This window comes from Arvicanthis niloticus, chromosome 15 (assembly GCF_011762505.2).
Source record: "Arvicanthis niloticus isolate mArvNil1 chromosome 15, mArvNil1.pat.X, whole genome shotgun sequence".
Classification (NCBI taxonomy): domain Eukaryota; kingdom Metazoa; phylum Chordata; class Mammalia; order Rodentia; family Muridae; genus Arvicanthis; species Arvicanthis niloticus.
The window spans coordinates 4,688,751-4,760,839 of NC_047672.1; the positions used below are offsets into that span (position 1 = coordinate 4,688,751).

The window sequence follows — 72,089 nt, forward strand, 5'->3', positions numbered from 1 at the left end:
CTCTGGAAACATCCTCAAGAATACATACAGAAGTGTGTCTCCTAGGTGATTCTAAATTCTGTTGGAGTAGGTGTGACCTTGTTGGAGGAAGTGCATCACTGGAGGTGGGCTTTGGGAATTCAGATGCTCAAGCCAGGCCCGATGTTGCTGTCTCCTCCTGCTGCCTGCAGATCTGGATGTAGAACTCCCAGCTCCTTCTCCAGGGCCATGTCTGCCTTCATGCCACATGCCTCATGCCATGGTGATGATGGACTAAAGCTCTGAACTGTGATCCAGTCCCAAATAAATGTTTTCCTTTATAAGCACTGCCTTGGTCATGGTGCCTCTTCCCAGTAATATAACATTAAGACAGTCCACTTTGCTGTGTTTTAAACAACTGTCTGGGACTTTGTGATTTGAAAGAACAGAAGTTTCTGAAGACTGGATATGTAAGCTCAGGGGACTTGAGTTTGGCTATGTTCTTCCAGCTATGTCAGCCCACTGTGGAAGGCAGAAAGGCAGGAAAGCATGTGACCCTGACCTGATTTCATTATAGACCCACTGCCATGGCTTGTTTATTCAGTGTCTCCCAAAGGCTCTGTCATCACCCTGTGGTACTAAGACTGAGTAGAACCTGTTGGAAGCAAAGCCTAATAATAGGAAGGAAGTTAACTTAGGTATTCCCTTGAAGGAGGTATTGGGCCCCAGCCTTTACTCTCTTTGCTTTTGGTTTCTGGCAGACTCAAAGTGAAAATGTTTTATTTTATTTTTCTTCCTATCATGTGTTTCTACCACAATCTACTGCTTTACCACAGGCCCCAAAGCCAGGATAGCATTAAGAAACGGACTGGGCTCTAAAAATCATTCCCAAATTACCTGCACCAGAATAGGGTTCCTCCTCTTGTATGTTATCTACATCAAGTATTTTGTTGGAAATGAATATATCACAAGAATGATATCAGTCCACAGATGAAAGCAGAGTGCATTATCATCTAGTGAAGTCCCCACCTCTCCACACTCTTGTGTTGGGTTCACATTTCCAATAGGTAAATGTGTTTCTATTGGTTTATTTGTGAGCATTTAATTTTGAAGGGGTAGTTATACATGGTATTGTATTTTGGTACTGATATGTATTTGCTCATTGCTATTATGTAGGGTTATAATTGATTTTAAACATTCAAGTTGATTCATACAAAGTTGCTATACTTAACTCTAGGTGATTTTGTATATTTGTTACATTTTGTCCTACAGATAAGATGACATCAGTACATGATGTTGTTGCCATGTTTTATTTTTTCTAGTTGAGTACCCTTCGCCACCATCTCTTATCTTCTCAATGTGGCCAGCATGTAGCATTGTAGCACTGTAGTGAATAACAAGGATATTGAACACACCTACCTTCCCCTAGTTCTAAGGGAAGCATTCAGTCTTTTAGTTCTGAATATAATATTAACTATAGTTCTCCATTCCTGAATAGTCCTCTTTTCAAGCTTTTTCTTTCTGCTTTTACATATAATTTCTGAGTTCAGCTCATGACACCAGCCAGACTGAGGGCTATGAAATTTGATGTCTAAGAACTATGGACATGGAATACTTTGATAGAAGTCAAATCTAGTTAGAAACTGGGAATGGAAAAATGTGCATTTAGCTCCTTTTGCTGGTGTCCCATCTGCATATCTCAAGTCACCATTTCAGTACAGTGCTACTCCAGGGTAGAGGACTGAAGGATGTGAGAGATAGGACACATATCATGGGTTACTATAGGACAGCCTTTGCTGCTGCTGTGTAGACGGAAACCCAGGTTCTAGCTCAGCTCTATTGGGCGAAGTGTCCCAGCTTCCCCTATCTGTCTATAGGCTTCTTATTTTGCCATTGTCCATACATTATGGAATGTTCACACCAGGCTTTATGGGAAGGAGGGGGCCCAGTAAGGTGATGGATAGAGAGGAAGAAGCATCTTTGGTTTGCAGTCCTAGCTGAGTCCACTACACGGGAGGGAATGTGAATTGCTGTCTAGTGCTGCAGGTCTTGCATGTAGTTGATGACATAGCAATTGAGAATTGGAAAAGCAGTCAAGACCTCTATCCTGCATTGGATGACTTATGTCACCTCTCTGTCTATCAGAAGATCATTGTTAGGGGTGGCCCCAGCCTGAAAGCTCTCTATAACCTGCCTATGACCATGTTAACCCTGTGTTTGGCTTAGCATTCAGAGGAGAACCTAAATGCTAACAATTTGAACAGTTGTGCTCTGAGATGTGCCAACCCTCAGAGGCTGAATTGGAAGATGGAGCCTTTGATGTAGCCCATATCAACCCCGACAGTGTTCTTAGGCACACTTGCTGCCTGCTCCTATGCCATTGAGGATACAAATAAAAAAAATTTTTTGAGATATCCATCACCTGGGCCTCTCATCCCATTCTGAATTCTTTTTCCAAAGATAGTAAGATTTCCTCTTGGGGATGTCAAAAGGACAGTAGTGGAATGCTGAGTAGAAATGTGGCATTTTCCTCTAGATACACCACGACTATCCCAGCCATCTTTGAATAGAGATAACTAGGGCCTGGTAGTCATGGCAACTAAACGAACAGCCAGATATAGGATAGAGTGACAGCTAGGACTTCTGGAGTGGTAATGGAGCTGTTAGCGGTCCATAGAGGATGAGAGTTAAAGGACCCTCATCTTGCATTCCCTGCTGTGACTTCCCCTACTTCCTACTCCAGCTGCAAGGGGTCTTGGGAGTTGCTAGACTGTATAGGTGGTGGAAGGTTCACCAAAACAGAGAGTCCATTATGCAGCTCCGATGCATGATGCCTTTGTGGTGATGTAGCTGCCCTGGGGTCAGCACACTCCTATGAGCATGAGCCCCTCAGCCATGCTCTGTAAGGAAACCCAATAATTCTAGTGGTTCACCAAGGTGAAGTTTGGTGGGATCTTTACGGTTGTTGGTGCCATATCTGGGGTTCATATCTCTTAGGAAAACTTAATGCAACAAGTGTCTTCCATGTCCTGAGACAGAGCAGGAATCATAAATACCAAATTATCTGTTTGTGGGCTGAGTCTCAGCAGCAGGGTAGCAGACACAAAAATCTCCTATCATGTTTCAAAAATACACTGAGTTTGGGAATTTAATTCAAATTACAAACTATTCCACTGAAAAGCCTCCTGGAATGCCTAATGACAGGTAACAAAGAATGCATTCAGTCCCTGGGGCTCTGCTCATCTCCAGCCTCTCATATCAGTGTTTGACTGACACTTCTGAGTTATGTTGTTAGGGCCAGGGTTTTCCTGTCAGTAGGAAAAAATACTTAATTTGTCCTCAAAGCTTGGCTCCCTTTTTTCCCCTACACATAAATGCTGTGAGTTGGGTTGCTGGTGAAAGCAATCATCACCAGAAAGCAGCTCTCCCACAATCTTAAAGGCTGCCCTGGCTTCTTTGCTTAATTGTATTAATAAAATTTCTAGCAACATAGTTTTGGGGAATCAATGCCCTGCCACTCAAAGGCTACATCTTGAGGAGGTGCTAGCTAGACTTTCAGTTTCTTTGTGACAAACTAGGAAAGGCTGTGTCACCCACAGAAGATTAAATCTTTAATTTTGCATTATTTCCATCCATCTCTACAGAACAAAGTGGGCTTTACCTGTTGAATATGGGCTTATGCAACTTGAAGGACCCTTGAGACGTTAAGAGGCGGCCAAGAACGCTCTCTAAGATTTAAGCGGAGGGGAATTCTGAAGGGATTATGGCTGCATTTTCCATAAAATGAGAAATAAAAACAGACTTAAGCATGATCATAAATGCATTCCTGCAGTGATGGAGGGCCATTCCCACTGCTGCTGTGGGGCCCAGACAGGAAGCTCTCACACTTGTGCGGATTTGTATGAGTCCAGCCATAATGAAGTGAGGGTCTGAGGCTTTGGACAGACTGGCTACTTTGAAAAAAAGAAAAAGATACTCTTCCACTCTCTCTGGTCCAAAGGTGAGAAATGTGGGCTTCGTTTTGACATCATTAAGATGTCTTTTGTATGGAGGTCTAACCTGCTTTGACCAAGACGGATAATTCTCTACAGAAGGAGGAAGAACAAAGCGATTCCTGGGAAGATTTTCCTCCCTGATTAATTATGTGTTAGAAAAAAAAATCCTGATGTCTTCCAAAGACTCAAAGAAAATGGGGACTCCAATTAAAATCCCATCCTTACTAATCAGCTTAAGAAACGCAACTAAAACAAAAGTCCTATTAAAAGCAAAGCCGTGCTCTGGAGCAGGCACCAGTCACTCAGCAATGCCCACTCACACTGGGGTTTCTGTGTCCTCAGTGCAGGCCCGGGACTTAATGACTGCCACAGTGGGAGAAAGTGGGAATAAATGCCACAGAGGGCGATGGGTAATTCTTAGTTTGAAGCCTATTAAAAGCCAAAGATTTCAGAATTTGGGGCTGCTGATAGGATGTAAGTTCTTGAGGGGGGGCTCCTTCTTCATGACCATTCTCTGCATTGTGTTTTTTTTTTCAGTCTTTTAACTTTCTATTGTTATTCGATCTGATGTAAAAGCAGTGACAGTGTATCAGCTGTACAAAATGACAGGCTTCCTGGTGACACTTTCTTCAGGCATGTAACTATGCATCTTCCGTTTCACTTTCTCTCCTCATGTTCTTCCCAGTGTTCCTTCTACCATCAGATCCAAGCTTTCAGAAGGTGCATTCCACAGATGAGAGAAGCCATGCCATATTTGTGACTCTGGCTTATATTCCAACTTAATAATCTCCAATTCTGCCATTTTTTTTTTTCTGCAAAGGACAGGATTTTGTTTTTCTAACAGCCAACTAATATTTTACGACATTTGTGTAGTGCATTTTCTTTATATATTCATCTGTTGTCATGCACATGTGTGTTATGCTATCCAACCTGACAATAAATTTATTAAACAGAAATTGTTTGGGGTTGATGGCTCATTAGGTAAGAGGCTCACTGCAAAAGCACCAAGACCTGAATCTGGATCCTGGCAACAGAAAAAAGTTGGGTGTTGCCAACACAGACTTGTCATCTATTTCAGCACTGGTAAGAAGGTTGCTGGCCACCAGGATGAAAAATATCACCCAAATAGTGATCTACAAGTTCAGAGAGAGGGGATAAAGTGGTGAGCCATGCTAGAGGAAGACACTGATGAGCTTCTCTGGTCAGTGCTAGCACTCAACTTTCAGTGTAAGTAAAAGACCCACATTTTCTTTCGGGGAAAATGTATCCACGTATGTGACCTCTTGGCTCCAGAGCAAATGCAGCCACATTTTGTGGTTCTGTGGATGAACGCACTCATGATCTTGGTCTAGCCAATGGATACATCCGGTGTCTCTGTCACAGGACCTCCCGACCCATTTTTCTTTCCATCTTGTCCGCCCTGTCTTCCTTTGTACTTCCTGGTCAGCTTCCCAGACTGCTCAAAGGTTCCGGGTCCATGCTCAGCCCTGTCAGCTCAGAGATGACTCACAAATCCAGCATGAACTTGTACTATTATAACCTTCACCTTGTCACCTCAGGCCTTCCTGACACTTGGTGGGCTGAGTTAATGGTGACAAAGCAAGTTTAGTTGGAGGTGCTTAGTCTGCTGAAGTCATTCGAGGCTTGGAGAATGGAAAAGGCCCTGTTTTTCAGGATCATGATGACAGATTTCACTTTAGGATGGGGGAGAACATCAGGCAGGCAGAAGCATATGTCTCCTTGCCAATCCGTGTTTGAGGGTTCCTCATCTCACATTCAGTATAAACCCTGGCTGGAAGCAGATCCCAGTGAGAACAGGGCCCATGGGATCTATAGAGTCGTTGCAGGAAGAAACCAGTTCTGGGACAAAGGAGAGTAGCAGGACAAGCCCGTAGCAAACGAGAAAGCCCTGCTTCAGCAAGAGCACTCAGCCCAGATGCTGGTCCTGTGAGGATGAGCACCCAGGACAAGGACACAGAGGAAAGTGGTAGTGTCATTCATCATGCCCCCACAGTGATGTGCTCACCCTCCTTATCCTCTATTTCTGGGTTTGGGGCATTGAAAGAATTCTGAGTGTCAGCCAAGCTCAGGTTCTCTACCATGTCCTGGTTCTGTAGTCCCAATCTCACTGTCTCCTCTGTGACCTCTTCTGGGCAAACTTTACCAATAGCTTTGAAGTGCTCTTCTCCTATGTTTGGCTACTTTCTTCCAGGAATTCTAAGTCCTACAGATGCCCCAGCTGCAAGGCTGGGAATGTCTTCCCCACACAGTTCCGATGCAGTTACCTACTTTGCTTTTGGACATGGAAGGGTGACACTTCCCACCAAGGTCAGCCTAGATGTTGTTGGGCCAGTGAAAGGTGAGGCAAGACTGTGACGTCTTCTCAGTCAGCAGCGACAGGTATCTCTCCATGCTTCGGTTTTCTCAATGTCTATTTAATTTCATGAGTGGGTAATTCCTTTATACTCTTAAGACCTCTCCAAACCTAGGAAATGATTCTTTGAGGATGGACACTGAGGAAGGCTCATTTGGTTTAAGCCCAGGTCAGCATCAGTCCAGCTCCAATAGATCCAGTCATTGAAAAGCAGAGCTCTAAACAGGCAGATGGTGGCAGGCAGTGCACACGTGGGTCCAAAAAGTCACTCTCATGGCTCTGCTGGAGGCCCATGTTTGGACTGTAGATTCAGGAATATGGTTCCCGATACTACTTCCCAGCTCTCATTCCATCATCTGGGCTGTCCACTCTTGACTTTCTGTCCTCTGCACAGGGCACAGGGAAGATCTTACGAACAGAGTAGTACTCAAATCAAAATAAGGAAATCAGTTTGCAGCATCAATCAAACCACTAAGAATTTCCAGGACTCCAAGCCAGTTGAAGTCATGCCTTTGCACAGGTTGTAGAGTGACTTGTCCTCATTGACATAGGCTTTGCCTTAATTTATAGCTGCTCAGGGATGTGGACCTTTTTATATACCAAAGAACAAGTGCCACCAAACACCAACGGAATAGGTCTTCATCACCTTCACTATCTGAACTTCAGCCTACTGTCTTCCCTGCTGAAATTCAAGCCATAGAAAGAAGAAACCATTTGAAGTCACTTCCAAAACATGTCACTTGGCAAACACCAGGGGCAGTTTGTCCCAGACTCAGGAAAGCACACAAGCACTGTTCACTGTGTGGGTGTAGTTAGAAGATTAGGCAGAGGGTTAAGTGGGCTTTAAGTCTCAATGGCACAGAAGATTGCACGTAACTGGACATTAAACACAAGAATGGGGGTAAGAGAAGCTATTTCTATCTCACAGGAGGATTCCTCTGTGGAGACCAGGCCTTGTATAAATCCTTAGGAACATGAGTCAGGGATTCTGGGTAATGCTGCAGATCTTAAACTGCACAGTTATTTTCCTAGGAACACAGAGAAGCAGTTGCCACATTGGTGACTGACAGCTTGGCCATCAGGAGTTTTCCCAGTGTTGAAATAATGATGACGCTGCTGAAGCAACACATTCATCATAAGAAAATGTCACCAACCCTTGTCCTGGGCCCTGCTCCTCCCTTCTCTACTGAAGGATAGTTGTTGCACAGCTCAGTGTGGCCCTCTGGGTCACAAGTAAGTCACAAATCTCAGGCTCTCACATAAAACTATTCGCTGTTTTTATAATGTAAACTCTTACTGGATGGAGTGGCTTTTTTTTTTTTTTTTTTTTTTTTTTGAAACCAAGTGGAATCTGAAATGGTCCTATTTGTGGACAAAGACTCTTAGGTGTAAAGGATCCCAAACCTCTCAGTCCAAGGCATTCACAGAGGATGAGGTAAAATAACAAAAGGGAATCCAGGGGGTTCTTCAAGATGCAGTCAGCAATGTACCCATTCAGGTGGCTCATCCTGCCAAAGAACACACTTCAGGTTCAAGGAACAAACCTGACAAGGAGAATTCCAAACAAAAATCCTAGGGTCACCGCATTCCCCTTAGCCCCAAGCCTGTCTTAGTTGCCGTTCTATTGCTGTGAGAAGATGCCATAGCAAAGCAATTTATAGGAAAAAGCATTTATTGAGGGTTTATAGTTTCAGAGAGTAAATCCTATGACCATCATGCAGTGATTAGGCAACAGGCAGACATGTATGCAAAGCCAGGGAAGGTCCTTGGCTATCCACCTCTTCCTGTGAGTCTAGTTCAAATACTGAACAGGGTCCTAAAGTAACTTTCCCCAAAGGGAACAATGGAGAACAGGTCCTACCTCCACAAGTCTGCTTCAGATACCCTTGACCTGGAGTAATGGGCTTTGGATTCATCTGGCAGAGAGAGACCTGCTTCAGATGTCCACACCACAGAACCCTGGAACATGGGTTCCTCCCACGGGGGCCTGCCTCAGCTGCACACACCTTAGAGTAACAGCTTCGGATTGAGCTGACAAGGGCCTGCCCTAGATGTCTTCAGCCTGGAATACTGGAGTTGGGGGTTCAGATCACAGGGCTCTTGGACATGTGTTCTCAAACAGGAGCTCTAGGTCATGGGCTCTGCTAAGAGAATCTGTCTCAGCTGCACTTGCAGGTCCAGGTGTCCCTCAGATCATTAGAAGTGGAATCTATGATGGGGAGTCATGGCAGAGAGACAGGAGCAGAAAGCCAAGGGCTTACATCTTGAGCCATCAGCACAAAACAGAGAGAACTAATTCACTATGGTAAGTCTTTAAACTCTCAAAACAGGTTTCTGGTGGCATACTTCCTCCAACAAGGCCATTTCTTCTAAATCTCCCAAACAGTATCGTCAACTGGGTACCAAGTATTCAAATGCCCAAGACTATGGAGAAACATTTCTCATTCAAACTATCAGAGCCTGACCTCCATAGTTGGTGACCTCCAGAACAGCCAAGATCTCATCTCAAAAATAAAAGGTGGATAGTATATGAAAAAAATAACACCCAAGGTTGACCTCTGACACCCTTACATGTGCACACACAAAGAACATGTTCACACACCCATTCTCAAACACACACACACACACACACACACACACACACACACACACATATAGACTTAAGTGAACTGGTACAAAATAAGAGCTTTTGATGTGACTGACACAGGGGAAGAGACTTGGTTAAGGGAACAAAGTCTCAACCCTGAGAGGTGGTTTTAGAGCCTGCACAGTGAGACTATACCACTCCCAGTTCGTGGAGGTCTGGTGCACAGTGTGACTATCTCACTCTCTGTTGAGCCAGGCACTCCACGGTGATCTCAATCGTGCATGTTTTTAAACCACAAGACTTTCATAAGCTCGACCTTGGCAAAGATCCGAGCATGGGGGAAGGGAGGTGGACACGGATTCTCACCCAAGCCAAGGAGTTCTAGATGTCTGATTGCTGCTGGATGAGGGGGTCAGTTTTCATCAAACGAAGTGACTCCTGGTATATTAACCAAATTCCAGGACAGGCCCTGAGCCCAGGAGTTAGTCAACACAAATTTGGCCTCTATGTTTTTTATTTGCTTGTTTGTTTTATAAAAGAGAGATCAAGAGCATGAAGCTGAGCATTTAGGGAGCTGGGAGAAGGGAATAACATACTCCAAATATACTGTGTGAAAATTTTGAAGAATAAATAAAAGCAGGTTTTTTTTTTTTTTTTTTTAAATTTTGTGAGCCACTATAGTTTTGAGGGTGTGTTCTAGAATCTGCTGTATTGGAGCAGATGAAGACTCAAACTCATATTTTCTAAAGAATGCTGAGTACAGAATTGAGATACAATCCGCCCTTCAGTCTGTGCTCAGTAAAATCCTGATGTTTGATCTTTTGCATCATCATTTAAATAAACTTAGAGAAGCCCTGGTGTTGACTGCAGATGCCAGGCATGCCCAGGAATCAAGGGAAAATGCAGTCCTTTGCCTCTGTCCTGGCCGTCCTCACTGGCTCCCACAGTTTCCTGGGCTCTGCATGTGCAGCCTTTCTGCCTCTGTCTTCTGTGGGCACATGTAACCTCGAGTTCTCAGAAGGACGAGGCTCCTGCCTGAACAGTACCCCTCACAACACTCCCAGCCAGAGCACACGCGAAGGACATGGGGTATTGATCACAGAAGTGTGCTATGGTGTGGCTAGCTTAGATTTTAGATGCACAGAATAAGGCTGGGATGCCATACCTTCCACTCTATCTGTCTGTCTCTTTGTCTGTCTGTCTGTCTGTCTGTCTGTCTGTCTTTTATGGTGATAGCTGATATTGGACATGATATAATTGTTTGCTTTGATCAAAAGAAGGAGCTGTGCTGTCAAAACTGTCCTTATTCCAAGTCCTAAGAAGTTCAGTCACTGCCATGACATAGAGAAGTGGAGTCAAGACAATTGAGGATCTTTAGGAAAGCAAATGTTTTCCTGCTTCAGCAGGGCAGCCTGCAGCTGGACAGACTGGCCTGGGCAATCGCTGTTTGAGGTGAATAATATCTCAGATGATTACATTTTTAAAAATAGATTAAAGACATTTTTGTCATTTTTAATGTCTTACTACTAGTACTTTATAAAAAATATCTGAGATGATGTTAACAGACATTTTACAGTGAAAACACTTTCAGGGCTGTTTAATGGGTCACTTATTACTCTGCAGGAATTCTCTAGGGCCGCCTGGATTTTTTAATCCATGGCACCATTTTTGAGCATTTTACTGCATGCAAGGCAGTGTGAGAGACAAGGGTGGAAGACAAAATAATAACATGCATTTTCCCAATTGATCATAAAGATTTTAAGAACCAGCCCAGGAATGAGGACAGTTCAGGTGAGCAGAACATAGTCTGCAGAGTTCTGCTTCTGTGAAACCTCAGGAGATGGTCTCCACAGAGCTCAGAAAGTGTCTCTGCTGTGTTCCCATGTCGTCTTCTTTTTCCTCTTCCTCCTCTTCCTCTTCCTCTTCTTCCTCCTCCTCTTCCTCTTCTTCTTCTCCTTCTCCTCCTCCTCCTCTTCTTCCTTTTTCTCCTCCTCCTCCTTGTTTTTTGTTGGATATTTTATTTACATTTCAGATGTTATCCCCTTTCCCCATTTCCCACCCACCCAGGAACCCCCTATCCCATCACCCCTCCTCCTGCTTCTACGAGGATGTGCCCCCCCCACTCCCACCTCCTCACCCTCAAATTCTCCCACACTGGGGCATCCAGCCTTCACAGTTCCCATGTCATCTTAAGGTGGAGGCAAACATCTGTGCAGAATAATGAGGCACACTTCTGTGATGTGAGACAGAAGGACGCAGACTGTAGTCACTTTCTCAGAACCTTCCATAGCCATTCCTGCTCACAGTCACCAGATAAACAGCTGCATTTGAAATTTGGGTAAATGGCACATAGATTATAAAGGTGTTTCCTGTTGACCTGAATTTCAAGTTTACCTGCGCATGCTTACCTTTTATTTGTAAAACCTAGCTCATTTCCAGTCAATTCCTGGTAATGTGTCTCTGAGCACTGCAGACAGCACTGAAGCCACGCAGCTTTCTGCTAGCAACCACAAGGGTTAAACCAAAAAAGAAGAGGCCACTTTTTGTGGTGGGGATGCTACTGGCCCGTTCTTGATGCTCCTGGAAATGGTGTCTACAGACCCACTCAGTTAAATCACTGGTCTACATTCGCAGACTTACCATCACCAAATTCTTTCTCTGCCTTGGGGAAGTGAAACCCACAGGAAAAGGGTGACAGGTTGACCTCTGAGTCCTTTTTAGTGAGCCTGTACTTTGTGCTCTTTCTGTCCTGCAGAAGCCCACCACAGAAATCGGTGAGCGAAGAGCAGTTGAAAGATTCTGTAAGCAAGAGTTTGAGGCTGTGCGACAGGGCAGAGCTGTGTGCTCATATGATTGCAGTGCATGCTGGGAGATTATTTACCTATCATCTTTGACATCTAGATATGCAGACTTCTCTAGACAGAAAAGCTGAAAAAAGTGCTGGTCAAAACAACCCAATAAGACATAGGAGCTAAGGAGCCCCAGAGATTCCTGAGACAGAGGTCCAGAGGGAGTAGAGATTTCCAGAATGTTCCTTGTGGGTCTTGTCACATTGTGCTGCCCCTCAGGGGAAAAGAGATGCTCTCTCTGTCTTTTTGTGTATTTGTGGTATGTGTGTGTGTGTGTGTGTGTGTGCGCGTGTGTGTGTGCGTATTTGTTCTGTTTGTCTCTGTGTAAGAGTGTGTAGTTCTGTCTGTCTGCTCTGTGTGTGTGTGTGTTCTCTCTTTTTGTCTCTGTCTCTGTATATGTGTATGAAATTCTGTCTGTGTGTCTGTGTGTTCTCTCTCTCCCCCCGCCTCTCTCCATCTCTCCTTCTCCCCCTCCCTCTCTCTGTGTTCTGTTTGTCTTTGTATGTGTGTGTGGTTCTTTCTGTCTGTGTGTCTTCTCTCTCTCTCTCTCTCTCTCTCTCTCTCTCTCTCTCTCTCTGTGTGTGTGTGTTCTGTTTGACTCTGTGTATGTGTGTGTGGTTCTGTCTGTGTGTCTGTCTCTGTCTCTGCCTCTCTCTGTCTCTCTGTCTCTCTCTCTGTCTCTCTGTCTCTCTGTGTGTGTGTGTGTGTGAGAGAGAGAGAGAGAGAGAGAGAGAGAGAGAGAGAGAGAGAGAGCATCACAGTCACCTAGGAGTGTCAGAAGAACCATGCTCAGGGTGTCACAGAAAAGCAGCTTAGCTGAGGATCCGCTGGGGCTCTCTCTGTCACAATCAGCCTCCATGGGGAAATCAAACAGTCCAGAGCTGGGTGGGAAAGTGCAGCTGAAGGCATAGATGGCAAGAGAGAGAGAAAGACAGAGTCACAGCTGGCTTTCTGGAGGTGGAGGCAAAGTCCCAAAGCTTACATGGCAACACCTTCAAAGGAAAATATTTGTAAAACACATGGGTAAATATAATCTGCAAATGACACACAGGGACACAGACTTATACCCACCTTTGGGGTTGAGGCATAAATCCACTTTCCTAGACCATAGGCTATAGCTGGACTTTGGCTACTTTGTGATTACTTCTTTCTTCCACCTTTCTCCACCCCTAACTCTAGATAGGAGAGAAAATGAGGCTAGAAAGGAAAGGGGTGGCGTTATCATTAAGCTACTTCCTGCTGATGATGGGTGTTGAGTTCCTTGGGACAAGTTTGAACTTCATTATCAGGATATCTAATTTCTTCTTGTTGTTTGTTCTTTGCACATGATTACTTAACAAACCTTGGCCAACAGCAACCAAACAGTAACCAAGAACCCACTACCACCAACACTGTTTTTCAGGGCCCTAGCATTTATATAATCTCGGAAGAGTCCCCAGAATTCCAAGTGTCACACAATTTCAGAAATTATCTGCAGCTCACAAAATCACAGTCCTGTAGAGCACGAGGCAAATCACACTCAGCTGCTGTGGACAATATGAAGCATCCCCAGATCCCACATCTGAGATTAAAATAAAAACATATTCCCATAATATTTCTGTGTTTTTCAAAGAGACCAAATTCCCACTACAATAGACAAATATTCATTGTCCTGGGACTACAGGAATATTCTTACTTTCCTAGGCTATTGTAACATAACCACTTTTCTAGACTACACACACACACACACACACACACACACACACATACACACACACTATCCACTTTCCTAGAGTATAGGCATATACCCACTTTTCTAGAGTAAGGTGTCCACAGCAGCTGGAGACCTCTTCAGCTAATCACTCAGACATACATTTTCCAGCCAACCACCCTGCACCCACTTGGCAGGCTGGCTGAAAGTAGCCTCAGGTGCCCAGTCCCAGAGAAGCTCAGGAAGACAGATGGCAGGATCTAACTGCAGTCCTGTTCTCAAGAATTCAAGCGTCCAGATGAGGCTGAGTGAGCACTCTCTGAGAAGGGATGCACAGCCTTTATATAAACATTCAGCAGCACCATGGCAATGCCAACAGCTGGGGCTCCTTCCTGGGCAAACACACAGCTGTGGGCCAAGAAAACTGCATTTACGGCTGTGAAATGCCAAGTTCATGTAGTTTTCATGTTGGAAAACATTATCATCTCTTGATTTTCCCAGCCATTTTAAGCCATAAAATTATATTTAGTACATACAACATAAAAAGTTGAAACAGCAGAAGTGATTTGCATTTTTATCACCATCAGAAAACTAGGAACAGCTCTAAGGTGGGGCTGGCTGTGACCTTTTGCATTTTGGGTAATGCCAGGAATGATGGAAGACCAAGAATGCGGCAGGTAGGAGCACCAGGCATGTGTGGATAGAGGCCAGATATGAACACAATGCACGTGTATATATACAGTGTAAGTATAGACACAGAGCAGACGTGTATAGCATGCAAGTATGTATACAGTGCAGGTGTGGACCCAGTACAGGTATTTATTTATACAGTACAGTGTGGGCATTGTTTAGATGTGTACACAATGCCAGTGTGGCCATTGTACAGCTACACAAGCAGTACAGGTATGTATGCAGTGCAGGTGTGTATACAAGACAGATGTTTATATAGTGCAGATGTGTATGCAGTACAGGTGTGTATAAGGTGCAGATGTTTATACAATGCAGATGTGTATGTGGTGCAGGTGTGTATACAGGGCAGATGTGTATGCGGTGCAGGTGGGTATACAGGGCAGATGTTTATACAGGGCAGATGTGTATGCGGTGCAGGTATGTACACAGTATAGGTGTTTATACAGTTAAGGAAAAAATCCAGTGCAGATAAGAACATGGTACAGATGTACCCCTGTATAGGTGTTGGCCTCGTGTAGCTATGGACCCACTTCAGGAGTGAGCCAGTTCTCGTATAGACCAAGTTCAGTTGTTGTCCCAATGCAGATATGCATCTAGTCAAGAGGGGAACCCAGTGTTGGTGTGAACTCAACACATGAATAGAGGCCATGTGGATGAAGTCACAGAGGAGCAGGTATGCATACAGTGCTGGAGCAGGTACAGTGTGGGTGTGAACTCAGTGAATATCTGGGCACAGATCTCAGTTGGATTGTGGGGTATCAGGTCTGCTGACATCTGCTTCAAGCAGATCATTCTCCTATGGCTGGGACTCTCACATGCAGCACAGACTGAGCTCACGCCTCCCCGCCCTCCCAGCCCACTCTTCTTTCACAGTGCGTTAGCTCGCAGACTGACGCTGTGCAGGTGGCTGAGTCGGGGGCACTGGGGTTTGCCCTCCGGCCTTGCCTAGTGCTGTTTCTCCCCATGCTTGGAATGTGAACACTGTCTCTGGTCTGGGTTTCTTGAGTCCCACTGAGCATTGCCTGGGTTAGGATGCAGATGGCTGATGCAGACAAGAAGGCAGGCAGGACACTTGCAGAGAGAGCTGGTAGTCTGCCATTTGCGGCTCTGATTGACTTAACCAGGGTGAAATTGATTGCTTTGGAGCAGAAAACTTAAATACTTAATTTGGTCTTGCATTGTGAAGTCATTGCACTGAAGCTCCTAGATGTCCTGTCCAACTCTGGGGTTAGAGATGTCCGTTCTGGTGTGGGAACCTCTCACCTGGACCCCATGCCTTTTCACTAGGCCCTGCTACTCCACCTTCTGCAGTCTCAGCTCCTTTCCTGGCAGTATCTCCGGCAACACCACCACCACCCTCCCACCCCTGTACCCTCCCACCCCTGTACCCCTCCACACACCCCAGCACCTGGGCACCTGGCTTTGTGATTTTCTTACCTTGCTTGCCTTTGCCTCAGGGTGCATTTCTACTAGGGAGGTTAGATGAATGCCTCTTGGTTACTTATTGGCTCATAGTGGCCTAAGGCTGTAATCCAGAACACTTTCATTTTTGTTAAAGGATCCACCCAGAGACCAAGGAAGCATGAGTTTGGGCCCACACTCACCACTAACTCCAGAATTAGTCCTACTATGCCTTGTTTACTAGATATTTCAGAATCACAGAGGCCAGCAACAGAGGAAAATACAGGAGGTGAAGAGAGACAGTGGGGACTTGCTGGTTGCTTTTTGTCAGTGTGAATGAAACAAACCTAGACATATCTGAGAAGATGGGATCTCAATTGAGAAAATACGTCTGTAAGATTGGCCTACAGGTACATCTGTGGTCATTTTCTTCATTAATGGTCAATGTGGGAGGCCTCAGCCCATTGTGGTCACTTCCACCCCTGAGTAGTACAAGAAAGCAGGCTGAGTAAGCCCTGGGGAACAAGCCAGAGCAGGACTCCTTCATGACCTCTGCTTCAGTTCCTGCCTCCAAGTTCCTGCATTGCATTCCTGGTCTGACATCCCTCATCGATGTACTAACGTGGAAGCCTAAGCGGAAATAAACCCTTTCCTCCCCAAGGTACTTTAGGTTAAGACATCTTATAACAGTAATAAAAACAAACAAGCAAAAAAACTCAACTGAGACAGGGACGTGCCATGCCTTAGGTGGGAGAGAAGGACATGTGGTCAGCACTGACCCCTTCCCCTGGAGCATATCTGGATGTCAGCTGGGGCCTGAAAGCGGCAGGGAAATACATGCTGTGAGCCAGGAAGTTTCATGGGGGTGGGGAAAGAACATGAAAAGGCTTTTACTGAGCACCTGGCCACTGCTACAAAGCAGCTGGGGGTAGGGTGGGGACAAGATTATTGGGAAACTAAAAGTGAGGAGTTCAGGCAGGTGAGCAGCCCTTAGTTCAGGGAAAGTTGGCCTCTGGACAGCCTGCTTGGGCCAAATGTCAAATGTAGCCCACTGTTCTCCACGGAATCTCGCAGGAGCTAGGAGGCCATCAGGCAGATGTTCACGGAGTTTGCTGGAAAGTGGGCAGTGGGTGGTAACACAGACCCATAAGTGTGGATGAGGGAGGACATAGGTATCCAGCTTTTGTGAAGTGCTTGGCCAGGGTGGGCTAAGGTGGAAGGTGTAGGGGGCGTGGTCATCAGTGGGGAGGAGTCTGTCCTGGCTCTAGTGTCCTCTCTACCTAGTAAGGCAGGAAACCAGCTCTAGACCCACTCACTAATCAAGCACGAGCCTTAGGCAAGTCTACTGCGCTTCCAGTCGGTCAGTGTATTGAGAGGGCTTGGATGAAGCCAGCATCACTCATCCTGTGCCCTCCAGAGACCACCTGCAGCTCTTAAAGTTGTCATTGTCACACTGCTACTGCATGGGTGTGCATTTGGCACAAGAACAAGATGTGACTTTGGTATTGCCTGGCCTTGCAGAGAGTCCCAGATACATTCCCTAGTGATAAAGGTGCACCCCTTCAGTGCTTGCCCTGATTACCATCTTCTTACCATAGATCATAGAGGTATTGAGGCACCCGATTCTAAGTCATTCACTTCCCACAACTGTCTCAGGCCATGGGGATGAAGCAGCTGAGGAGTGTGGGGAGAAGTGTCAGAGGATGGTATCACTGGTCCAATGCCTGATTCTTCATCTGCTACATGTATGTGGCTTCAGAGTGTAGGCACTGGTTCCAGGATGGACCAGAAGTGGTAGGAGACTCTGACCTTTTGTGTGTTTACCCATCCACTTGGTTGTTTTGTTTGTTTGTTCAGGTGTGTGTGTGTGTGTGTGTGTGTGTGTGTGTGTGTGTGTGTGTGTGTGTGTTTATGTGTGTGTATTTGCTCAGGGCTGTCTCAGCAACTGCTCAGTAAGTCTTCTGTCCCTGAGGGCATTACTGAGCTGGGAGCATGAAACTAGGACTGAGTAAGGCAGTATGGGACCAGTATAGATGTGGTCTCAGTGCAGATGTAGACTGTTGGAGGGGTGGATAGGGCACTGTGGGTACAGTGTATGTCCAGACACAGTCTCCTGGGTGGATACGATGGATACCTGAGACTGTCTTTCCCTTCTCCCCAGGAAAGATGTGAGAGGATTGTCTCGAATTCTGTTTGTCCTTTGGATGAGACAGAGCTGACAACCAGATATCACCTGACACAAGTGTCAGGCAAAAAAACCTCATGGGGATCGATTGCTGATGCCTTCTTCCAAAATGACAAACATAGACTCTCCCAGAATGAACACTGGTCCTGTCCTTTCTTCTTGCCTCTTCATGTCTATCTTGGTCTTCAGTGTAGCACTGGTTGCCCAGGTCCTGCCAGGCTCAGCCTGATTGAGCCTCTACCTCAGCCTACCCTCACTTCACCTGTGTCCCATCTAGTCTGTGACATCCCATTTACCTTTCCTTTGCTACGTGTCAGGTGCCACAAGCATATGACCAGGCACAGGGCAGAAACCTGGGACAAAGAATGACTGACACAAGTCAGGGGGGACTCCTGACACCTGTCCTCCCCAGAGACCTGAATGTATAACCTGGATGCCGTGGACCTCACCAGTGTGAGTCCTTTGGGAAGCAAAGATCCTGGCTGTTCTGCTTAAAAGCTCAAGGTGTTTCTCAGGTGTCGGGATGGGAAACAGAGCAGCCAAATGTGCTGGTGTGTGTTCATAATCCTAACACTCAGGCAGGTGAACCGAAGGATCACAAGTTCAAGACTAGATACATAGTGAGTTCCAGGCCAGATAGTGCTGAGCCCCTATCTCAAGCCCATTTCTCCTCCCATGCGGAAAAACAAAAATAACAAAAACAAAGCCTGTTGCAAAGAGGCAGGCTGTGTGTCATCGTCCCCTGTGCATTTCCGTTCCACACTGGCTTATTTTAAGACTTAAGGAAAGACACAACAAACTGGATTTTCAGGTCTACTGAGGGAATTTCAAAGGCAGAAAACCCAAGTTGCCCCACAGAGATGTCTGCTTGACTTGTAAACCGTGGTTACACAGAGCTCCGGAGCACACCCCTGAACTTCCATAAGGAAAGTGGCTTCACACCTGAGCTGTGCTGAAAGACCTGGTACTTGCCTCTTCTCAAGAAAACTTGCAGCTCTGACTCATAAATATTGTCAGGGTGCTCCTCCAGCAAACATTGTTCTGACTTAAGCTCTTTGATAATATTTTTAAAACTACACCGATCCTCCTGCCCTGCCGCTGGCAACTATGATGTTTGATTGCTGTCTGAGGCTTGCGGCATTTCCTAATGAGAGAGTTAAGATTTCAAAAATTCCCCTAGTTGTGAATTGAGTATCCACCCTCCACCTGAGCCTTCAAGGGGACACATCGGGCCCTCAGGTCTGTACCTTGCAGTGCAAGACTCTGGAGAGAGACTGCGTACTTCAAGAGCTGAGGAGTGAAAACTTAGTCTGGAGAAAGAAATCCTGTGACAAGGCTAGTATGATCTGCCACAGAGAGAGGGGATTCTGCAGCCTCACAGACATGTTCCTTATAAATGGCTCTCTGCCTCCACTTCCCCATGGTCACAGCCCGAGTCAGTAACATCTGATAAACCCAGGAGATTAACTGGGCTACAGAAAAAGACATGCCTCCTAACCATGCCCCAGTGGTCTCTGGTATGAATCTGGGAATTTTCCGGTACTCAAATGCAACTGAGTGAGACTTGAAAAAGTTCTTGGGTTCTCAAACCCCAGAATTCACATCTTGTGGCACCTGGCTTGAATAGAGTCCTGCTCTGGAGCAGAGACAGATACTAGAGAGGTGGCCTCAGGACCTGCCCTCTGACCTTGTCCCTTCTCTCCCACTATCTACTGAAAGAAGATTCACCATAGGGAAGAGGCCTGTGTGAAAGGATTCTACAGGAGACACAAGGAATGGTTTTGTGGGCAACATAAACTCTAAGGTCTGTGAGCAGGTCCCATGGCTGCAGAGATGTTCTGTCTATCTGTAGTGAGCAGGGAATGAGGCTGGAGGACTCTACGGTATGGAGTGAGATGTAGAGGCAGGGTGGGACAGTGACCAGGGAAGTCTGACTCTGAGACCGCCTGTACTCAGGGAGCATAGAGCCCAGGTCTTACGAAGGGCAAGGAACTAAAGAAGTGTGCTGCACACACTGGTCCAAGTGACAGCCTGTCAGCTGACCACAAGTGAGTAGGGAGTAGGGTGTGGAGGGCCTGGGCTTCACTGGCTTCAGAAGACAAGAGGGTGTTATGAGTCTTATCTAAATGACTTAGGAAGAATGCTAGCCATGAGGCGACACTGGCCCACAGAGAATGAGCAGTTCCTATCCAATGCAAAGCTGAGCAGCCACGTTGGTGGAACGCACCAGATGTGAAACAGAACCTTGCGGACACCTGGGTCCTCTGAGAGATCTAGTAAAATGGGCAAGAGTTAAGACACTCTGCTGGTTACAGAGAGTCCTGCTTGGACTGTCTGCAGACACCTGTGAGTAAGTGCTGTCTCCACAGCCTAGTTTTGCCACATCATGTCCCAAGGATCATATGGAGGTCTCTCAGGGGAAGAGAAAGTTGATTCACTACCCACTCAAGACCCAAAACGATGATATGCTTAAGTCAGTGATATGTACCATTTGCAAGAAGTTGCAAATACAGCAGAACTTTGGGGCTCCTCCTACCAGAACAGGGTGACTTAGAAGGTGAGACCATGCTGTAGTGTCAATACATCCCATATACACATCATATATAATATATACATCATCATACATAGACACTTACATACACACACGCACATATCAAAACACCATGGCCCATACCTTATTAAAAACATACAATAAAGATAATTTAGTTAGATGGAGTTGCTAGAAAACTAACAGATTGGCATTTGGTTGGGGAAGGCAGAACTACTTTGGGGTCATTGGGTGGTACGTTCCTATCTGGCTGGGACATTTGTGGATATTCAGGCTAAACCTACCATGGAGTGAAGTGTCACCATGAGTTATGATGACTCCTGACTTTTTCTCCACTAACAGGCAGTGGGGACCATCTCAGAAAGCTCTGAGCCACAAAGAACATGTTGCAGAGGGCATGGAGGACCCATTGGCCCAGGCAACAAAGAGGTAGTGTATCGGCTTTGATCCCTCTGTATGTAGAAGGCATGAGCTCTGAGGAGTGTGTTTTGGGGCACACTGCTGGTCCTTAGAAGCACCTTACCCTGTGTCATCATCAACTGTGGCATAGGCTGTGGAAGACCTTTCTGAAGAGCAGAAAGAGCAAGGGCCAAATTATTTCAGGAGAACACTGGAGAAAGTGGTGGCAGGAAGGAGCCATCAGAATGGTCTTCAGTCCATTCATTCTAGCCAGTTACATTTGCAATAGTTCTCTTGGAGATAACAGCATGACACCATTATTACCCAAGTTCTTGTCACAGGATGGGTCTGGGAAGATCACGCAGCCATCAGAGATCCTACTCCATGAGAGACAACCCCTGCTACCCCTAAGTGCAGAAAGCACAGCCCTGTCTTCAACAGCACAGCAGGCAGCCTGGGCATTGCCAGATTAATTCAGACCTCACCTGCCTGATGGCTGGATCCAATCACAGACTCCTGATAGTTCCAGGTGTGATTGCCTAGGTCTTTAGCACTAGAATAGATTTTCTTTGTCAAGGTTCAGGAGAAACAGAAAGAAATTATTTAAAGTGACTGACTAAAAGCCATCAAGGTTGGCCGGGACCTGCCAAATTGTGTCTCATTTCTTTCCATTCCAACTACTCAATTGCCACGACCTCTCAATTGCCCTGTTTTCTCAAAGGAGGCCTGAGCCTTGATTAGCTCATCTGATCTCATTGTTACCTTCCCAGCTGGCCCCTGTGGCCATCCATACTTGTCCCTTTGGGACTCAGCATTCAGTACTGTTAGCTTGGGAATTCCCAGAGAGCCATGTCCAGAGGGTCCTCATCCAAGACTTCCTTCTGTCTACTGGGAGTTCTCATGAAGGGTCCCTCCTGCCAGCCCCAGAAAAAGTGTGTTCAGAGGAATGTCACATTGAGGAGGTGTAACCAGGGAGCAATGTGTAGGCCAGAAAACAAAAGGAAAAGGGACACTGAGGATACGGGAGGGCAGCCAAGCTTCCCTCGAACAAGTGGGGATTAGGAAAGAGAAGCTGAGGGTTAGATATGAACTCTTGACTACAACCTGATCATGGAGGTGTGGGTGGAGTCATGATCAATAACTCATGAAAACCTCAAAAGACTGGGCTATAAGGATACATACCTGACCTGGTTGTAGCCTTGTCTCAGGCAGAAGAAACCCAGGATGTCAGTTCAACCTGGGACAGCTAAGGCAGTATCAGAACTCTCTCTACCAGAACTGGATTTCATGGAGGAGAGTCAATTTCCAGAGCTTTGAAAGTGAGCAAGATGGCATCATCTCTATAATGAAGCTGGTCTCAAGCTGCTCCCAGGTGGCTTGTGCCTGGGGGGCTGCAACAGGTGGTGGTGGGGATGTGTGTAATGCTATGACCATCTCAGTCTTACATCTTATATAGTGTGATCCTGTTGGCCCTTGTCTGTGGCTTGTCTTCATATGTCACAAACACATGTCTTACACAGACTCTAGAGATGGTAGTCTCATAAGTGAAGCAGGCCAGGCAGGACAAGAGGACCTTAGCTAACTCACAGGGCAGAATTTGTGGGCTGCCACACTGGAGACATCTCCTGTGTAGTTACAAAAACAGAGACCAACAGCAATAGGATGAAGTGACTAAAGACAGAGAATAAGGCTTGGGAGTCAGAGTGCAACTGTGCCCAGCCAGAAGACAGTGAAGCCTCCTGATTCAGTGCGCTTCTCAACCGTCTGAGAATGTGTAGCCACCTCTGCCCTCAGCTTGCAGAAGCATCACTCGCTCCAATTCCTGGTCAATCCCTCACATGGGGGCTCCCTCTCCAGGAAATACAGGACACGCTACCACAGGATTCCTAGCTCCCTGGAGCCACTGCTGTTGAAGATGGCTGTTGCCCCTCTGTCACTCACATACATAAGAGGAATGCCCAGGCTGGGCATGGCATGTGTGAGGGTAGGCACCTATCAAGATGGCATCTAAGAGAGCACATAAAGATTTAGCAGACAATGGAATGAGAATCAGGCCATCATCCTGGGCATGCAGGGGGCACAAGTCAGTTTCTTCCATTAAGTACACTAACTAGTAACACTAGCTTCTATTTTGGTGTGTGTGGGGGTGATGGGGGATGGAGAACGTCCAGGCTATGCATTCTAGGCCACTCAGAACTTTCAAGAAAGGTGGGAACATTGACACAGCAGATAGAAGAGGGAAGCTTTAGGGGTGGAAAAACTCACAGAGGCTGATGGTCAGAAAACTCACTTGTGGTTTTGAGGGAACAACCAAGCCAAGGAGAGGGGACACAGGGTCAAATGAGCAATGAGATGAGCAGAGTGTCAAGAGAGGGGCTTCATAGATGCAAATCATGCAGCCAACTAAGCGTGCTTGAGGTCCATCTGGTGATCACAAGGAAGAAGCTACTAAGCACAGGTCAGTCAATCCCAACCCTGTGTGGCTCCTCAGAACATCAGCAAGGTTCCCGTCCACATCCCTGATTTGGTGACATCAAGACAGGTCATGTCTAACTCTTACAGGTGCCAGAAAGGCTGCTAATTCCCATCCCAGTCTTTCCTCTCCTTTGGATTTCCTTCCCCCAGGATATAGCTGTGACCAAAGTAGAATACCAACTCAATTCAGCAATTCCTTCTGAATTTTCTTATCCTGTAACAGAGAAGCACAGAAGGATTGTTTTATTCCTGTCCTTAAAGCTTCATTTTTTTTCATGAGCCAGGAAGTAAGGCAAGGCAGTGTTTGGCAAAGACAAAGAGCTTGCCATGGCATGGTGTCTGGCATCCATCTTGCTTCCTAATCTTGGTTTGTGGAAAGACACAATAAGACAAAAAAAAAAAAAAAAAAAAAAAAAAAAAAGGTAGTGCATTATTAGTTCTGTGTTCCCAGCTGTGTCCTGCCAATACCAGGCATAGCTGGATACACGCTGCCCTTCTTGTGCCTTCAGGTGGATGGGGAGTAGAGACTGTTCATCTCTGTGGGTAAACATGATATATGGCCCTGGTCTTCCTTGAAGTTCAATTTTACCTGCAAAGACTGGAAACCAATATCAGAGATGGTGGAAAGCAAAGAGGCATTGCACAGAAGCTAATAAAGGTAGCTTTGCTTGATGGCACAGCATTAGTTACTTTTCTGTGGCTGTGGGAAAACACCATGACCCAGGGATCTTAATGAAAGAAAGAGGTGTGGTTTATGGTCCCCAGGGTTAGACTCCATCACAATAGGGATGCAGGCATGGAGGCACCTGTCGCAGGAAGCTGAGAGATCACATCTTCAACCTCAAAAACCATCAGAGACCAAACTGAAAGTAGAGGAATGCTATAAATTCTCAGAGCCTCCCCTCCCCCACTAGCATACTTCCTGTAGCACGCCTGCTCCTCTCCAAACTGTGCCATTAACTGGGGACTAAGTATTCAAGTGTGTGAACCTAGATGGGACCTCTCTCACTCAAATCATCACAGGCATCTTCCCAACAAACAATGATTGGCAGATGTTGCTACCCTGGCCCCCATGGCTGCCTGTAATACCTGTGATGGGTCAGATCGTGAATACTTTATGTTCTGCTAGCCTCTAGGATACACCAGGGATGCCTAGTTCTGCAGAGATCGTGGCATGATGGGGGGCGGGGGAAGGGAGCAAGTAGCTGAGTTCTGAGATGTTTACTTCCAGACATGAACAGGGGCCAGATGTGGTTCACAGACTGCAGTGTACCAGACCCCGGTGTTTGTCCCTCTGGTCATTGTGAGGTGTCTGCAGGATCCCTGAGGCCCCACTTCACAGCCAGATGAAGCTAGTTCATCATAAGCATCACATGAGTTTGGGAACATCTGAATCAGGTCTCAGTCCCCATCCAGGGACTGGTAAGCCATTTGACCCTCAGTCCTCTTTGCACTTGAGTCTGCCTATTGGGTCAGCAAATCACATTCACTGCACTGGTAGTTGCATCCCACTGACTTGACCAAGGTTACCTCCATCATCTTCAGAGAACTGAGCTCTCGTGCAAGCTCACCCTTACCCTCAGCTATGGCAGATGTGGTTGTGTCAGGGGTTTTTGTCTCTCCATACTCACAGTTAAACCTCAAAATGTGACTGGGATTAAAGACAGGGCCTTTAGGAAGTAATTACTGCTAAATTAATTCTTATATATATGTGAGTCCCTTCTGGTGTCTGGCAGATGTCCTTATAGGAAGAGAGGTGACCATGTGAGATCCCAGGGAGAAGAAACCATTTGTAAGATAAAGTGGTGTGAGACTCAGGAGGAACCAACCTAAGAACCTGATCTTGGGACTTTATCTTCTAGAATGCAGGGTCTCTCCATCCTTGCATGCGAGTCCACGTCTCCAATGCCCTGCTCTGGTGAGTTGTTTTAAATGGAGATGTTGCAAAGAGGAAGCCGTCATATCACCTCCAAAGGGACAGTACCTTGGCTCCTCCCAAGAGAACACAATCTCCACAAAGTCATCTGCATGTGCTCTGGGGATGCTGATGACAAACAGGGAAGGGCACTAGAGACAGGCCAAAGACTTAGGGCTGGACAATACTGTGAAGATGTTGGCTATAGGGGCAGACTAGAGACAGGCCAAAGGCCTAGGGCTGTGTTGAATGTGTGAGGAGTGTAGCCAGAAGCAGGAACCCAGGCAGGTCTCCTGAGTGGGACAGTTTCACAGCTCAGGCTGTGGAGTCTCCTCAGGTAAATCCTCAGAGGGTGAGAGAGCTCCTGTGTGTCAGGGCCCAGGCTCCAGAAAACAGGTTCCTGATGGTACAGTGGATAGAATTCCTTACTGAATAGGATCAGAAAGGATTTGGGCCTCCTGGGGGACAGGCTTAAAAGAATAGGCTGTGGTCAGGATGGCCTTGAAGACTGAGTCTTTCTCATTTTCTGCTGTATCTCCCAAGATTATCTCCATTCTGAAGTGAATAGGGTGTGACACAGCAGTTGGCAATGAGCTTTCTTCCCCTGCAGTCTGCAGGGTAGCCCCAGATTGACGACAACCTCAAATTTTACTCGTGGTTTTCAAAATAAAAACATGTGATCTATCCTTTTTAAACACACACACACACACACACACACACACACACACACCGCACACCGCACGCATGCTCACACACACATTTTGGGATGAAGTCTTGGAAATATTTCATTCTACTGGCTCTGCCCGGCCCAAAATTGGGAAAAATAAAAACAAACAAACAACAAACAATGTGAAACAAATAATTTTTCCTCTCAGAAAAACCATCTCAGGAAGGGGAGCTAGAAGACAGTTTGACAGGTGCAGAGAGCTGGAGGTGTGGTGCTGCCGAGGCCCATCCCTCAGTGATACGTCAAAGATCTGAAAATGAATACAAATATTTCCCAAACACTGGGAGATGGTCCGTGCCTGCGAGTCAGAAAGACAATAGGACAGACGGGACGGAGCCTCCACGGCATGGCCCTGTGCCAACCTCGGGACAGCTGTGCTGTGTGCAAGAATCACAGCAGCTGTATTTAAACTAGAAATTAATTCTCCTTTTATTTAACGTGTGCAGCCTTTTTAGTTTTCAAAAGGGAAACGTTGGCAATTAGGCTGTGTGCATTTCCTGGATGGCACTGGATCTGCTGTTTTTGTCTGCCATGTCTGTGATCTCTAGTCCCAAGACAGGATGGTGATGGCTAAGCCAGGTTTCCTGAAGAGAGAGGGCTTTCTGGCCACCTTTCCTTTTGTTGGCAGAAGGGAATTTCAGACATGCCCATGTCCCCACCCTCCTGGAGGGATGGCAGCAATCTTATTTTCTACTGCGGCTGTTTGGTTTTGATTTAGAATGCTGAAGACAGGCAAGAAAGAAGGGAGTGGAGAGGAGACAAGAGGAGAGCTAGAGAAGAAAGAAAGAGACAGTTCTGCCCTGCTTGGGCATACTGGGGACAGCAAGACAAATGACATCTTTGAAGAGACAAAGGGACAAGTCTTCCCCAAGACACTCAGGAAGGTGTGTGCTACTCTGTCTGCCCATGAGGTGGCCAGAGCACTGCGGTCTGAGGAGCTCACAATGTCTGGGGGGTGGTAATGTGTGTGTGTGTGTGTGTGTGTGTGTGTGTGTGTCTGTTTGTCTATATGTCTCTCTTTATGTGTGTGTGTGTGTGTGTATGTCTCTATATGTGTGTGTCTGTGTATGTGTCTGTTTTTGTCTCTGTGTGTGTCTCTATGTTTGTGTATATGTGTCTGTTGTGTCTCTCTGTGTATGTCTGTGTATCTCTAGGTTTGTGTGTCTGTGTGTGCATGTGTGTCTGTTTGTGTCTCTGTGTATGTATGTGTCTGTGTGTTTCTGTGTGTGTGTTTATGTGTCTGTATCTCTCTGTGTGTTTCTGTGTACCTCTGTGTGTGTGTGTGTATGTCTGTGTGTCTGCATGCGTGTGTGTGTGTGTCTGGGTGTTGCCCTTCCTCTACAATGTTCATTGCATCTCCTAAGCAGCTGGTCTGGTCTATAGAAAGAAATAGAAACTGGATAATAAGCAAAGTGATGGACTTAGACTTTGAATTCTCAAATAAATAAATAAATAAAAATAAATGAATTCCAGAGTCACCCACTACCTCCATGGAAACAGCACCTTCCAGACCCAACAGGGCTGGTGTTTGCATGGATTCAGACTGTGGCAGCATGCACAAGGCCTGCACAAGTTCAAACCAGACAATATCCCAGGACCAAAGTCCCAGGAAGTGGACACACAGCCCTGACCTCATCAAGAAGCCATTTCTAACTGATACCTGCTGGGAAAGAGAAATAGTTTTTCCTAATGGAACGTCACTAGAATGGTAAGCCTAGGAGTAGTTAGTCAACACAAAATGGATTCCATGTTTTTTATGTGTGTACTTTAAAAAAATCAATTTTTGTAGATCTTTTTGAGTGGGTCGCAGGGAGGAGAGAAACAAAGTTGGATGGGTATGGAGGTGGAGAGAATCTGGAAGGTGTTGGAGGAGGGGAAATAATGTGATCAAAAATAAAAGGGAAACAGTGTGGCTCCTGCCTTCTCTTCCTACTGAAACTCAAGCTGCAAGCCTGTGGATGGGAGACAGCCAGCAAACTCTCAATGTTCATTGCAGTAGCCCCTTTAAGGGATTCCTCTTCTGTGCTTCACACATAGAGCGTAGTCCCCTTATTGGTTACAGGTATTCGAAAGCCTTTCTGAGTGGGATGTTGGGTCACTACTTGAAACGAAAGAAGCAGGCCCAGGTCTGTTCAGCATCCTTAGAGCTCAGTGTGAGGTTCATGAGGGAGGATGGAGAACCACTGAGGAGTCACTGGGAGCCAGAGGAGGGAGAACATTCCCTACCCTCTCACTCTGTCTTAGTTAGGGTTTTACTGCTATACCCAGACACCATGACCAAGGCAAATCTTAATTGGGGCTGGCTTACAGGTTTCTAGGTTCAGTCCATTATTATCAAAGTGAGAACATGGTGGCATCCAGGTAGGCATGGTGCAGGAGAAGCTGAGAGTTCTACATCTTCATTTGAAGGATGCTAGCAGAATGCTGACTTACAAACAGCTAGGATCAGGGTCTTAAAGCCCACACCTACAGTAACACACCTACTCCAACAGGGCCACACCTACTCCAACAAGTCCACACCTTCTAAAAGTGACTAATCCCTAGGCCAAGCATACACAAACCATCACAGTGTCCACTTCCCTACTCGTGTATCCACTGGAGCTACACAGAGACCAGAGGGCAGAGGGCAGAGGGCAGAGGGCAGAGGGCAGAGGGCAGAGGGCAGAGGGCAGAGGGCAGAGGGCAGAGGGCAGAGGGCAGAGGGCAGAGGCCCCACAACACTGTCCAGAGCTGCAGAGTGGTACCAGCATCTGACTGTTACAGCAAAGTGCAGAAGGCGAGGACTAGCTATGTGATGCCTTTGATACCTTTTGATGTTATATGAGCAGCTATGCTGTCAGACCACCTTGTACTAACAGCCAGTCGATCTTACTCACAGGGACAAAACATTGTCACCATGCAGGGATTGGAAGATCAGCCCTAGACTAAGGGGACAGAGATAGGATGGACTGGCTGGAGATATGACTGGGTTACTCTCTCCTTTCTGCTGAACTGGAAGATGGATGGTGGCTTCCTAGCTCCTGGATGAAATCCCCAGAACTTGCAGGGCCTGGTCACCTTTTCTATGGAGATAGAGAAACTTGGCCAAAGGCAGCTGACAGTTAAACCTAGTGTTAACACCAAACACAGACGTTTAAAACATAGAGTACCTTGGCATGTCCAACAGCATGCTTCATGGTAGAGATGTCCATAACAGTGGCTTGCATCATTATCAGAAACACGGCTGTGGTCATATTTAACTCACACACCTAGACACTAGTTCAGTTCATAGCAAAATTCACAGCAGTTGTCTTTTGAAAAAAATAATCTTTAAAAATTATTTATTTTGTATGTATGTGAGGTGTGCATGTGTGTGTCTTCATGTGTAGGTGTACACGCATGTAGGTGCACATGTGTGTGGAGGCCAGAGGCTGAGTCAGATGTTTTCTTTGGTTACTTTCACCTTATTTACTGAGGCAAGGTCTCTTGCTGAGCCCAGAGATCACAAATCCAGCAAGTCTAGCCAACCAGCTGGCCCCATAGCAGTCCCTGTCTGTGCCTTCTGAGCTCAGGAATTACAGGTGAGCTCCCACGCCTGCCCAGATTTTTATATGGATCTGAACTCCAATCCTTACACTCCTGCAACAAATATTTTGTTTAGTGAACCTTCTGTGTCACCTCAATGAATTCATTTTACAATTAGTCTGCAAAGTGTTACATTTTCTTATGGCATATTCAAACAGAATTTGCATTCACTGACTCTTCTTACTCCCTCTCTTTCCCGTTCCCTCCCCTTGTACCCTTCCATACCCAGAATCTCCTTTCTACTCTCATGTCACATATATCCTGGTGTCCTGCCCCCTCCTTGACCCTGCCTTTCCCACTTATGTCCCCTTTCTATCCCTGTGGCATGTGCCTGTGCTCACACCTGTGTAAGGTAAGCAGGAGCCGAAACTCACAAGAGTTGAGGCTACCAGGAGGAATCCTGAAGAGGATCCCAAGGGGAGGCAAGAAAGCCCAGTTGATGCCCAGAAGATCAAAGCATTCCCAGGAAGAAGACAGAGCAGAGGTGGGGTCACAGCAGCTGCTTCTCAGGGCTACTGATGAAGGAAACTTCTGGAAGAGGGTGAGCTGGCACCTGATCAGGAGGAGGGTGGGAGAATGAGACTAATTCTTCTGAAGCTCTATAGTTCTCCTCACTCCTACACACACCCTCTTCCTTTATATATGCCATTTTAACCTTTAGCAATAGTGGTTCTGACTGTCTTTTCATGTACTGATGGTGTTATAGTTCCTTTGCCAGCAGTACATGTATGTTCACGGCTAATAACCTGCTGTGTATACAGAGAAAGTGCTGGTGGGAAGCTAATTCTACAACTCAGAAGAGGCAGGATCTGAAGCAGATCACACAGTCAAGACATTGACATGCAGAAGGGCTCTCGGGACCACATGCCAGAGACCTGATGGCTGCGATCACCCCTTGACATGGGTAACACCAAGTCCTTTGCTCAAACAGCTGGGCCTGGGTCTGAGCCTGTCTTAGGCTGCCAATCAAAACAACAACAACAACAACAAACCCAAAAACCTTCCTTCTTAGCTGCCCTGACTGAAGTACTTGTTACTGCACCCAAGGCTGTCTGTGTCTGTTTCTACACAGAAGAATCACGTTTTCATTCAAAATGAGATGAAATATTTTCCCAAGGCCTCAAGAATCTCTAGATAGTTCCTGCCTTCAGTTAGCACCCAAACTCAGGTGCTCTACAGACAGAATTCTTAGATTCCGAGAGCCCTGACTCGAATCAATTGGATGACGAGAAGGACTCACCTCCTCCACTCTACACCCAGGCTGGACCGGGAGCCTGCTTCAGCCCCATCCCAGCCCCTTTGCTCTTGTGTCAAGCTCATGTGCAGCCGAGGGGCATAATACTGCAGACTGCATCTCTTTAGTTCTACCTTGCTTCCAACAGAGGGATTAAAACACCGAGGCTGAAGTGTTGCATGCAGGCATAAGGAGCTGCTCATCTGTGGCAAGACTCCAACAATGGTGAGGAGGTGCTTGGCCCCCATAGGGCAACTGTCATGTATGTCAAGGGTCTGACAATGTGATGAGGAATGGGCCCATCTCTCCAAGTGGTAGGCATGGAGGTAGAACTAAAGTCCTTTTGTCTACTGTGCCATCTTAGGCAGTTCATCCATATTTTTTTTGCCTGCTAGTAGTAGACTTGCCTTGAGCAAAGGCATGGGTGTTGAAGTGCTTTCAGCAAGTCTAAGACCATGTATCACTTGTTTCCTATCAAACCTGAGGTAGCAATGAAGACATAGTCTTAAGGTGAACAAGGGGTGAGGGCAAGCCTTAGTAGAAGCCAGAGGACCCAGCCCTGAAAGGCCAAGTTTTTGAGGTAATTGGGTGAAGCTGAGGTAGAAGGCATGGGAGTGTGAGACTCATGCTGCAATTCCATAGTCTTTGCCTGACGATCTTGGCTCAGCAGCTGGCTCCCTGTGCTGGGTGAAACAGTTGTTGACAACACTAATTCTGTCCCTGGAATTTTGTAAGATAGTCTAAGGAGGAGGTACACTCCAGAACATAGTCCCTCCATGACCAGACCATTCTGTAAGTCAGAAACACACTCACATGGTTCCCTCTGCATTTCTGTAGATTAAAATTCCATCCGTACTGCATTTGCCAAATTTACAGACCTATCATGTTCCTCGGGGTAGCTTTGGTACTGAGAAGACAGGCTTTCCAAGAGCAATCTGACATTCTCTATGTACACACATACCCTCAATGGCACAGATAAAATCTACCTAGGGGTTTTAGCTCTTTAGACTGTCAGTTCTCAAGGTGTCCACAAACGCATTTAACCAGTCATTCACAGGGAGAGCTTGGTTCATATCCACCACTGCTGAAGTCCGAATAGTCAGGGGTGCGTGGTGGCAACCGGCAGAGGGAGTGGTCCTCTGCTGCTGGCATTTACACTTCAGAGCCAGAGGAAGAAGAAAGACAGTGTATGCACCAAGAACACTGGTTTGAATGGAGCACTCGAAAGAGACACAATACCTTGTCTCCTGTGATCGTTTTTTGGCTTCTGGCCTCTAGTTTCCAGAGGGCAGGCCTCCCTTCCACCCTGCTCATCCATGTTTGGTCACTGTTGGAAGCCTTGTGTATTAGGCTCTCTCCACGTGTCTAATTTCAAGAGAAAATCACTTGCCACTTATGACATGTGACTCATCCCAAGGTAGAGAACAGATCCTGACTCCTGTCTTACAAGGCCACCTACCCAATAGAAGCATTTGAACGTCTTCTTAATTGGCCATTATCTGAGGCTAGCCTTGACTACTCCAGGCTACACTGGGGAATGGGATGAATGGAGGGGAAATGTGCCATTAGTAGGGATGGTGGGGTGGCTAGAGCCACTGAATGAGAGGCTTTGCTTCAGGTCTGTCACTCTGGCCTTCAGAGGCTTGGATGTAGGTTGGTACTCAAGGAACTATGCCCCACAAAATGGTCACAAAGTAAAGGTCATAATTAAAGCATTTGCCTACCTCAGAACATTGCATGAAAGCTGTCGCTGTGGAGCTGACCTTCAAGTTCAAAACCACCTTTAAATTAGATATTGGCTATAAAGGAAAGATACAGTGTGGCCGTCTCCTTCTCTCCATTTCACCATCCACAAACAGGCCAACAGATCTGCTCCTGAGGAAGCACGTGGTTCTAATGGAAGGTCCACACACTGTACTGGTCAGCCATTCATGCCGGGACTAGAGGACAGCTGGGTGTCACTTCATGTTCCCTTCCTTGCCCTAACATGGCAGTAAGATGGTATTTTATCCCCTTTGGTGGATATGAAAATGAAGAGAAGAGGCCACCCAGGATGGGTGAGGTCAGCACTAAGATTGGCCTCTCAAACAAGACGGTGCCTGTCCTCCAGAGGCCAGCAACTAAACACAGAACACTGAGGAGCAGTCTCTCTCATGAGCTGTAACCCCACTGCAGAGGTAGGTGTGCCCTAAGAGCATGCTTACTTTCTTGTCTTCTCTGAGCCATATCATTACAAATTCATCTTAAGATAGGACGTCAAGCCATATTTTGATTACAAAAGTAAGAAACAACAGCAGTGCAACAGTTCTTTACAGAACATGAACAGAGATTTGACACGTGTGGTCTTACTGTATGAAACTATTTCAGGTTATTGAAAAACTGATTTTATGAAGGAACATGACTACTAATAACACACTCAATAAAAGACAATATGAAAGCCGTAGACTACTCTCACTTTAAAACAAAACTGCCAAAAATACAAATAAAATATTATCATGACACTGAGGACATACGAGGCAATTGAGCAAGCAGGACAGCACAGTATAAAGGGACGCAGACATCATCCATCGCCTCCACAAGTCAAGAGCACCACTAGGCACTCATGTGGAACTGTAGCAGTAATTTCTAATGAAGGCTACATGCAAAATAGACAGGACAAAAATATCTAGACAGATCTTTTATGGCTGTGAATGTAGCTCGGTAATAGAGCTACTGTGCACAAAACTCTGAATTCATTCTCCAATACTACCCCCAAATAGAGCATTTAATAAAATCAACAGCAGATGTTAAAATACTAAATTTACTTAATATGCTAATATCTGGTTCTGTTCATTTTCTTCAAACAACATAATTTTGCTTTTCTTTAAGGCTGAATGAAACTCTATTGACTACACACCACACACATAGACAGACATGCACACACAGACACATGCATACACAGAGACACAGACACACACACGGACAGAGAAAGCAGTCACATCTTCATATCAAAAGTAGTACAGTGTGCACATGTGTGTAAACACACTTCATCATAAATACAACCTAAACATTGCCAAAAAAACCAAAAAAACAAAATAAACAAAAAACACAAAAAAACCAGGGCAACATCTAGGCTGAGTTCCACATACGCCGCATGTCACCTAGCATCAATTCAAGATAACCTGTCAGAACTGGAATACATGGCCTTGTCAAAGTCCTTACCGTCTCTTAAATGGACTGCTGTCCACCCAGCAGTTAGAGCCAGAGCTTCAGAAACCTCCTCCTTTATGTCCCTTCCTCCCTCTTCCCGTCCTCCCTCCTCCCTCTTCTCTTCCCTTACTCCTTTTTCCCTCCTCCCTCCTCCCTTCCCCTTCTTTCCTTCCTCTTCCCTCCTCTCTCCCCCTTCCCCTTCCTCCTCCCTCTTTCCTCTTCCCTCCCCTTTCTCCTCCCTTTCCCCTCCTCCCTCCTTCCTCCTTTGTCTCTCTTCTTTCCTCCCTCCTTTACAACTCTAGAAGATGCCAAGTAGAATTAGGGCAGGTTGGTGATAGGCCTGGGCTGCCTCCTTGTTCACAGATGGAATCTTCTCTGTGCTCTCAAAGCAGACAGGGGCCTGTAGCCTAGAGGAGGAGACATGGAGACTAGCCGCCAGATGCTATTGCATGACTTTACTTTGGGAGATTTGAGAAAGTGCCCATCCACCCCAGGCAGGTTGCTTGACAACACACCAACGAAAAAATGGCATCCAAGTCTAGCTTGGGGATCTAAGGAGTCTATTGGGGTTACACAGAAGAGTGTGACTGTGGAGATTCTTACAGGACTAGAAAAGGTTTACTACTCAAATGTGACTCAAAGGTATCTGCATCCTCCTAAATCTACCCTAGCCTGGGTGACAGTTGTTAAATTTGGCATCTCTGCAGTTCTCTGCACAGCTCCACCAAAGAGTCCTCTTCTTAGCGTTTACTGCTCACGTAACCTTTAAGAGGACCCTGCGAGCCCTCTTTTCCTTCCCTCCAGGAGAAAGTATCTCAATTAGGAGGAGACAGCCACATAGCAGATGTCAAAATGCACACAAAGTTTGTGGACAGAAGCAGAACAACCCTGGCGTGCACAGCCGATGCCATCTGGGGCTTGGCTCCAGGTGTCAGTTAACAGCATAGGCTCAACCCCAGCATCCCAAACAAATAGAGATTCCTTCAAATGTGTCAACATCACCTGGGGAAGGCAGGCGTGCCCGCACCTTGCACTGTGAGTCACCATTTTAACAGCTCCAGTAGGTCTGTTAGCCACATTTTTGCACATTTCTGCCAAGCTGCCATGCTCTGTCTTGGGCTGCCAGGCTGCCTTTCCGTGTGTTTGCCTCTAGTTCTCTGTGCACTGGGATGCTTTCTCAGCTGCACTTCAGTCCCCATCCTCATGCTGGGCTCTGAAGACTTGACATGAACAATATGAAACACCTGCATTCTTATTGGGCTTAGGGAGATAGCAGATGGGGAAAGCACCTACTGTGTAACCATTAAGAGCTCCTACTGTGTAACCATTAAGACTTAAGTTTGGATCCCCAGTGCCTGTGTAAAAGCTGGGCACAGAGGTGAGCCTCAGTAACTCCAGCCCTTAGGGGACAGAAACAGGCAGATCCAAGGTGCTTGCTGACCATCCAGTTTAGATGAAACAGCAAGCTCTAGGCTCAACGAGACCCTGTTTCAAAACATAAGAAAGAAGTGATGAAGAAGGGTACCCTGTGTTGACCTCTGGTCTTCACACATGCTTGCATGGACAGAACACTTGCATACATACACACAAACACACTCTTATACATACAGCCACACATGTACACTCATACACATATAGACATACATAAATACACTCATTCACACAACACATACATACAATCACTCATTTATCCATATATATGTACATATATATACATGTACACATATTTATCAATCATGTTTGTACATATATACATATATACATACATAAAATCATACATGTAAACACATACACATAATCATATATACCCACATACAAACACACTCAAATACACAATACATACATACATGTAATCACACACATACACACAGCAACACACACCATTCTTGCTGGCTGTGATAGAGCATACTTGTAATCTCAGCATTCAGGGAGGAGAAAGAAAGATCACAAGTGCAAAGCCAACTACACAGCTAGTTCAAAACCAGCCTGAGCTCTATAGTGAAACCCTATCTCAAAACCAAGGACTGGGGTAAAGCCCGAGCTGTAGTGTAGACCTGCCCAGTATGCAAGGCTCTGAGTTCCGCTGCTGGAGCTACTCCCTGTTCTTCTTTACTTAAGATGTTCTGTATCTTGGTTAGTTTTTACTGTCAACAACGTGTCAATGTGACACAACGTAGACTCACTTGGAAAGAGGGAAACTCCATTGCAGAATTGTCTCCATCAGGTTGGCCTGTGGCCATGTTTGTGATAAATGAAGTGATGACTGATGTGGGTGGGTCCAGCACACTGTGAGCAGCACTAGTCCTAGATGGGTAGGCCTTGGTGATTCAAGAAAGCTAGCTGAGCAAGTTAGACAGCAAGCTAGTGAGCAGCATTCCTCCATGGTTTCTGCTTTCAGGTTCCTACGTTGAGTTCCTACCCAACTTCCATCAGTGATAGACTGGAAGTGGCCTGGAAGATAAACCAAATAAGCCCTTTCCTCTACAGCTTGCCTTGGGTCCTGATGTTTACCACTGCAATCAAAATGAGACTAGAATACCCTGCTAGGCAAGCCAGGGTTCTACCATTCTCATTCTTTGTGTCAGGATGCATTGATCTTCAAATAGAAACCAATGGATCAACTGGGCACTTACACCACTGTGTAGACATTGCAGTTGTCCAGAGTACAGTCATTGCCTGGACCAGAGTTCCATAGTCCCAGGCCCTGGCCTTGCTGCTTTGGAAAGATGACTTGGCCTTCCTGCCTCAGTTTCTCACCTACGAAGCTGAGCCATCAATAATGTCTCTCTCGGAATGATCATGAAGACTCCATGAGGTTACTACTACTTAGTGGTGAGAACACCATAAACACTGAATGAACAGTGAGCTGGGACTGTTACCCAAGTTGCCTGCCAACAAGAGTGGGCTGTTGGTGTTACTACAACCATTGCCGCTACTGATTCATAGTCTCTGGTAAATGCTTTCTGGTTATGAAATTACTTTAAGTGTGTGTGGTCTTCTTGTCTTTAAAATTAGCATTACTTTTATTGGCACAACTAATTTATTGTAGGTAATAAGTGTGTCTTGCAGGGGTATCATTATCAAGCACTTTGACAATACTCATACCCCATGTCTTCTCTGTCTCTCCTCCAGCCTCTTGGCTCATTCCTTCTCCTTTCATTTTCATATCACGTAGTTTATGCATCTAATTAAAATCTAGGATCCACAGATGAGAGAAACCATGTGCAAATTCGCATATGGTCTTTGTTTTTTTTTTTTAAAAAACCAAAAGTAAAAAGTTTGATCTGAGCAATCAGATAGTATGTGACAGCTAAACCTGCATGAGAGTCCCACTGACCCTGTCTCCTGCTTCAGCTACCCGAACAGCACTGAGGATGCAGAGACCAAGCCTTGTGACACCATCAGGTTGTAGAATGACTGCTGTCTTATCCCAGAGAAAAGCTACATAAAGACAGTGTTGGGAAGTTGCCTGGGATCAGAAGACCAAAACAACAACAACATCAACAATAACAATAACAACAACATCAACAACAACAATTAGGACAAAATTCTTGGTGTCCTCCTGCCTCAATCCCCAGTCCTCATGGGAGGCTCATTCTACAGAAAGATTTTGAGGGTAGCATGACCAGGGGATCTGCACTCCAGGGGAGCCAGAAAGTTCCTACTCTAGAAGAACCAGCAAGTCTTCCAGAGTCTACAAAACCAGGAAGTCTGTGTTCCAGAGGAATTTCTAAGAATCTTCACATAAAGCAAGAGACCATGGAGTGGCCACAGTGAGGAAGCAGTAGGAGTCTTTGGATTATGCCCTGGAACCTTTCAATTCCTACAATTCCAAAGCTGTTCTAAAAAATGTCAAAGACTTTTGGGTGCATTTAAAAAACTATGGAGGGGGTTATTTAAAGTTAACTATAAAATGTCATTTACCATAGGTCCTCTGCACTGTCCATGGCGGTATGTTAGTATCAGCAGGGCTGTTCCACAGTTAGAGGCAAAACCATGCTTTCAGCAGCATGCTGTTGCCTATGTGAACAGTCAAGGCACGGTCATTGGAAAGGGCAGTGTAGTTCTGTGCCCTGAGGAAGAAGGGAATGCTTGACTGGCCTTATATAGAGATAGAAAGTGTGTCCCCTGGGTCATGAGTGACTATAATTATCACCTGTCATAGCTGGTAACAACAATACATAGTGTATAAACGCTAACATGTCCAGTAGCATCTCAGACAAGATGAGTGTTTCCCCAACAGCAGCAGGCCCAGGGTTTCTCTGCTCAGGCTAATTTGCCTGAGCGTCAGATAGTGTCAGGCAGACCTGTGAAACTGCCCACCACGAAAAACACGAAAAGAGAAGCCCTGCAACTCCAGGAGGGATGGTCCCAGCTTTTCAAAAGTTCAGATCAGGAGGGAGGACACAAGTTCACTAGCAAGGGCTGAGCTGCTTCAGATACTTATTCTCCTCCACCCAGCTCCGTGTCACTGGCCCAGGTGATTATCCATTTCCATGTGACAACCGTTGCACCCATCTTTCACCATCAGAGCCTTGCAGAACGTTCAAAGGTGCTTCAGAGAAGTATTGCATGCCGTCACACTGTGGATCAGGTGCCCATCACTGTGAATTAGGTTCCCAGTTTTGGGGAAGGACAGAGCCTGCCATAGACTTTTGCTCACTGCTGACCTTCTTTGGGTCTTTCAGTCAAGATTTGAGATTTGTGCTGTGTTCCCAGTGAGTCAAATCCTTTGGGAGCTGCAGCAGGGGTGATAATCCAACTGAGATAGGTGCCCCTTCCAGTCCAGATGGATCACTGTTCTCCCCTGCATAGTAGACAGCATAACCAGACGGCCAACAAGTATATGTGTGATGCATATATGTAGGTGTGCATATGTGTGTGCAAACCCGTGTGTGTGTGTGTGTGTGTGTGTGTGTGTGTGTGTGTGTGAGTGTGTATGGGTGTGTAGGCACTGCAGTACTCTTGTGGAGGTCAGAGGACAATGTCTGGTGTCAGTCCTCACCATCCACTTTGTTTGAGACTGGGTCTCTCTTGTTCACCTCTGTATGCCTGGCTAAGCTAACCCAAGAGCTTCTGAGGATTCTGGGATTCTACTATATACACCTCCTATCACACCATAAAAACAGTGGGATTACCCACAGAAGATACAATGCCCAGTTTAATGTGGGTTCTGGGAAACCGAGAACTCAGATACCCATACTTGTGAGGCAAGACCTTTACCCACTGAACCATCTCCATAGCCCAAACTGGGATTTTGATACAGTGGCATTTGATGTCTGGATACACTGTGACATATCCCAAGCCTCCATCATGAGGGAAGGAAGAGAAAAGACACTTACTTCTGAATCTTCATCTCCCTAAGGGTGGAGCACACCTGCTTGCTCGCTGGTGTGACTGGGTTTTAATCCACTTGCTGCTGCAGAGTTACCATATGTAGCTGCCATGAGACTGGCTTTTATTCATCAGTTGTCACTTGTAAATATCCTTTAAGCTGTCACAGCAGCCAGGCTGGTGAGCTGAAAAGAACTGCACTGGGTCCTGAGTTCAGATGCTCCAGGGTAGTGCTAATTCTTCTCCCCACTAGGAAGCAAGGCTGCTTTTAGTTATGCTCTTCCCTGGAGGGGTTGGGACACTTGGAGCCCTCCCCCACCCAGTGGCTCTCCTTACTAAAATTGTTTTACTCCCATCAATCAGGAGACGAGTGCATGGATTCCAACAACTATCAACTGTCCTTACACTATAAACTTGAGAATAAAGGAAATACTCACCAAGGTGGGTAAATACACTACCATAGTGGTCCCCAGGCATCTTCCTCGACATGTTGTAGTATATGGTGTGTGTGTGTGGGGGGGCTCTAACACAGTGCCCTGGTAGTGTCTGTCCAGTAGTGGGTGTCACTACTGAAATAGCCCTCCAACATATGGGCCCCTCGCCCAGATACACAGTGGCCTATATAAATGGATATAGGTCCTACACTGGAGACATGATGATGCCATCCAGACCTCTATCTTGTAGCCCCATAGGGTTAGTGATTGTGAGCAGAGAGTGACTTTTTACTGGAGTTAAGTGATGCCTTTGGCAGCTGTCCATTTGCCTTGTCCTGGAAGCACTGCGCTGCATCAGACATGTCCAGAGAGCTCTGGGGCTGACTTACCATGGCTGCTGCTCTGTCCTTTAAACTGTCTGTGTAACTGTCTATTTTGCCTCTGGTGTTTAGCACGCGCTGCTCTCCACTTATTGTACAGCACTGGAGCTGCTGTTGCTCTTGGCAGTATGGTTAGCACTTAGTGAAGGGACCTCAATTGCAGTGAAAGGAAATGACATCGAGCCAAAGTAGGAGGTGTTAAAGAAAGAGTGTGCATTTGAAATGGAGGCTTCTGCTCTGTATTAGTTACAGGCTGCAGGCATCAAGGCAAGGTCTGACTTGTGCACCCTTCTCCCAACAGAACCCCCTGGGAGAGATCTCTACCTCTGGCAAGCAGCTCTTTCTGCTGGAATGAATCTGGAAGGAGGAAGCTCTTGGGGCCCAGTATTCCTACAGGCTGGAGAATGAGTGGCTTCTTGCTGGAGATTGAAAGAATCTGGGCGAATAGCTTACCGTCCACTCTACCACGTCTCTGCACCCTCCCGGGAGGCTGGTGTTCAAGTACAGAGATGGCTAGGTAAACTCACTGCCCTAGCTAGTTTACTCTTCTTAAAATGGAGTTACCTCAGTTAAAATCCAGCCTCATCACTAGGTAAGTGATCTGTTCTAAGTACCCCTCCTGGTAAACTCAATATAATTCAAACAACTAAGACAACAAACACCAAACCCTTTCACAGCGCCTGGACCCTAGCAGCAGCACTTCAGTGGGCACTCCTCTTCTGAACATTAGTGATGTTTCTGGTCACCACACTGTCCTGTGCCTTCCTCAAAGGTATAGGCATGGGTCGTGACACGGCACTTGCCACATGTGCCCAAGGCCATGTGTTATGTTCTTAGCATTCAAAATGAAAAGTGCAGCTATACCCTGGAGGATGCTCTCCTAGAAATCCTGTTGGCCTTGCTCTTCCAGCTCTGAGCTTGCCACAAAACTTCCCCTCTGAAATGACAGGGTCTGAGTCTGTCCAAGGGCTGAGTGCTGCACCAGTGCAGGAGCAAACAGAGTCTGAGCTTGGAGGGTACTACTCAATGCCCCTGTGCCCACCTCTGGAGCAGACCCTTATGATCAGGTACTAGTGTCTTGTTCCTATGAGGCCCTGGGGAACCAAACAGAAGCCATTGCAAGCAGTGGTAAGAGGACAAGGCCTCCTGGCCAGTTGGGGTCTAGAAAGTCTATTTCCCTGATGGGAACATGCTATCTACACAATTCCATAACCCCCAAACCATTTTACATGTCTAACTATGGAGATCCACATGCACTGCCAACTTTGCACTTTGGTGAAAGTTGAGTCCCTCCCTCATCCCCTAGATACCAAGTTAGCTTGGGCCTCTTCAAGGCAGATTCTATAGACCAATTCACTTCCATCAGTTTTGCTACCAGGATATTAGCAAGAAAGCCGCTCGGAATTTTCTAGTGGATGCTGGCGGCTGTTTAGAGTGCCACAGGAGTAATTAGGTCATTTCGTAAATAAGCTGCAGCGTGCACTGAGGGTGATGAGGCAGGCAAACTGTCTGCCTGGGCACGAAGGAGCAGAGAGGCATGGTTGCTTGTCTTCTGAACTAAAGTGAAGTGTTTCTCTGTTGCTTAGCCTTAAATTAAGATATAGCAGCGCTGACTGTCCCTAAGCGCAGTAGGCAGACAGCTCTGCTTGTCAGAATTAGTTGAATGTTCACATTAACTTGAAGTTAATCCACCTCCCCCCAAAGGCCTGCTAGTGCCAGAGCACAAGTCCACAGAATAGGCCCTTTGTGTCAGGCAATGTGAAGTAAATTATTTTAAAGCAATCATATTTAGGTTACTAAAGGGAAAAACGACTTCCTACTGAGAGTTATTTTCTGAACAAAATTAAGTATTATAAAACCATATTATTAAATTCTGTCAAAAAGGTATTAATCTTGACATGAAAGCCAAGGCTCTCCATAATTATGGATCACTGTAAACTTGACCTCTTCTGTTGTCTCGAAACCAATGTGTAACAGAGCCCGGAAGGAGAGTGCGAGAGAAGCAGAGTAGACGGTAAAAGCATGTGGGTTGGACCAGACCCTACACTAGGCATCAGGCTTGACACTGATCAAACACATGATGGAAGCCCCAATAAAGGCAAGGCCTACCTAATGCACACATGCACATGGGAACACACACAAACCACATGACACTCAAAATCTTGCAAATTGCACCATTTCAATGTGTCTGTCTCTCCCTGTCTTTCTTTGTCTTTCTCTCTCTGTCTGTCTGTCTCCCTCTTCCACACATATACACATTGCACACACCCTTCACAGATACATGGCATACATATGCACTGAACACACCCACTGTAAGGCACTAATTCACATACTTACACCTCACCCCCATATGTATTCTCTATCTACACACTATACAAGCACTTCACATACACTGCACCAACTATTACATGTACTTACACCTCACACCCCCACCAATGAACTGCTCTATGCACACATCACACATGTACTACACACATACACATGCACATACTGCTACACACAACACATATACATCCTCTGATATACACATGCACACCACACACCATGGCAAATATATGCTGTATCCACACTATATGTGCACATGCACTGTTAACATACAAACATCATATATCTATGGCGAACACATATTTCATTCACACTATATACACATGTACACTGTTATGGATACATACAACACAAACACCAAGTGGACACATGTGCTGCCACACACCCCACATCTGAAACCTGCTTACAGTGTGGAACATGAGCTTGGTCCCTCCCCAGGCCACAGAAATCATGAGGGTCCCCTGCTGTATAAAATGGTTTTCCACAGGAAGCTGGTGAGTCCTCTGGGATCTTCTCCTTCCAACAGCAGAGTTCACCAAAGTCAATGTCACTAGGATTCGGATCCACCACTTTTAGAAACAAATACCAGTTATTCTTTCCACATAGGACCATGCGTGTGTTACCCATAGCACAAGAGGTAAGGTCTAGCTACCATCTCAGACCAGCATCAGCAGCCTGCATCTCCAGATTCTCCTGCCCTCTCCACTCCCAAGCCCTTCCCTACATGCATTTGTGTTGCTCTTCCTCTTTTTCTCTGAGCTGCCTTTCTTTCTCTCCAAATGATTTTACAGGCAACACCATCACCAAAGGTAAAATTAAAGCCCACTTTTGCTTTGAGCCCCAAACGTTCATACCCCAATCCTCCCCCTAACCTTCCCGACCTGCTGGGGAGAACATGAAGAACACTGTGTCGCAGGGACAGAAGGAAGGTTTAGTGCTGTTACAAATGTGATCCTTAAAAGTCCTGCCTTGTGAGCTTTGCTGCTATTTGGCACAAACTAAGAGGTTCTGGGGAGTCTGGGATGGATGGATGGATGGATGGATGGATGGATGGATGGATGGATAGATGGGTGGATGGATGGATGGATGGATGGATGGATGGATGGTTGGATGGATGGATGGATGGATGGATGGATGGATAGATGGGTGGATGGATGGATCGATGGATGGATCGATAGATGGATGGATGGATCGATAGATGGATGGATCGATGGATGGATCGATAGATGGATGGATCGATGGATGGATGGATGGATGGATGGATGGATGGATCGATGGATGGATAGATGGGTGGATGAATCAATGGATGGATGGATGGATGGATGGATGGATGGATAGATGGGTGGATGGATGGATCGATGGATGGATGGATGGATGGTTGGATGGATGGATGGATGGATGGATGGATAGATGGGTGGATGGATGGATCGATGGATGGATCGATAGATGGATGGATGGATGGATCGATAGATGGATGGATCGATGGATGGATCGATAGATGGATGGATCGATGGATGGATGGATGGATGTGTGGATGATGGATGGATGGATGTGTGGGTGGATGGATGGATGGATGGATGGGTGGATGGATGGATGCTCAGCCTTGGACAGAGCATCATTTTGCTTCTCACATTGCTCATGGTCACCAAACCATCTGGCTTGTGGCCTGCCCTATGCACCAGAGATTATAGGGTGGCTCTCCATGCCATGAGATCTTTAGAAATGCTGTTCATGTGTATTCCCTCTGGCTACTAAACGAGCTAGCTCCTCTAGCAGTTTTTACGCTCCCTAGATGTTGTTCCATGCTGACCTTGATGGAATTTGGAACACAGAGTGTCCACCTTCAGATGTGGGATATAGTTTAGGGACAGAACACATCTACTAACACAAGATTGCAAAGCCTAAGTGCTTTGTCAGCTGGATGAGGTAAATAGACTTTGAATTTGACCCAAGCCTACTGTGCCCTTCAGAAATGATTTGTCGCAATCATGATTCTGGAAATTGAACTTTCCAATGTCCAGGCACACCAGGCATGATGACATCTGTGCAGCGAGGAGCCACTTATACTCTGGGAGCAGATGAAGCACTCTCCGGGAGGCTCTGAGCTTCAGCCAAAGTAAACGCAGTGGCTGTGGCCTCCACAGCTTGGTCTTCTCCCCACCCCACCCCACCCCCACCCCCAGCACATCCTTTGGCAAATCCTTAGTGAACCTGAAAGAAGCTCTCTTCATCCCTCAGCCATGCCTGCAAGCTCTAGCTTCATCCTGGGCAGACTCAAAGGAAGTCCCCTTCTCTAAAAACCCCACGTGCCTGGAATGGTATCCATTAACGGGGTAAGTGCTCCAATTATACCTGCTAGTCAAGTGCTGTAGTGGGAGAGAGCAGCAACAAAGGGCACCAAAGGAGTCTTCAGGAACACACTCTGTGTTATTTAGAAAAGGAGGTAGGTTTTGTTGTTGTTGTTGTTGTTGTTGATGGTGGTGGTGTTACTGTTGGAGTTTTGGTTTTTCTGGATCAAGCTACCACTTAAGCTTGTGCTTAGTTCCTGTTATTGACAGCATGGTTATGATGATGAGTTCTTAGTCTCCCTGAGGTGCTTTTCTGAGTTCACTGTGCTTAAGAGAATCAGCATATATATATAGTGTGTGTGTGTGTGATATGTGAGGACAAAGCTGGGTTCATCTATAGTGACCTATTAAATACAGCTGTCAGTCAAGCTTCCATAGCTGCAGTGCCATCTATTCTGCTGGGTGAGCAATGCCTGGCTCTGTCCAAATCCGACCCTTGCCAGGGAAGCTTCGACTCTAGGCTTGTTTCTAAAAAAACAGGTCTTAGATCTAGTAGAACTAACGTCATGATTCTGCTGGTCAGATGTCCTCCCAGGGAGCACATATGCAGATATTGTGTTTACTGGACCAACAGGACACAGGCCACCTGTCCCATGAATGTTGAAGACACTGGAGGAGAGGTGTTGCCAGTTGAGAGAGTTCAGCAGTGGAGAGAAACCATGTAATTAAATTGGAAAAATGTGAGTGTAGACAAGCAGAAAGAAAATAGGGAGGGGTTGGCTGAAAGAGGAAAGGAGAAAAAAGGAAAGGGAGGAAGAGTGGCCGTATCTCCGAACCCACAATGAGGTGGGACAAGTACTCCACACCCACCCTACTCCATGAGTCACCACAGTCCTCAGCTGCTGGAGTGTTGTCTGAAGGTTGCTCCCATTCAGGGAAGGAAACTCCCTACCTCATTCAATACCAGACTTGCTCCAAAAGGTGCCTGCTCACACCTGCTTACCTTAGTTCTTTTTATAACCCAGTCCCAGTCATGGTGAGGAAGAGAGTCAGCTCTGGTTCCCTGGGACCCAGAAGGGCCATCACCTTCTCCCTTACCTGTTTCCCAGCACTTCTGTTCTGTAGCTTACTCCCAACCTCTAGGACAGTCTCCTGGTGTGCCACCTGCAGGCAGTGTATTTGAAGCTGACTTCCAGTGTATGGTTCCAAAAGCCCAAGGACAACAGAAGTTCCTGAGCCATGTGGGCTCTGGAAATCACATCCTTGGAAGGGTGTCCAGAGCATTGCACTTGACCTCAGCTTCAGAACCCCACAACTCCAAGCCAGGAACACTGCTAGCTACAGAAGGGGCCAACTTCAGAAGGTACTTCAAAGGCCCCAGCTTCCAAGAATTCTACCTGCTGAGGATGCCAGGTAATTCTTCAGATGTCGAACCCAGGCCATTTCAGCCTTGAGCCCAGCCGTCGCATGACAGAGGTCCCTAGGAACCTGATTCCCTAACTTGTTAAAGGCAAATTTATCTTAACAAGGTTGTGGTATACAGGTGTGACTTTACTCCCTGGGCTGCTGTGCTCTTGGTGGATACAGAGAACTGATATCATTTTGGGAGATGTTTTCATCTGTCTTGGTACCTTGCAGACAGCCTAGTGAAGCCTGTAACAAGTGTCAGCTGACTTATAAAACAGTGATGTAATACAGCAGGCAAGCTGTCTTGAGTCACAATCAGCTGATTTCCCTAAGTCTCCTTGCATGAGCCTAGCTGGGGTGACTTGGGCTGTCAGGCTGGTGGCCTCCTACCCTATCCTCTCATACAGCTCTTTTACAAGACTCTACACTTGCCCTTGACAGTTCTTTGTGGGCTGCTGATTCCTCCTCCTCCCTTCCGTTGGAGCAGAGGGGATCATGGGAAGCTTGGCACAGTCAATCTCTCTTTTGCTAATGTCATCCACTTGGGCTTGCTTGCAGGGAATCATGTGCTCATCAATATTATGGTTCTTGACCTTTGTACATTAGTGTTGATAGCATGTCCTGTCACCCCAGCTGGATGTTTCATGTGCAGATCACCTCAATATCAAATGGGCAGAATCCATCCTCAGAGCCCCTCTCCTGCCTTGGGTGCTTAAAACTTTCCAGCCAGTCTGCTTAAAACAAACAAGCAAACAAACAAACAAACAGAAACCACTGTTTTGCTGTAACACCCAGACTTGGGGTGTATAAGTGGTCTCCTGAGTTAGGTTCCTATGAAGAGAGAGGCAAAGATTCCATGAAGGCTGGTCAGTCTCCCCAGCAGGCGTGTTGATGGGTGGGTGCAGGACAGTGGAGTGCAGCTACTGGGTGGGGCAGCGCCCTCTTCCGCAGAGTCACCAAGTCACCAGACGAGCTTCTGGAGTCATCAATGCTCCATTCTAGGGCTGGCAAATTATCCTGTGATGACATTTATTTGTTCAGGCATATTTTGATATGTGGTCAGGAGAAGAGCTATAAATAGAAAATGGTGGTTTTTCTTTTAACCAACATAAAATGGCTAAGAGGAGAATTTCCTCAATCCTTCTAGAAAAATCACAACCAAGACAGCGAATCTCTGGAGACGATGATGACGATGGTTCGGGGAAGCTTTTGTTTGCTGGAAGCCTATCCAGAACAGTGTGTGGAAGGAATAACACAGGACGAAAGATTCAAAGGCAACCTACCACAAGAAGAGTCCTGCAGGCGTCAGGATCAAGTCGCCCTACTAGAACAAAATAATGTGCCTACTCCAAACATCCAGATCACTTAGGAAAATGGTTTTAATTAAATGTATGTGGCCAGCGGATGTCAACGAGCCCAAGAATCCACCGAGACTGAATGGCGGCACTGTGTCGCTTTGTCCTTGAGAACTGCAGATCCTGAAACACAGAGCTAAATCCTCCCTGTGGGGTTGTCTCCAGAAGGTGTTTGTTACAAACAAGGGCATATGAATTCACAGTGGGCATGCAGAGCCTCCAGAGGTGGAAGATGAAAGGCTGTATCTTCTCCTCACCTTTCATCCCAGAGTTAACACCTTTAGGAAGCTGCCTTAAAGAGCCGCTGATATCTGAGAAAGAAAGCAGAGGCCTGTTATTATATGACTTGTTTTTACATGGACCTTGCCTGGATCAAATCAAACCCTTCTAAACAAAACATGCCCTGCCACTGGAGCCAGGAACAGTGAATCTCAGACAGTGGCTTCCTACAGCACACCTCAAAGCTAGTATTGGCCTGGGTGGTGGTACCCATATGTAGCCTGTCTCTGAATATCTGCCTCTGGGCTTTTATGAACCAGTCTGAGTTACAGAATCACTCACAGAACTCACATGACCTTAGTATTGGGCAGGCCACAAACACTTTATACTCCAAATCTGCTCAGAGGTCCAGCCTCACTTAACCTATCCTCTGACAGGACCAGAGAGGTATGTAGACACCTCCCAAGGAAGCCTGCTGTCTGAACACAGCCTGGGCTTCCAGTGGGGACAGTATATCCAGCCTACATCACAAGCCTGGTCTGTTCTGACCTGTTCCCACACAGGTTCAATTTCTTCAGCTCAAATCCCAGTAAAACCAGTGCATAGTTCAATGAGAATGTTTGGGGCTTTGTGAAAAGAAAGAGGATAGAGTACAATTGTCATCATCATCGTTGTCGTCATCATCGTCGTTGTCGTCATGGTGATAATCATGATAGAGGCCAACAAGGTACAGTTACTTTTATGCATGGAAAAGAGATAGCCTACCTACAGCCAGGTCTACCCAGATAGTCTATCACCCAGAACGGGTGGCATGGTCTTCCATGGTCTCTGTCCTAGAAGAGCTAAAGGTTCTTTCCTGCCTTTGTACCAGGCAGGGGTCTCACAGATGAGTTTACTTCAGTCTACCCCTCCTGAACTTCTGAAAAGCCTCCTTGTCCTCTGGAGACAGAAGGCCAAACTCTCATCAGACTGTCAACTTTCAGACAAATCACGTTGGTTTATGAATCACTACAGCAAAGGTATCAACAACAGGATTGTGTGTGGTTCCTAGGGATGTCGGAGAAAGAGCAGAATGCTGGTCAAGCCACCAGATTACTCACATGAGTTAGTGCAAGGAAGAACCCTGCAGCTGTGAGCTGGTCATTGTCCTCTGGTCAGAACCACAAATCAAACAGGAGGCAGAGGTGTGTGTATGTGTATGTGTGTATGTGTATGTGTGTGGGGGTGGGGGTGGGGGTGGGGGTGGGGGTTCCCAGGAGATGGAAATCCAGGTCATACTCTCTCTCTTTCTCTCCCTCCCTCCCTCTTCCCTTTCTCTCTCCCCACCCTCCCTCTCTCTCCCTCTCTCTTTTTCTTTCTCCCTCTGTCTCCCTCCCTCCCCCTCACTCTTGCTCTCACTCTCTTTTTTTTTTGTTTTTCAAAAGGTATCACAGCTGGACTTGCTGACTGTGGATATTTTCTCACAGAAGGAGAAGAGAGGAAGGGTCATTGAATGCTCACTTGAGGTTCTGGCAGGCAACTCTTCCCAGACATCCATACACAATTCTGCCCTAACTGCTCATGGCTTTGATGGGCTTGGAGATGTAATAGAGCACACAGGCTGCATCCCATAATGGTGCACCCACGGGGGGGGGGGCATCATCCACGGCCACTTGGGTACTCCACACTCCTGCCTGTTAACCCCTCACCCATAATCTGTAAGCAAGCCTTGTGAACACATTGCTTTCCCAGAGTGGAGTAAAATCATACTTTGGTTTGCTGTTGGCACCTTAGGAGGTAGGAGCAGGCCTGGATTCTATGTCCCCAGGGAAGACATTTTGACAACTACCAGACACAGCCCTGCCCATAGCACATGTCCTTTGACTTCAGGCTATCCCACTTACTCAGACCTCTGCTCATGACTCATGCAAAAGCTCTGCACCACCTGGATCCTGTGTCCTATATCAGGATCTGCTAAGGGTAAGCCATTGCTCCAGGAGGCGGTGCCCTGTGCACCTCTTCATGCCTCCTGATAAAGGGCGTTTCCTTAATGAATGGTTTTCGCTAGCTTGTCTCCCTGTTCCCATGTGCTTGCGGCTTTACGCACTGGTGTGAAGGAAAATGACCGTTTCTATTTACCTCATGGTCTGAATCTGTCCCATTGTCTGACTCTCTATTCAAAATCCTAGGCCTTTAATAGTCTGGTGGGTTGACAATCTGTATATCTTGGTAATTTTATCAAATCACTGTTTATGGGGATTATGGCTGTCTGTAATTGTGTCTTTATTTTCCCCTGTGAAACTCTCGGGGCTCTGGCTCTTTCGCTAACATCTCAGGAAGGGAGACACACAGCATTGCTTACCCTCCACACATGAAAGGAAAACATCACTGCTAGTCCTCCCACCGCCTGTGAGATGCCCCTCAATGTCTCCAGATTTTATCCCTGGGATTAAAACTCTCCTTGGCTTTCTGAGACCTGTGGAGGAGCCTGTGGGAAGCTACATCTCTGAAGTGTAGTTTTGGAGGTCAGGCTAGGACAGCATCCTGTTAGACCCTGAGCTTAAACACACAGGCAAGAGAATGCTGGGCAAAGAAGGATGTCTGGTGATGAGTAGGTCTCCAGGGTCTCAGAACAGGTTTGCCTGCAGAGGTATTAAGCCAAACCCCAGCATTTCCTACAGAAAGTGTTTTCAACAGAGTCCTACCTTGCTTGTGGTCATTTGTTTGATTTTTCTTCTCTGTGTTGGTAAGTGATTTAAAAAGTAAGGGCCCTCTCTCAGGTCCTGGATCCACATAGACTGGTTGGATAGGCTCCCATGGTACACTGGGCAAGCTTCCAAAGGCCAACAGGATTTGATTACTTTCATGCTTGGAGAAGGAACAGCCTAAGGCCATTTGGTCTGCCCAGATAGTCTCACACCCAGGCTGGACATCATGAGTGCCTTCCTGGTCTCTGACCTACAGATTCAGAAGGTTCTTTCCCACCTTCGTACCTAGAATCTCACAGATGAATTTATTCTAACACTTATCCCATCCTGCAAGCTCCTAGATTCAAACCTAGAAGCTTGTATCTCTCCAGGAAGCTCAAGTCTGCTGTCTATAGAAATAAACACACATGGTTGCTTTTCAGACACCTCATTTCTAGAAACAGTGGAAATGCAGGAAGCCTATAAAATGGAAAATACCTAAGTCAGAGCTTCCTGAGACTATGTTAGGTTAGGTCACCAACCTAGGGCCTCAACCTAGGGATCCAAAGTCCAACCTCTACCCAAGCACCAGGTACCATCTCAGGCACCAGAGCCCATCCACCACTCAAGCATTAGGATACTGACTACTGCTGTACCTGTACTACCCCCACATCTGGTATTAAACAAAGAGCACAACTCTTTTCCAATGGCTGATCCCACAAACACACCTTGGCACCAGCCTGGAAGGCAAACTTGTGCTGCATAAGAGCTAATCTGCCTATTAGGTCTTGACCTCGGAAGTCCTTTGCAGCAGAGCAGCCCAGCCTTTCTGTCAGTTGCCTCAATCCATGTGGAATTCTACCCTGAGTGGGTCTCCCAGTAGAACAAGCCATGTATGTTAACTGCCTGGTCTGTCAGTTCACATTACCCTCTCTGCTGCCAGGAGTCCCCCTTGCATTTCCAAGCAGTACCCACGTAAGAGCATCACTCTCTGGTCCTTTGCAGGTCCCTGATGAGACTCTGTGGTGTGCAATGGGAAGCCCCTGCTTCCCAATCCGTCTAGAACATATTTCCAATCGTCTCCAAGCTTCTGAATATTACACAGATAAAAACTAGTAGAGAACCATGTAAATCCTCCGAGGATAACGAGGTCAGTGGAAAATGATTTCCTGAGGTGTCAATGAAGAGTTCCGGTGAACAGAAATCACAACAATCTCCAGGCCAGCCCAATCTTCTAGGTCACCGGGCAGGTGTGAAAGCAGCTAGAGGTCATCACATGAAGCTTGAAGTTCGGGGCGACAGACACTATCTTCTCCCTCATTCGTGTATACTAGACCATGTATAAACACCTAAACTTAGTTATATATAAATGTCACAAAAGAAGAAACAAAACTGACAAGGGACCAAAGAGAATGTGGAGGGAGGAAAGGAGGGACGTGAGGGATGGTATTACAAGGCTTATGACACACTTGCAGGAGAATCTCTTTCTAAAACATTGTTAAGTGTGTGGATATGTCAGTATTTGTTAAATAAAAGATATACATATTGTGTGGCTATTGGCTCTGGTGTCGTATGAACTTTGGAAATGGAGGTTACTGACACAGTCATGCATGGTTTTGGATGGCACAATCCTATAAGCCAGAGAGAAGAGGCAGCATTGGATGATGTCTGATGGACCCACTCACTCCACCCCCATTAGTTCGCCCCAGCAAACTTTTTCCCCTAATGAGTCCCCTCATTTTCAATGTGTCCTGTAGAGCCTTTTGTTCTGTCTTTTGTTCTTTCATTTCCTAAATACAAGGTAATGGTTTGAGTTAAGGCAGAAGCCAGCACAGAAACAGCCACCCTCTCAGGACTGGAGGCCTGTGGCCTCTAGGGTGACTACCATATGGTCTTCCGGTTGTGTTTATGTGGAAGCTCACAGCACTAGAGGGGAGGGGCCTCTCACCTGCTGCTCTCCAAACTCACACTTATGTGGGTGTAAGTTTAGCATCTTGCAAGTGGGGTACTGTTGCAGTCAGAAAGAGGAAGGCCTAGCCAGATCAGACAAAGGTGCAGTAGGTGGCCACCCTATGGTCTGATTTCATTCCGACTTCTAAATTCACTTCCTGGAAGTCAGTAGTAGTCTTGCTTTGTTCTGGTTTTCCTGTGCTTAGGGAAGCTGAGGGAGGAGAACCTGCGGGTGGGAGTAGATATTACTATTTTGAAGTAGCAACATTGATATATCAAAATCCTTCCTACATGAAGGTGGCCCTGAAAGGGAAGAGATTTCCTAGAGCCAGCTGTTACTCTGGTGGAACATCAGTGGTCTCTAGAGCAACCTTTAGGGCTCCATGGAGCCAAGGGGCAGACTCACTCAGTAATCCCTGGCATTTGCTGTGTTTCTCTGAGGAACTCCTGGCACGGTGGGAACCTGTATCCTGCAAGTGCCCATCATCACATGAACATGACTACCCCCACCTTGATTATCTGCACTGTCATCAGGATGGAGGATAGCCTGACTCCAAAGACAGCCAACTTAGAGGCTCTGCTCAAAGAGCCACCTGAGACCTTAAAGGAAATGTACTCTACTTACTGCCCACAGTACCTTGGGCATGAACATTTACGTCCAGAAATGCACAGAGTTCTCCAGTCAGTGATTGGGGACTCTTCTTTAGGAATAACTTCATGAGGGACATAGACATCAGATTTGCATTAAAAGGCTGAGAAATAATGGGGCCACTCAGGGACGTCCCCTTATAGGGTTATTCTGCCCCAGAACCTCTCCTCTAGACTATTTCTGGTAACATGAGCCACAGTGGTAAAAGATGAGGTGTAATTGTAGGGTTAAATTTTCTGGAAACTGTACCTTTCCCTCTTGTTCCTACAATAAGCCTCCAGTTTCTGAAGGGTCAGAGACCCAGAGAGGAGTTTTGTCTCAGGCTGTATGATGTGTACATAGTGAATTTCGCTCTGCCACTGGACCACGGAGGTGACCAGAGGTGACAGGGGTGATGAGTTCACTGATGAAAAAGACAAACGATAATTGCGTTGGACATAGAAGTGGGATGTAGAATGGAATATGGAGTTCCCTGGAAGTTTCCATCATCCTAACATGTTCAAGGAATGGAGAAACACCATTGACCTCCAACAATGGAACTACCAGCAACTGGATACCACAGGAACCAGTGCTGGGTCACCACCAAGGCATGCATGCAGCAGTGGTTAAGTAGAGTGAAGCACAGAGGATGCCTGTGCCAGGCAACCCCACTGTAGCTGTGGGGCTGCCTGGGGCCTATAGCCTTTGTTCACACAGTAAGGATGGTGGTTTCTCTTTCTGCTTTCTATTAAAAACATAATGTGTGCCAGTGCTGGCAAAAACTGCCATGGACCCCAGAGGTCACCACAGATTACAGCAGGATTGTGCTGGAGTTTGGCAGAATGCCATCAACCAGAGAGACCAGACCCAGATCTGGGACCCCACCCATCAACTGCGGTAAGGCAGTTGCAATGTGAATTGGGACATTTTCCCCAGGAGTCAGAATATGATTCCATTTTCCTCGTCAGAGGTAAAGCTGTGCTGCTCTGGGGACAGCATCACAAAGGATGTGCTGTGTGTTTGGGGCCAAGCATGGACTGTATGTGTGGCTGCACATAGGTTTCCCCGGGATTCTTCCAGGGACATCTGTGTCTCAGGCAGAAACAGGGCAGTGTGACTCTCTCCTGTGAACTTGTGAGTTAATTGCACAGGAACAGAATACAGCTGACCAACAGTGCCGCTGAGACAAGCATTCCACGAGTGGCTGCTGAAGGGTCCTGAAGTTGTCTCTCTTATAGACTGCATGTTTTTATTTTCTCTACTTTTTAACCAGTTAAAAATCTGCTTCTGTGGCTCTCAGAATCCAAAAAGCCTAACACCCAGGGCACCATCGTCCACGGACAGAGGTAATAGCAATCATATTCGTCAAAGGAACTGATCTTTAATATTAGAGCTTTACAGAGGAACAGCTCACAAGTGACCTTAATTCCTGGTTGTCCCAAGAAGCTCCAGTAAGGCACAATGATTAGCAAGGCAACTGTGGGAAGCATTTTAAACCCTAATCCATTCCTTTACTGTCTTCTGGTGAGGCCCTTTTGGGGCTAACTACTAAAGGAGCCTCAGCAAGGTCAATGGGACTTTCTAGGACCCCAGAAACATGAACAGGAGTCTCTGCACTTTCAACTTCACCTCTAGGCCAACGAAAGTATTTGAAAGTGTTTGAAAGATCCTGCTTTCTCCGCTTTGGCCTGTGCCCAAAGGAAACTGCCCTTGGGAGACACCTCATCTCTGGAGAAAGACCCAAATCAAAGGAAAAATCAAATTCTCTGCTTCAGATCACTGTCTCCATGCTCTTGGAGTCAACCCTCTTGCTTTCTGTGGAAGAGAATTCTACAGGAAAGAAGCCACATGAAAAGGCAGGTCCCTAGCTCACCCGAGTCCTTGCGCTAGGCTTCCGAGTTCTGTTGCTCCTGTGGTGGGTGTTTTTCTGACTTCGTATGCAGATATCACGTCTGGTTGAGGATGACCCGAGAACTCAGATTTGAGATCCTAATCCATGCTTCTCCCCCCATCCTTTGAGTCAAGCCATTGCTCCTGCAGGAGGATGTTAGTAGACATTTGGGACTCCACCACCCAATATTTGTTGTCAGACTCTTCCAGTTTTTTCTTTGTTATTCTTTTGAGACAAGGCCTTGGCTAGTGCAGATGGGCCTCCCTCAGTCTTGTTCTGTAGCCAAGAATGAGCTTGAAATTCTGATCTTCCTGCCTCTGCCTCCAAGAGTGATGAATTTATAAGTGTGTGCTAACACCCAGTTTAAGTTGTGTAGAGAGTTGAACAGGGACTTCATGTTAGCTAACCAAGGACTCTACCAACTGAGCCACACTTTCAAGTTGCCAGAGGACTTTCATGGTATTGATGCATGTGTTTATATATTGATCCTTGACGTTGACCAGGCGATACCCAGACTCTCAAACCCCAATAAATCCCTCTGCTCTAAATAACCATTGGTAAGATTATTTCCTTCTGTCTCCACCTAGGACCTAATGTTATGCTATTCAGGATAGCTTTGCCCACAGACTGGCTTGGGGAGGAAAGTTCAAGACCTCACAAATGCTGTTGTACAATGGAAGACAGATGAATGGGTTATAGGCTGTGAATGATACATTGAAATTTCATCTACTTTTGAGTGTCTTAAAAACTTACTCCTGTCACAAGCCAGTTGATACATGCAATGGAAGAAGATAGCTGGAGAAAAGTACAATTCCTCATATCAAAGCTTTGGCTTGGAGGAGGATGGAATGGAGGATGGAGAGCATTAATGGCTGGTACATAGTGAGTAGGTACTGAGTGCTGACTGCACAGTGGGTGCTGGGTATGAGTGCACGGTGGGTACTGGGTGAACAGTGATGAATTTGCAAGCATGTGCAAGAAGAACCGAATGAGGCATGAAAGATGAAAAGGAGTATGTGGCTCTGAGCATCAGAGAATCTGAGGGTAGTCTGTGTTCTTGAGGTTCCGCTCACTTAAGCCCATGGTGCACGCTGGCCTGACTGGGCTGTGGGTGTTTTCTGGAGGACTCACAATAGAGAGGTGGAAGGCAAGGGAAAGGCAGTCTAGTGCTCAGCCTTGGTGACAAGGCTTCCGTCTGACAGAGATGGGTATTGATTTTTCCTTCCTCTTCTCGGCCTGTAATGTCCTAAATCACTTCCTTTGCACAATTGCCCAAACACATAGCCTGGCTCCCACAGTGAGGGACCTGAAGGTTAGGGCTCCAAGGGGTGGGGCCACCCTCTGCATTAGGAGCAGCAGAGGATCCAGCCAAGATGAGCAGATGGTGCAGAGACAGAACCCCCATCCTGAACAGCTTTTTCCATAATGGAATCTACATTAAAAATGATATTATCTTCACTTTTAAAGGCCCTAATGGACGATATTTATGTCCATGAAATATGTTCCTGACTGAGGCACACACAGTTTGAGAGGAACGAGTCATCAGCCAAGCAGCACTTCTGAGATGAGAACACAGGTGTGGGTGTATTTCCTTTCCAATCCACCAATCAGTAAAATATGTTTTAATACGGGACAAACAGTAGAGTTTGTCTGTTCTCCCCACAGAGCATGGTGAGTCGCTGGCTTTAATGGGACCTGACAGCCGTGTGATACTCTCTGCCATTCTCGTTGTGGGCAAAGTGCTCTAAAAACGCATCCATAATTTATTTATGGGACCTGTCAGTTAACTCGTGAATAACCAGGATGTTCCCAAGGACATTAAGGCTCAGCTCTTTCCCTTTCTTTGGGAAATACTGCTGATGGCATCCCAGAAAAGTGATGGTTTTCTAGGCCCTTTGTGCTGAGGAAGGGTGACAATGGAGGTCAATTGTCCTTCTTCATTAGGATATCCAAGCGCTCTGTTAAGTCTGGTATTTCTCTGATTCTCAAGAGCTTTGGTCTTGACATCAATGGCAATGTTTGTGAGGTAGCAGCATTTTGAATGAAAGGGTGAGTTAATAATAATGGGAAACCTCTAGTATCTAAAAGGTAGTAAAGCTCACAGCCTCACAACCGTGTATATGTGACTCAGTTGATTTCCTGGGGGCTCCTGCTGCACCACGCATAGTGCATATGCTTTTCTGAGAGTTGTGTTTTGCCCAATGGGATCAAGAAATGAAGACAGGCTCACAGATGGTTTCATTACAAGTGTCCTCCTATGCTTTATCTTAGCCAAGCTCTCCCTGTGCTCACCAGACAGAGGACAAGAAGCCACATCTTCTCTCACGATCACTATCAATAGCTGAGCAAGATCAGCAAAGGTGGAAGAAGGTTGCTATCTACCTGTTTCCCCTCGGGGTCTCCATGTGGACCAATGGAGCATTCTCGGCCTGAGTGGCTTGGCTGGGTGGCTGGCCAAAGCCCCAGGCTCTCTGGTGTGAGTTTGGCGTGCCTGTGCGATTTCTACAGTGAGGCAGAGCTTCATGCTTGCTGACACTTCAGACCTGTTGTTTTAGACATGAGCTATGCACACATAACGGTGGCACTGTCAGGAGAAGCACATACACAACTCCTTATGCCCTGCATGCCTCTATCCCAGTGACCAACTAAGACAGCTGTGCAGTGGACAGTCCTTCCTCACTGTGGTTCCATTTTCTGTGCACAAGCAGTAAGAGGGCTTCTGCGCCCCCCCCAACCCATGCAGCCTCAGAGTCAGTGACAGCCTAAAGCTATGACACGATGCCAGACACTGACCTCAGTTCATCTAATCACACTGACATTCCATCCCCCACTGTTCAGTCCAGGGAGTTATTTGGGGAGAGAAATGCCACATTTGTCACAGTGTTCTGTAACGAGTAGTCATTGTTGCCTACCCCTCACTGTGCTTAGGTTATCAATATCTTTATATCTTTATTATATGTGTATATAATAGTTCGGCTCTACTTGCTGTTTCAGGCATGTTCTAGAGTTTTGGGGATGCATCCCTTATGAATGTATGGATAACTATAATCGCTAACATGACATAAAAAGGTAGCCAGTCTAAACATACAACACACACACACACACAACACACACACACACACACACACACACACACACACACACACACACACACACACACATGCTTTGTCTGCTTATGACACACATATTACTAACCCTTTGCCAGAAAAAAAAAAAATCCTAAAGTTGAGCTGGAACTGACATTTAACTGAATAATTGAAGATCAAGCAGATATTAATATTTTATTACCTTTCTTGTTTATATTTGGAATTTAGCACAAATCTTTATCATCCCCTAAGTTTTCCGAGGTTCAGTCTGAATGTATATAACAGCTCTAAGTCTACTTAAATTATACTATATAGTTAAAAGATACCCATGACTTAGAGACCTGCACGCATTGTATCTCTATTCTTGTTTGTGGAAATGATGTTACCAGCACTCTGAACCTCTCGCTGCTGAGACTCCCACAGTCATGGACTGTAACCTCAAAATGTGTGCAACAGTAAACCTTTCCCCTCCACGTTGCTTTCCATGGGGAGATCTTTTTTTTTTTAAATCATAACAACAGGAAACAAAATTAGGAAAGAAATCGGCATGAGAGTTGGTTTGTTGCTGTGATAGATAACCCTGGCCACAGAGCTTTGTGGCCTTGGGCCTATTTTGTGGGAATAATGTAGAAGGATTTGTGCAATGGGCTAGCAAGCCCATTGAATTCTGGGAGCAGAAGTTAATGAGCTTTCATAGTAGAGCTTGGAAGACAGTGGTGCTGAGAAAAAGATCAACAGTGAGGGATAATTGAGGGATAATGGCTCATGTTCCCAGCAACAGGACTCTGTCAGGAACTGGGCTAGGTGACTTTCAGGTGATATTTTGGCCAAAAATGTAGCTTTATTCTACCCAGGTCCTAAGAACCTGAGAGAAGCTGAATAGAGAGGTGATGGACTGGATTATTGAGAAGCGGAAACTTCAGATGGGAAAACATTCAGCCTAGTGTTGAGAAAGCAACTGTAGTTGTTAAGGAGGTCGGCACTGTTGAAGAGAAACCTCCTGTGCCACACTGGAGCAATGGGAAAGCAATGGGAAAGCAATGGGAAAGCAATGGGAAAGCAATGGGAAAGCAATGGGAAAGCTGCCCAGAGAACAAAACCCTGCCTATCAGAGGCTGCACTTGTGTGCATCTAAATTTATTTAAAGTACAAAAGCCTAAACTTGGGGAGTTTCCTGCTCCTGGTGTTAGGGTAGGGTCTGCCTGGGAAAGTGTTCCTCCAGGGTCAGCACACAGAAGCAGTGATCCACAGGGACCAGACCACCTCTTGAGCTAGCAATAGAATAGCCACGTTATAAGCATTGTCCAAGTGGTCCTGGTTTTGAAGGCACAAAGTTTCAAGGTTGAAGAAGTGTGTAGCAGGACTGATATTCACCCCCTGGAAAGGGCCCCCGAGGCACAACTGCATGAAGCTGTGAAGGGGAGACCTCAGTGTCCTGAGGTAAGAGAGACGCCATATTGCTTCAAGTCGCAGATCTGGCGGAAAGAGCCCATGCCTTTTGGAGCCCAGTTGATTACATCAACAATGCCAGGTACTGGGCATGGAGCTAGCTGCAGGAAGTGTTTCTCTGATTATTCTGAATTTGCTGAAGCGCATTTGCTTACCTGCTAAAGTCCCTTCATTTAAAATGAGAATGTTTATTCTGTGCCATTATATATTAGAAATGTATACCTTTTAAAAAGTGAGGATCTAACAGTTAAGGGACTTTGGACATTTAAAGCTCAACTGAGTGTATTCTCACATTATAAGCTAAATGTGCGATTTGTGGGACAAAGGATGGAAGGCTATGGCCTAACTTGCTATGTCTGTGTGAGTTGACAAGTGTAAGTGTGATACTTAGTCATACCAACTTGACACAGTACAGAACAGCCTGGAGAGAATCTCACTGAGGAACTGTCTAGATTAGGTCGGCCTTCGGCCATGTCTGTGGACAAGTATGTTTATTTATATTAGTCGATGTGGGAAGAGTCAGGCTAAACGTGAGTGGCACCATTCCTTGGGCGTCGGTCCTGGGCAAAAGAAAAAGTGAAGTGAGTATAACCAGGTGTCCATCCTCTTCTGCTCTGGACTATGGATGTGATGTGACCAGCTGTCTCAAGCTCCTGCCATCATGACTGCCCCTACAATAATGGACTGTGACCTGGAGCTGTGAAGATGGTGAGTCTTTCTTCCTCTAAAAGGGAGCAGAAAGGTGGTCTGTGATTTAGCATTAACCAATCCATCTTGAAATAGTCACCTTTAGCCATCACCAAAATTGGCTTGTTCCAGAGTACATTATGGTAACTGGGTTTCTCCATGATAACCAAGTGGTGTCAGCCTCTCCAGGGCTGCGAAAGTCCACTCTGCCCCTATGCAATCCTTACACAATCCTGCTAGATTGTGTCTCTGACCCTCCTGCTACATGGGAGGAAGGAAGTTGATGCTAAGAGAAGGGTATGGCTGTGGAAAATGGATACTGGAGTTTGTGAGTGGTAGGGGGATGAGAGCTGCTTAAGGTGCTTTCCAGTCTGCTCTCTGGATCGATGACATGACCTCTGACTCCTATACCATGTGGCTGTATGGGCAGTCATTGGGGAGAAGTCACAGACAAGTGGTGCAGAAATATCCTCATGCACAGGCAGGTAAAATGCCACAGTAAACAGAGCACCTGTGGGAGGGCTGTAATCTCAGCACTGGGGAGGTAAAGACAGGCAGATTCCCAGGACTCACTGGCCAGACATCCTATCTTACATGGCAAGCTTCAGGCCAGTGACTATGTTATGTAATACTCTGTTATGATAAACAAGGTAAGTAGCTCTTGAGGAAGAACACGAGGTTGACTACTGACCTTCACATATGTGTGCGCGTGTGGGCGTGTACACACACTTGAAACCTCTCTTCTTCCCTCCCTCCCTCCCCTCCCCCTCTTAGGTCTATGAAGCTATGAGGTGGGTTTGTGCTATCACGGTTGGCAGTGCTCATCTGTCCCTCATTCCTTTTCATAGTAAGCATTTTCTCAGCAGAATTAAAGTCAGTTTCAGTAACTAAACTCAGCCCGGAACTTTGTTCGAATATTGTAATGTGAAGGCATGGGTCCAGGGAGTAGCTCACCTGGTTCGCCTGTGTCTCCAAAATCAAAGACCTAGTAGGATGCCTGAGAGAGTATGAACCACATGGTAATTCAACATGTAGAACTGTGATGCTTTCCTAGAAGCGATACATTGGCCATGGAGGGAGAATTCACACATACGATTGGCAAACAAGGGTGCATGGCTTTCCTGCTGCAGTCAAGGGCCCTTTCCAAGCACAGAGGAAGAGCACTAGTGGCCATGGTTCTCAGGAGAATGCCGTTTGTGGTCTCTGAGGTGCTGGCATGGCCTGTGTGAGAGGAAAGAGGCTTGCTGAGTCACTACTTGAGCTAAGACCCACACCCCAAGAATCCCTGGCATTGCACCCTCTTTTAATCAGGGTAAACCCGTTGACTTAGTTCATGTACTTCAGTATTCTCTTACTGATTTCATCCCCAGGCTATGGCCTAAGAAGTCTTCATGCAGTAAGAAGCCATCTGCATTAAAACTCCTCTTGGCCTTTCTCACTCAGCTAACTGTGCCATTCAGAAATGTCTGTCAATAAACACAGTGTCACTTAGCATTTTGTGTTAAGTCTCACAGAGAAATCAGAGATTAAGAAACATTCCCGCAATAAAGCTAAAATATATGTAGGAGGATTTTTTTTTTTTTCTCTAGGTGATCCCACAGCTACCTGGACGCCATGCCTACGACTCTCAGGGTCCTCCTGAGCACTTCCTGAAGGAAGCAAGTGGTCTAGGCTGTGTCTCTATAGCTCACTAAAGACAGGTAAGAAAGAGAAGCCCTGGCTTTGGGCACAAGTCCCACTGCCAGCTCCTCGGATGGGAATAGGTCCAAGATCTCTCATTTCTTGTCACTCAGTGCTACATAGAAAGCAGTCAGACAGTCCACTCTCCTCACTCCCAAACCCAACTTCAGACCTAAGTCACTCCAAGCATCAAACGTTTTTCTTGCTCATTTGGTGTGCAAATCCTGTCCTGAGCTGACACGAGGCTATTTTTAGTCTTTATTTATTCCTCATAGTGTGAATATTCATGTTTCCTTGCAGAAGGGCGTCAGAGCTGGGTGTTGAGGGCTGCTCTACCCTGCCTGGCTCTGTAGCATAAACGATGTGACCCGAATCACCTTCTGAGTTTCTCCCAATCTAGGGAGCCTCTTAAACAGAAGAGTGGAGCCTCAGATGGATTTCGCCTGTACCCTACCCCATAGACAGAATGAAGCTCCACTAGGGTTCCATCTGTCCAAGTCTAACAAATGTTTGTCCTACCGGAAGGAGAATCTGATGAGGGGCTGGCTGCTTTGATGACCTCATGCCTGCATCTGAGCTCTTTCCTATGTGAGATTTCATATGGAGAGAGAACTCACCAAGAATTAGAATGTTCCTAATGAGCTTGGTGCTTATAAAATTTAGTCTCCACTATTCATTCAGCCCACGAGGCCAGGAGAGACCTTTGATAAAAGTAGATTATACATGTGTGTTTCATATATGCATAAACACATATTTAAAATTGTGAAAAATAAACAAAATACTTGTTATGCAAGCATGAGGAGCTTGGTTTCGATCTTTAAAGTCCATTTAAAGATAGACGTGGTAGCAATGTCTGTAATCTGAGCACAGGACAGGAGCATCCTCAGACGTCCACAGGATGAAGTAGCCTCGTATGCAGAGCAACAAATAGCAGCCAGTCGGTGAGGAGTCAGTGCTGCATGCATCCAGGAACACAGAGCCAATGCATCAGGAACCATTACTGAAGGGACCTTGACGATATGGGACAGATATGTTGGCTTTCAAGTCAACAGAAGGGACGAAGGAGAGTTGTCACCACTTCGGGGGTGAAGATCTGAAATATGAAGATATATCAAAAGATAATGGGGGTGAGGGTATGGGGGACATATAGAGTCTTCCAAGAGGCCCCACAGTATGTCTTGCTACTTGTGAGTTTTCTGTTATTACTTATTACAAAATGATCCTGTTTTGATGGTATTGAAATCAGATATACAATGGAGGATGCTATCTTGGCTACTATCTAATTTTGTCAGGAGGAGCATGACACTAAAAATATCAATAATTGATTAATTTATTATTTTACAAATTCATACACACACACATACACACACACACACACACACACACACACACACACACACAAACACACACACGAGAAAACATTTTTTGGCCAAATTCTCCCTTTATCCTTTCCTCTTTCCCATCTTACCAAGTCTCTTTTTCTTCCCACTTTCCTCAAATCCCCTGCCTTCTTTCATGGTGGATGTGGGTTTTGCATGTGAAATCTACAACACTTAATTATGGCTACCTGCACGAGTATGAGCCATTTGCTTGAGTGGGGTCTAACGTAACAGTAGTTTCATCACCAAGTAAACTGGGGAAAAAAGAAAAAAAGGGGGTGAAGATATGGCTCAGTGGGTAAAGCACTTGCAGGGCAGGCACACGATATTCTGTGTATGGATATCCAGAACCCATGTAAGGTCAGACCTGCTTGGTGGCCATATCTCACTGTTCCTATGGGGAGATGGAAGTTGGAAACAGAAAATCCCCAGAATCATAAGGCCAGCTAGCCTGGAGTATACAGTATCAAACAAGTGACATTGTTTCAAACTTACTGGAAGGAGAAGACCAGCACTCAATATCCTCTGACGTTCACACATACCCTATGACAACACCCCCTTATACACATCATATAGACACAAAGATAAACAATTTGCATATAGTTACCATTACAACGGATTTCATCAACAAGAAGAGAACATGCTCACCCAGGGTCATCTGACCATGTGTGATTGGAGTCCTCAGTGTGGTTTCTAAGTGCTAGTGGCTCCACACAACCCTCACCTGCCATGTATCTGTAGTTAAGCTGCCACTGGCTAAGCCGGGAAGTCAGGAAGCAAGTGATCTGGGGTAATGCAGACAGCTATTTGATGTGGTAAAGATGATTAGGGGTCTAGGTACTAATTGATGCTGTGAGAAAGGTGTAGAAAGGAACCACACACCTTCAGGAGAGCGGTCAAGCCCCTCTCCCTGATGGGTGGGCACCAGCTGCTCCTGGGATGCTGAGCAAACTGCCCCATGGTACTTTCCTGTCTGCCTCCCACTGGAGTCTTACATAAGACGTTCGGTCCTTCACAAAACACAGGAAAACCCTGCAAGTATGGGAGGGTACTGTTCATATGCTCCATGGGTCTCCTTTCCAGGGTGCCTCTCCACCATCACAGCCAAAGCCATCAGTGCCTGTCTCCAAGTGGGATCAGAGACAAGGCAGACTCTGAGAGAACTCAACAGACTGGGTCATACAGAGTGAATAGAAGAGAGCAGGCTTTTTAAACATTTACAATATGTCTTCTTGATAACTCATATTGAAGTCATGGGCTGTGAAGCCAAGTCCTTTGGAAGGTAATTTTTACAAACTGCTTTCCTCTCATTTTCTTTCTTACAGAACCAGGATTCTTGGGCCCAGTTGCAGAGTGTTAACTATATCAGTCCCCTCCAGCTCTTCACTGCAGTGCATATCCCTCTGTTTAGACTAGGACATCAAAAAGGTAAAAACCAAAGAACTGCAGTCTCAATAGCTCATACAAGAACTGCTCCCTCATCACTGTGGTGTCTATGCTTTTCCCTTGTCTCAAGCATTCTCCCAGAATGTCTTGTTTGTTCTAGAAACAAGACATGATGTTTTAAACTCACCTCTTTTGCTGTTGGACATGCAGGCCACCTTTGCCTGTTTTACAGACACATATCAATGTGCAGCAAACACTTAGCTTCATAAGGCCCTCTGTGAATCTCTGATTATTCCCTCAATATAAAAAAGTAGAATTTGTGCATAAAGACATAGCAGTCTTTAAAACTCTTAAAATCTCACTGAGACTGAATTAAATATGTGATATGACAATTTTACATCATTTGCATATTTGATAAATAATCTCCAACTTCAGGTACATGCTAGAAAGACAGTCTAGTAGAAACTCAATAGTGCCTGATTTTGTAATAATATCAGACCTTTAAAACCCTCAGTTTTCAGCAGCTATGTACTGAGCAACACTGTATTTTGCCTAACTCAGCCCTTCTGGGAACAGAGTGGTCAGTACCATCTGTTTCTTAGTGACTCTGGGGGTCTGGAGGTTTGTGATGTTCATGCGGTAGATGATGAGGTCTTCTGGCTTCTTCTTTAAACATCCTTCTGAGTATACATATGTGTGTCTCTAAGACTGTGCCAGGCATCTGGTGGGTCCACCAAGGCCCTAAGTTATGGAGTGTGGTACCTCTCCAAGCTTCCTTCATGACCAGTTACAGCTGTTGTCGAAGTGCTCTTCAGGGTGGGGGTGGCCGGTGGAACCAGACAGTGTTCTGGGATTCTTTCTGCCTATGTTTTGTGGCCTTAACTGGGGATGAATTGGTGTACAGCAAGTGAGACAAAGTAAAGACAGTTGAAGAAGCAATGCTCCCAGGAGGTATGGGTCCCCAGAGTGTGCAAGCTCTGCAGTGGACAGTCAAGAGTCCTGGCTGAGGAGAAGGCAAGTGTATATCAGGTGGACAAGGGACTCCAAGGGCTTGGCTACAAAGGCACATGTGCCCAATGAATGTCTCCAGAAGAGACTTGCTGTGACCACATTTGCCTTACAGCTCTGTTTTCCCTTGCAGTGTACAGATGACTTCCAACTGCTCCTGGCACCTGCACTCTTGTTCTTCAGGGTTTCTTTCCTGGCCACCTCTGGTTTCCCACTTATTCTCCTGTAGACTTCTTTCCTCCTCTCCATCCCGTTGCCACTCACCTCCAGTGCTGAGCCTGCAGCTCAGCTGCCTCCTGCCCAGGCAGAGTGTGTGGGATGTGCAGCCTGCATAGACCCCAGGCAGGACCTGACATCATACCCTGCAGTATTAGGATCCATGTTAATTCTCGGGGAGCCACACATCAAGCCTGTCGCATGCTGGGGCCGTTAGCTGAAGAGGATGAGGTAAAATCAAGACACTTCAATCCTGTTCTGTCTCCATTAATCACTATTAACAGTGTGAATCTGTCAAAACAGGCAGGTGATGTGTGCACCGAGACCAACTCCTGAGATCAAGCTTTGACATTTCAATCCCTGTCATCTAAGTTGAGGGAGAAATGAGGCCAAGATAACCTAGAATCCAGTCTCTCTCCTCTCTCTCTCTCTCTCTCTCTCTCTCTCTCTCTCTCTCTCTCTCTCTGTCTCTCTCTCTCTCTCTCTCTCTCTGTCTCTTTCTCTGGCAGAAGGGCTCTGCAATTGTATGTAGTGATACTACACATAGATATAAGACAGCATATATACCCTATGTGAACGGTACCCTTACTCACAGCATGTGATACACATGTGTGGTATTCTTGAGCAACCGTGCTCAAGAGAAATAAGCCTCAGGTTTCAAATGAGAAGACATCACCATGAAAGACAGGGATTCAGGCTCGCTCAGGGTAGATAGCTCCTGACCATCCCATCCTTATGCTGGACCTGCATGCTTTTGTTTTGGTTTGGTTTGGTTTGGTTTGGTTTTGGTTTTGGTTTTCGGGTTTTGGGTTTTTTTGTTTTGTTTTTTGTTTTTTTGACGAGTTACATAGCTGTGGAAGCTGTAAGCTATTCATATAACAATATTTTAAAATCATGGTCATATCAGAAGAGGGTAAGATGTAACAGGTTCTAGCACAGCCAAGCGCTCTCTGGGCTCCTCAGATCACCCGACTCATCCAGCAGGCTTGAAGTCCCAGCTGGGACATTCTCGAAACACCTTGAGTCCTGCCGAGCTCGTCCCATGGGAGGAAACACCTGGATTGATCATCTTCCTCCCTCTTTAATGTTCGTATTGACTTTGGCCTAAAAAATGACAGGGTTGAAGACTGTCATTAGTCTCCATGGTAAACAGATTACACGTTGATATAATAAATGTTTTACCTTTAATTTTTGTTTTAGTATGTTTTCATAAATGGGCATTAAACTGTGTTGAACCTATTTATTAAGCTTTCTTCTGAAAGATGCCTTAGTTGCAAAAGGAAACCCTCCTTCCTTATCAGAGGCCAGGGCTCAGCCCCTCCTTAGCTGCTGTGGGGTTCAGCCTCAGAGTAGGATAGCCATGCTTGCTAGGCAGCAAAGCATATCATGGGTGGCTGGTCCTGCTTTTATCTCTCCTGTTGCTTGCTGTTCCACAAACACTTCTCCCTCCTGTAAAACATTACTCAATTTGACAAATCCTAGTGTTACTGGGCAGAGCTGAACCTCACTCCTGCCCTGAATTTCCATACTGCAGGCCTCACTCCCAGGAAGCCGATGTAACCACATTTGGAAAGAGGGAAGTTGGTGTGTCTGAATCCAACCTGACCACTGATCTTACAAGTAGAGAGAAGTCCAGACACACAGAAGACCACCCATGCAAGAGCAGAGGGAGAAGATTTAAGCCAAGGAGAGAGGCCTCAAAGGAGCCATCTCTGTGACACCTTGACTTTGGGCTTTCTTTTTCTAAGGAGACAAGAGTCCTGGCTTCTAAGCACCACCCAGTCTGCGGTCGTGGGTCATGGAACCCTCACTGACCCCTACACCCTTTTTAATGACCCTTTTTAACGCTCACCCAGAGAAGAGCCAGCCCCAAGCCCAACAATATATATCCAAATAACAGCTTTGCCTTGATGTGGAATTCCCTGATTACTAGACTCTCCTGGGGGCAGAGACTTCTCGTCTCTAGCTTGCACACAGCTGGTGCTCTGGCTTTGAAGACAGTCATGAACAGACTCTACCTTACTTCCACTTCAAGAGCAGCATCACCTCCCCTGCCCAGAGAGCATGGTGAGTATACCCTAAGAGCGTGCGGATGGTTCTAGAATCAGTCTTTGACACACACCTCATCTTGATCTCCAGCATAGCAAGTGTGAGCAGAGAGTCGTGCAGCTGCTATGGAGACCCCTCTCTGCTGGTCCAGGAGTGATGTGCTCAGAGCCACCGTCTTGAAGCGACAGGGTAGCAGGATCTATCCAGGTTTTGATGGTTCAGAGTGCTGGGGTCAGCGCAGCCAAACAAAGTTATATGACATAGACTTTATTTAAAACCCAGGGGCATGGGTGCCCAGTCTAACTACCAGAAAGGAATAATTGGGCAAGCTGTGATATGAGTTTTTGAAGCCAGAATGAAAATCTGAGCAGGAATATAACCCAGGGCACATTAAAAATTCAAAGTTACAGTCTGAAGATCATAGCTGGGATGGTCAGTCAACAACCACAGAGAAAGAGCAGTCCATAGGAAGTGCCCGGGGCCCTCATACCGTCACAGAAACGTGGTCACTAAAATGCCACGTGCTCACTTACTATTCAAGTGAGTCCTTCAAACGTTCTTGACTTTCAAGAACCAAGCTTAAGGCTCCATTCACCTCAACAGCTATAGATAAGAAATGAAACCTAGATGTGGTGGGACATGATCACAGAACTCAGAGGCTGAGCAGGAGGTGTGGCTCACCCCGGCTTTTCCTCCTATTGCTGCATTCGTATTTGAACTGTAGCAGTGGCATGCACACTTGCCCTGCCCTAGCTGTTTAATCTGGAGCCATGTCAACTCCAGCAGCTAATACTGCAGGGGCCGTGTGGCGCCATGATGTCAGCAGCTGAGCAGCAGCAGGGTCCTGTTGGGTGGTTTTGAGGCAGGTCAGAGCAGAGATTGGAGCTCCAGCTTGTGGGAACTATGTTTCTCCATTCAGTCTGCTTTCCTCCTCTGCCCCTCTCTCCCGCATCCCCTTTTACTTGGGTGTTTCCATTGGCTGAGTAATCAGCTGTCTGTCTCTCCATATGTTTTTCTTTTGGTCTCTCTCTCTCTCTCACACACACATATACACTTTCTCCCATATATTTACATTTATATCACCCCCCACACACTTGTCCCCTCTCTTACTCTCTTACACACACTCTCTCCTTTGTATACTGTCAAGGACACACAGTCTCACTCCAGCCTCTACACTTCCTACACACACTTGCTCCTCCACACTGTTTCCCTCACTCACTCACCCTCCCTTGCACACTCTCAGACACACACTGACTCCCTCCCTTACACTATCCTCTGTGCTCATGAACACACACCCTCTTGTACAATCACAGTTGACACACATATGTACTCCCTTATACACTCTTTCACAGACACATTCCCACGCACTCTCACTCTCCTGTAAGCTCACCAACACATATACCCTTCCTTGTATGCTCTCCCAGACACATTTTCATATAGATTCACACACTCAAACTCCTTTCCACACTAACAACCTCACACCTCTCTCACACACACTCTCTCTTACACACACTCACACATACCCCTGTATACTGACAGAAATGTTCTTTCATAGACTCATAAGGCACATTCACTCACACACACACACATACACACACACACACCACCCCACACACAAATTCCCTATGTACTCATAGACTTCACACACAGCCTTCCACATCTTCCTTCTCATACACATCCAGTACACACTTCCACAGACTCACACTCACCCCCTCTCACACCCCTCTCAGTACACATAGTCTCACACAGCCTCTCATATTCTCGTTAGGTAAGGCAGAGGTTAGAGCATGGGTTCTCAGCCTATGGGTTGTGACTGCTTGAGTGGGGTCACACAAACCTTTCACAGAGATCTCCAAGACCATTCTGCATATCAAATATTTATAGTATGATTCATAACTAACAAAATTACACTTACAAAGTAGCAATGAAAATAATTTTCTGGCTGGGGGCCACCACAACTGCGTTAAAGGGTCACACAGCATTAGGAAGGTTGAGAACCATTAAACTGAAGTTTTCATTAACAGAACTCCCAAGGGCTGAAGCGAGTTACTGTCAAAAAAACAAACAAACAACAACAACAAAAACCTTTGTGGCATTTTCTTGTTGTGAGGATACAAGGCTCTCTGAAAAGCCCTGACCTTTAACCTTCCCCCTTGGATATGCATGGCAACAGCATGCATCCACTTCCACGCCTGGACACATTTTTGACTGCCGGTTCAGCAGTGACAGTGTCCCTCCAAGGGCCCTCCAATGCCTTTCTCAGGGAACGCATGGACTAAGGCTCCATATAGGCAAGGGGCAGGTGGAAAAGTGGGGTGTCATGGAGCCAGGAGGCTCCCAGCCTGGGCAAGATGAGCAGGAGGTCTGATGCCTGCAGGAGCACTCAGCGACTGCTGGCCAATGATTTTAGGGGCAAATGAGCGGGTATGTGAAGTCATTAATTATCTCCACCTCATCTCCCATTTTAAGAGTTTCTGTGGCTTCATAATTAAAGATAGGAGGCTTTATAAGGATTATGGGGGCGCACACAATGCACAGCCAGGTGCTAAGGCCCCAGTGTTCATCTGGAGGCCTGCAGAGCCTCTGATTGTGAATGAGTGTTCCCAGCTTGCCCGGCGCTCCTGGGCTTGTTTTCTTGTCTTAATTGCTTCTGGGCAGAAGAGCCTGGTAGAACGAGGCTGATGCCCACCTGTGCTGGGTGCAGAAGGAGCTGCCGAAGAGTAGAGTTGACAGTGCTGCCATCTTCCTTGGGGACAAAGTACACCAGGGTTCATAGTGGTAGAGGATTTCACACATGTGCCTCCACAGGCCTCTTTTGCAGATCTCTGCTCTGAGTGACTGCAACACCTAGCGATTTGCTTAAAGCAATGAAGCATGGCAAAGCTGCAGGGCTCTCACCTCAGGGACTTGGTCACACAGGACTGGCTGATTGTATGTTGGTACATTCCCTTTTTTGTGGACTTGGTGGCCAGTGTGCCCTGAAGGGTGAGCTGCCATATTGGAAAAGTTCACAGAGACTAGAGTCAAGGGTAGCTTTAGCCGACAGCCAGTGAGTGAGGAACCCAACCTACTGTTGGCCATGGGAAGGTACTGGGGAGGTACACGTGAACTTGTCTGAGGAATTACTTTAAAATAACACAAAGGAGCATGGCAACAAGGCTTGAATAGCCCCATTATCATTGGTTGGCACTGTAGCCTTGCCAAGTGCTAACCATCCCTGAACAGTTGTCTAAACAGAACAGGCCTTTGAGGCCCACTTCCACAAAACTGTAGGCTGTGTGATCTATATTACCAGAGGCAAGCCCCTCATAGGAAACATACACACAGTTTTGTACCATGTCCTGTTTTTAACATGTAGGACTTTCTCCTTCCCTCTCTTTTTTCTTTATGTTTTTTTTTTTTTAAAACATAATATCTATCTTTTTCTTTCTTAAACTTACCTCCAAAGCCACAGAAAATATGTGACAATGCCATGAGACGACAAATGTTGGGGACACGGGGGTGTCCTGTGTGGCTGCTGTGGCTGCCTTTCGTGTTGGCTTCCACTGGCAGAGCCCGTTCAGCAGAGGTCTGTGTGTCTGTGAATTGAACTGGGATGTCCAACAGACCATCATTCTGTCTTCAGAACCTCAGCACAAAAAAGGTGAAAGGTCTTTGCCGAAGCCCCAGGTAAGGTCGTGGTGCCATGTCCATACACGATGGAATCTGGTGCCTCAACTGTCACCAGACACAGAGCCTTCCTCACCAAACTCAGGAGTCATTTGGACAGTGCCATATTCTGGTCACAGGTGGCACTAGATAGGCCTGACTAGAAGCAGGAAACAAGACCTTGCTCAAAGAATGAATTTATGTTGAATTGGCAAAAGAGTGGGATAGGACCCAAGGTAAAGACAGTGTGGGTCCAAGAGAGCCCATAAAGTGGTCTACAGAGGTAGGAAAGATGACTCAGTCAGGAAAATGTTTGCCTTGCAAGTAGGACCCAAGTTTGATGCCTAGAACTCACATATAAAAAGCTAGGTATGGTGGCATGCACGGGTAATCCCTGCACTGGGGAAGCAGAGATGGGTGAATCTCTGGAGCTGTCAGCTTAGTCTACTCAATAAGTTCCAGGCCAATGAAAGATCCTGTTTCAAAACCAAAGGTGAGTTGTGCCTAAGAAATAGCAGTGAAGGCTGTTCTTTGACTACATGCTTGCATGTGCATGCGCCCACATGTGCACACAAACACACACACTGCACACACACACACACACACACACACTGCACACATACATGATTCTAGCTGCATTTCTGTTGCTGTGACAAAACACCCTAACAAAAAGCAACTTAGGAAAGATAGAATCTGTTTGATTTATAACTCCAGGATACAGTCCGTTGTTGCAGCAAAGCCAAGGTAACATAAAGCATCATATTCACAGTCAGGAGCAGAGAGGGAATAAATGCATGTTCCCGCTTGCTTGCTCTCAGCTAGCTTTCTTCTCTCTCATACTGGT

At 46.2% G+C, this 72,089-nt stretch overlaps 2 long non-coding RNA genes across 4 annotated transcripts; one reads left to right on the plus strand and one right to left on the minus strand.

Moving 5' to 3' along the window:
- Positions 1-9,445: 9,445 nt before the first annotated feature.
- On the minus strand, positions 9,446-45,735 carry LOC143434502 (uncharacterized). Of its 2 annotated transcripts, XR_013103983.1 has the most exons (4): positions 45,640-45,735; positions 39,123-39,363; positions 11,052-11,147; positions 9,446-10,911 (listed from the first exon to the last, which is right to left on the minus strand). It is a non-coding gene; the product is annotated as an uncharacterized LOC143434502 (long non-coding RNA). The 2 variants fall into 2 exon arrangements; XR_013103982.1 differs by lacking the exon at positions 39,123-39,363 and having other exon boundaries at positions 11,052-11,235; positions 45,545-45,648.
- Positions 44,281-51,736, plus strand: LOC143434501 (uncharacterized). 2 transcript variants are annotated; one of them, XR_013103981.1, is made up of 6 exons: positions 44,281-44,369; positions 44,492-44,586; positions 47,096-48,249; positions 48,574-48,706; positions 48,947-49,481; positions 51,194-51,736. It is a non-coding gene; the product is annotated as an uncharacterized LOC143434501 (long non-coding RNA). The 2 variants fall into 2 exon arrangements; XR_013103980.1 differs by lacking the exons at positions 44,281-44,369; positions 44,492-44,586 and adding an exon at positions 45,819-45,954 and having other exon boundaries at positions 47,096-48,706.
- Positions 51,737-72,089: the final 20,353 nt, after the last annotated feature.